The 72,089-nt window shown below is 37.3% G+C and overlaps 3 protein-coding genes and 1 long non-coding RNA gene across 10 annotated transcripts in view; 2 read left to right on the top strand and 2 right to left on the bottom strand.

The window, feature by feature from the left end:
* agrn (agrin) overlaps positions 1-32,790 on the top strand; it is a 245,664-nt gene extending 212,874 nt beyond the window's left edge. For all 5 annotated transcript variants that reach the window (XM_082145329.1, XM_082145328.1, XM_082145332.1 and 2 more), the window contains 16 exons: positions 1,457-1,571; positions 3,157-3,276; positions 3,516-3,854; positions 5,220-5,412; positions 5,528-5,743; positions 6,124-6,353; positions 8,957-9,091; positions 12,571-12,661; positions 13,173-13,337; positions 13,502-13,613; positions 18,979-19,095; positions 19,381-19,564; positions 20,035-20,122; positions 26,365-26,589; positions 28,665-28,768; positions 30,295-32,790. In XM_082145329.1, coding sequence (XP_082001455.1) covers positions 1,457-1,571; positions 3,157-3,276; positions 3,516-3,854; positions 5,220-5,412; positions 5,528-5,743; positions 6,124-6,353; positions 8,957-9,091; positions 12,571-12,661; positions 13,173-13,337; positions 13,502-13,613; positions 18,979-19,095; positions 19,381-19,564; positions 20,035-20,122; positions 26,365-26,589; positions 28,665-28,768; positions 30,295-30,452 — 2,592 coding nt within the window. In that variant the 3' untranslated portion in view covers positions 30,453-32,790. The remainder of the gene's footprint in view (positions 1-1,456; positions 1,572-3,156; positions 3,277-3,515; positions 3,855-5,219; positions 5,413-5,527; positions 5,744-6,123; positions 6,354-8,956; positions 9,092-12,570; positions 12,662-13,172; positions 13,338-13,501; positions 13,614-18,978; positions 19,096-19,380; positions 19,565-20,034; positions 20,123-26,364; positions 26,590-28,664; positions 28,769-30,294) is intronic.
* On the bottom strand, positions 14,422-18,972 carry LOC309480751. Its single transcript, XR_014199775.1, has 2 exons — positions 17,824-18,972; positions 14,422-17,726 (listed from the first exon to the last, which is right to left on the bottom strand). It is a non-coding gene; the product is annotated as an uncharacterized lncRNA (long non-coding RNA).
* A 5,009-nt stretch (positions 32,791-37,799) lies between the features above and the next one.
* Positions 37,800-66,358, top strand: ptpn11b (protein tyrosine phosphatase non-receptor type 11b). Of its 2 annotated transcripts, none has more exons than XM_082144564.1 (16): positions 37,800-37,955; positions 50,828-50,950; positions 56,489-56,683; positions 57,458-57,650; positions 57,748-57,864; positions 58,046-58,159; positions 58,525-58,621; positions 58,733-58,812; positions 58,942-59,097; positions 59,341-59,472; positions 59,674-59,828; positions 60,012-60,079; positions 60,165-60,316; positions 61,659-61,759; positions 62,120-62,234; positions 63,560-66,358. In XM_082144564.1, exons 1-15 carry the CDS (start codon positions 37,942-37,944, stop codon positions 62,199-62,201), a joined length of 1,779 nt encoding a protein of 592 aa, XP_082000690.1. In that variant the 5' UTR covers positions 37,800-37,941; the 3' UTR covers positions 62,202-62,234; positions 63,560-66,358. The 2 variants fall into 2 exon arrangements, with proteins under 2 accessions (XP_082000690.1, XP_082000691.1); XM_082144565.1 differs by lacking the exon at positions 37,800-37,955 and adding an exon at positions 46,290-46,811.
* A 422-nt stretch (positions 66,359-66,780) lies between these two features.
* Positions 66,781-71,156, bottom strand: rnf223 (ring finger protein 223). Of its 2 annotated transcripts, XM_082144567.1 has the most exons (3): positions 70,859-71,155; positions 68,999-69,116; positions 66,781-68,077 (listed from the first exon to the last, which is right to left on the bottom strand). In XM_082144567.1, the coding sequence occupies exon 3, from the start codon at positions 68,031-68,033 to the stop codon at positions 67,380-67,382; it is 654 nt and encodes a 217-aa protein (XP_082000693.1). In that variant the 5' UTR covers positions 68,034-68,077; positions 68,999-69,116; positions 70,859-71,155; the 3' UTR covers positions 66,781-67,379. The 2 variants fall into 2 exon arrangements, with proteins under 2 accessions (XP_082000693.1, XP_082000694.1); XM_082144568.1 differs by lacking the exon at positions 68,999-69,116 and having other exon boundaries at positions 70,859-71,156.
* Between the last annotated feature and the right edge of the window lie 933 nt (positions 71,157-72,089).

The following is a 72,089-nucleotide window of genomic DNA, read 5'->3' as shown; positions in this document are numbered from 1 at the left end:
GGTATTTCAGCTTGATTTTAATTACCAAAAACGATTAATAATAGTTTTAGTTAACGATATCATCACTGGCTGGTATCTTGGCCTCAACATTCCAATACTTTTGACATCCTGAAAACCTAGCCTCCTTCCCTGAGTTTTTGTTGTACTCTTTAGCTGACACTGCACACTACCTGCTGGCAACTGCTGAAGACGCCAACGATTTGTTCCCGGCTTGTTAACCCATTTTGGGCGTGTCTGGGAATGAAGGGCAGTACGATAATGAGTTCCACTTATCACTCTAATGTTAGCTAGTGCTGTGAGCAAGATTTCCGACAGGGACTAAGGGAGGATGTAATCAGCCTTTCTCTATGAGCGTTCCACCTGACACAGAAAGCTAATCCCCCATACTTCACTCTCTCGTTCTGTGAAGTCCAAATCTCAAATGGGGCCACGGGCAGCACCGAGCCAGCAATTGAAATGGATTCGTTGGCTTTGAGCGTATCCTACTCCCACTTCTCCTCTGTGCGTGATGCCCCCAGGTTCAACAGAGCACCTCCTCTCATTCACGCCTTTATATCTCCACCCTGTCTTTCCCTTTACTTGATTTCAACCCTGAAACCCGCAGATTCTGAGGATAGAGCAGCCAGTTTATGGGTCAGTGTGTCCATCCGGCTTTGCCGGGCAGCCTGGTTTTGTTGAGGGTCTCTCCGGTGAGGCTTGAAGGAAGGGAGGAAGTGGTCCTCTCTTTTCTTGCCCAGCATGGTTCCCAATGAACTCACTGAGGGTCGGCCTAGAGGCAAAAGCCATTTTGTCTGCGACAACTCTGTGCTTTTCCGAATTCAAGTGCAGCTGTGAATGAAATGAGTGAAGAAGGAAAATGCAAGGCCCTTGGGTGACTTGAATGGGGTTCTCGACGGACCTCCTGCTGAGGCACTCTAACAAAAGGTGCACACGTCAGAAAGCACTAGAAGCACAAAGCGGTTTTGTGAGTCGATTGAGTGCATCCTAATTGTAAACCACTTCTCATTTGCTCTAGTTTTGATCAATTAGGTGCACCAAGGTGAATTTGGTTTCGGAGAAATGGTCTTCTTCGTGACTAATATTAGTGAGTATTAAATCTAAGCTCCTCTCACGTTGCACCAAATCAGTGACAGAACTCTCCTACAGTATGTGTACCCAGGTGGAAACTGAGCCGATTCTAAACGGGCAGTGTTGTAACCTGACATTTACTGCTGACTTCGAAACATGTTCATATAATTACTCCTGCGCTGTAGTTAAATGTCAATTTGTGCACCGAGACCCGATGGGGTTCACTGGAGTTTTTCCGCTGACACACTTTTTTCATCTTGTGGAGGAATTTGGTGTTAACTAGAACTAGATCAGCATATCGAGCTTATTACCAGTTTCACACACTGCACTTGGGGCATTTAGTTATTTGTTTTTCTCTGTCTTACTTTCTCTCTTTTTATTTCTCTAGCTGAATGAGTTGTTCCACAAGTCAGATGTCCAGAAAGACTTCCAGAGTGTCCGTGTGAAGAATCTGGCCCCCAGCAACTCCATAATAGCCTTTGTCGAGGCTCACTTTGACCCAGGTAAAGTTACACCAAAGGTTGTTCTTAAAGATTGTTTACTTAAGTAAACTCACACTAGCAACTGATGAAAGGTTGTTGTGTTTAGCATCCTTGTTTGCACTCCCGTATCCCATGCTGGTTTACGCTGGTTTGAATCCTGCTCAGAGTGAGTAGGTCCAGTTACATCCGTGACCTGGATGGGAGCGAGGTATAGGAGAGTAAGTGTAATAGAGGCCAATTAGTAGGAGCTGTGCAGAAAACTCACAGCCATTAGCATGCCTGTCTCCCATGCCCGTTGAGCTGGTTCAGATTCCGCTCAGAGCGTTGTGAGTAGGACCAGTAACACTTATAGACTTGAGTTTCTGTTGCTCAACTGTTAGAGTATGTCTAGCATGATATGCTGTGACTGTACAGCATCACTTCACTATCCATGCTCTTTAAAATGTAGAAACTGCACTTGACTACAGTGCACATCTTGACGTATTCCCAGTTATAGCTTATAGTTATAGTTCCCAGTTATAGTTAACATTTTCTCCATCATTTTATCACCATTTGCATTAACAGTTGCCATGATCAATAAAAAATAACAAACATCTTTCTTAAATAAAATTGCGTTTACTGCCAACTTTCTTGGAATGATAATAGTGCAACATTTATAAATTATTTTTAAGTAATTAAGTAAATACTTTTTTTTTTTTTATTATATAAAAAAAATGTAGCCTAATTTGAATATACAATGGGGTTGTGACTTGATTTAAATATTTCAGTGCATTTATCTGAATTAAATGAGATTGCATGTGCTTAGTGGGCTTTTTGCGCTAAAATACTGCACTTAGAGAATTTGCCCCTTAATGTTCATTATTATCTGTCTTACCCAGTCTTTCATTATCCTGTTTTTATTTATTTTCTTTTTTCAAGCTGCTTCTAATTTATTTCTGAAGCAGCTCTAGCACACAAAGCACAAAGTCCGGCTTATACCCTCCCTTCACATCAAAATTCCCTCAGTCTGCGCTCCTTTATAAACATGCCTATGGCAAGAAATAAAAAGCACATAAAAACTCCCTTGTATGTTTGAAGAAAATAATAGTTCAACAGCAGAATAAGGCATATAAGTTAAGTAAAATAATCCCTAAAGATACTGCTCTCGTCTTTTCTGGCAGCGGAAGCGTTCAGAGAGCATGGCCTTTTTAGAGAGGTAATTTATCAGCTAGGGTTTCTGAAAAAGCTTATTACGGTCTCCATCTCTTCTCATGCTTTTAAGACCCTCCGAGCATCGCACCAGCTGATAAAAATCTCTTTCGCTATTCTCTTTTTATTGGTCCCCTTCAACGGCACAAGAGCACAATTCTAGCTCAAGCGCCTGTCATAAAGGCGGTCTGTGGTGGCCAGTAACAGGGCCATCTGTGGAAGCGTTATTAGAGTGTTTCATCCCAACGTCCCTGAAATGCATGGTGGATCAAGAACTGCTTCTCCCAAGGGCCTATTACACACAGACTTTTCTGTATATATTTGCAGTATGTTATGTCAAGTGTGAGGATGGTGGGTCTGTGCTGGTTTTTCATACTCCGCTGTGCAATATGTTTAATGTTGTGTTCTCGTTCTACAGACACAAGGTTCAGCGTGGAGGATATTGAGGGAGCCCTTCTCAAACAGCTCAAGGCATCTAAAGACACTGGTATTGTTGTGAAGAAACCTGAGGAAGAGAACATTCGCATCACCAACTATGGTAACCCGCTTGAAATTGCTTTTCCGTCCTTTCTCTTTTTCTGTTGCTGCCTTTTGTTGAGTGAGATTGCTCTTCGAGCGTGCATTTGATAACCACGAGTGCCCGCAGGACTCAAAAAGAACCTGCTTATTGAACTTCAGACTGAATGTCTCACAACCTCGGTTTAATTTGTGAAGAATTAAATATGTCTACCCTGACTAGGCCTATTGACCTATTTTTCCTTCTCTCCATTTTTTTAGGTCTTTCAACTGTTCCTTTCTTCACCACCACGACAACCACCGTGGCGTCTGTCACAACTCCCACCACCACCACGCTGTCTCCCACTTCTGCTTTTACCACTCTCCGCCCGACCACCACCAGACGGCCCTTCACCAGCCGCAGGACCACCACAGCAGCACCAGCCACCACCACTCCATCCCAGGCCCCCACAACCAGAGTCTTACTGAACAAACCGGTGACCCACGCCAACAGGCCGTGCGACTCTCAGCCCTGCCGTCACGGCGGAACCTGCGAGGAGGAGAACAATGACTTCACCTGCATCTGTCCCGCAGGAAGAGGAGGAGCCGTGTGCGAGAAAGGTGAGGAGAAGTACAAAAACTAGAAAAAATCTGTACATCGCAAGGACAACTGAATGGCCACATTGGTCAACAAATAAAAATAAATAAATAAAACACATTGGTCAACATATGCATCTTTCCATAATTAAACAAAAACAAATTTTAGGACCATTTAAGATTTATTATTTGCATTATGTTATTTTCATGAAAATTAAACACATTTCTTCTGTAAATGTATTCCTATACATCTCATTACTGCTATATGTTGACGGTTTCATTTCCTTTTTTCCCCAGTTTTTTCAGTGGTTATTCTTATTAAAATGCTGCAAAAAGCTGTTTATTTTTTTAAATAAAACAATTATACAACAAATACTACCATGAATACTTTACAATTTTATATATATATGTATATTGTGTAATTTATATTTTTATTTAATTATTTAATTAAATATATTGATAATATATTTTATTAACATTAACATTTTATTTTATTAACAATTTATTAAAAAAGACCTAAAATGTTAATCATTTCATTTTATTTAGTATTGTTTCTTTTTTCATTTGATCTTTCTTTCTTTCTTTCGGTGGAAAATTAATCTTATAAAAGCACAAAAGAAGCACACTTGAATATTTTAGATACATTTGAATCAACTATTATTAAATAAATGATTACAATTGAATATGTATTATTTATCAATGTTATTATTTATTATTCATATTTCAGCATTTTTGAATCCTTTGAAGAAGAAAAAAAAAGTTCAATAATGATTTGAATCTTAAATTGCAGTCCTGCTGTTACACTGAGGAAATTATAGCTCAATTCATTGTCTCTGTTGGTGGTATTGGGATATGAAACTACCTTTTGCAGCTGTGTCAAGTTATAATTGACACTAATTACATCGATGAACTTTAGCTAGTATCAAACTGCTGTGAGGTGAAAAAAGCCACTAATTAAAGGCTTGTAAGCAGCCCTCAAACTCTTCCTCTGATCAATCGGGCCATTAAAGAGTGATGAAGAGAGAAGGCTTCATCAGCCTTGCATTCTCTCGAGAAAAGGGTGAGAGACAGCCGAGAGAGAGAGGTGTTGATACGTTTCTGAGCATGGGGATTCTCTGTCTGGAATGTAAATGTCTAACAGAGAAAGGTCCTGGGAGAACTACAGTACTCAACATTGATTGCAGGTTTTATGTTTTCTCACACTAGGGAATGTAGCAAACACAACATGAACGGCACATTACTGTACCATTGACAGGGGTGTGTGCGTTATCTGAAGGAGACACACTTGAGTGCAGTTTTGTTTGTTGCTCTACCAGTAGAGAGCAGAAGTCTTGGTTGACAGTCTCTGATAACCTGCTTTATCTGTCTTCTACCTTCTATCCTACTCAGTTATAAAGTACTTCATACCATCCTTCGGTGGAAAGTCTTACATGGCTTTCCAAACCATGAGGGCCTACCACACTGTGCGCATTGCCATGGAGTTCAGGGCTTCGGAAATGACAGGGATATTGCTCTACAATGGCCAAAAAAGCAAAAAGGACTTCCTGTCTCTGGCATTATTTGAAGGAAATGTGGAGCTTAGGTAAGTAAGCAAGTTAATATAGGGTTGGAAAATGATTCTTATTCATTTTAATTGACCATTTTACAACATACCATTTTAATTTGTGATGATCCTCTTAAATGTCTCCCACATGAAGGTTTAACACTGGTTCTGGGACGGCTTCAGTTATCAGTAAGGTCGTGGTAAAGCCGGGTCGCTGGCATCAGCTCGTAGTTGTGCGTAATAGGCGTAATGCCATGCTGAGCGTGGACAATGAGCCGATGGTTGAAGGACAAAGTCCCCCAGGAACAGATGGACTCAACCTGGACACAGATCTTTTCATCGGAGGAGTGCCGGAAGACATGATAGTAGAGTAAGAGAAGCTTGAGAACGCCTCCAAATAACACTAACAAGAGCCTCTTTAGTCTTGTTAGAAGCCATAATGAAACATTATGGAGAAAAATAACCTAAATCATTGACTGTCTGCACATGTTTGCAGGAACCTGCCAGAACAACTAATATGACTTAATAAGACTAAGCAGAAATAGCCAAATCAAATTAGCATCAATCAGAGATGTTGTGAAACACTACTTGAGATCTAATTGAATGTTTTTCCATGTGTTCTCAGTCAGGCAGAGAGTGTCTTTTTTATATATATAATTTCATGATGTTGTTACATTTTCCCTGTCATTTGAGAATTAAGATGAGCATCAAGGAAGGAGAACTGACAATATGATTGGTTTGTTTTTGCAGTGTAAAGGAGAGGACGTCAGTTTCAACAGGCCTTGTGGGCTGCGTCCGCATGTTGGACGTCAACAACTTTGTCTATAACCTACAAGAGAATGGCGGTAGCGTTCTATATGGCTCGGCCATTGGCGAGTGTGGCAACAACCCATGCCTGCCGAATCCCTGCAAGAACAGAGCCTCCTGCCAGGTCAAAGAAGCCGAGATGTTCCACTGCAAATGTGTCAACGGTTTCTCTGGTGGGTGCACAAGTATTAACTTTTACTTATGTATGTATGATCTTAAAGATGAAGTATGAAAGTTTCAAACACTTTAATTAGTTGAGTCATTGTTGTTTCAAAAAACAGATTGTTGTTCCATTTAGTGCAGTTAGTGATGCAAAAAAGAAAACATTCACCTTTAACTATACACTTTTTAAGAATAAAAGGTTCTGCAGTGACTCTTTGTTCCAGTTGTGAATATCTGGACTTGTACTTTATTGATTAAAGATTCAGCAGGGCAGAGGATGCTTGTCTAATCAATTTTTAGCCTTATGGGTATGTAAGACCGATGAGTGTTTACCCAACGATATGAAGGCAGCAAGGACAAATACGGAGTGAATACAAATAACTCTACTCTACTCTACTCAGTTCACAAAAGTGAAGCGAAAGATGCTGAATCTGATCTAGTCTCTCACGGACATGCTGGGTTTCTCTTGTATGTGTGTGGTGCGGGCGGGGGTTCTTTTTTTTTATCTAAATGTATGCCTTTTAATTATGTTGTATGGCAGTACAATAAATACTGTAATGATGTATAAATACTTTTGCATGCATATATATATATATATATATATATATATATATATATATATATATATATATATATATATATAGTATGTATGTTTAATAATTCCATGGTAAAAAGAGATTTGGTACAGACCTTTTGGGCAGGTCTTAATATTTCCAGTGACAATTTATTCCTAATACCTATGCCAATGTTATGATTAACATTTGTCAATGTCTGCCACACAAAGTTTGTCCAATCTTCAACAAAATTGGCTCAGGTCATCTTCATACCAAGCCTGGCAAACCTTTTTGATTTTCAAAGCCATTTGACTGTAAAACGGCAACAAATTTGGCATGAGGATGCCAAACAGAAAGTAAAGCTATGTCTTGGATCTTACTGGGCGGAAGTTTCTACTTCTACTATATCGTTTAAGCCAAATTTTCGAATAAGCCTACAACATATATTACACAAATCTAATCAGCATTACAAGGTACACTACCGTTCAAGAGTCAGTAAGGTTTTTAAATACTTTTATTCAGCAAGGATGCATCAAATTGATCAAGTATGGTAAAGACATTTATAATGTTACAAAAGATTTCGATTTAAAGTTAATTCTGTTCTTTTGAACGTTCTGTTAATCAAAGAATCCTGAAAAAATGATTGGTTTTCATAAAAATATTAAGAACTAGAAATACTACTGAAAGAAAGCACTACTGTTTTTAACATTGATAATAATGTTTTTTATCACTGATAATTATGTTTCTTGAGCAGCAAATTAAAGTGATTTCTGAAGGATAATGAGATGGTAAAGACTGGAGGGATGATGCTGAAAATTTTGCTTTGCATCACAGAAATAAATAACATTTTAACAATTGCTTTAAATTGTAATAATATTTCACAACATTACAGTTTGTATTGTAATTTTTAACAAGAAATGCAGCCTTGGTGAACATACGAGACTTTCTCTAGTTTTCTGGTTTGTTGTGGTTTATTCACATCATACGGAACAGTAGGAATCATCCACAGAGCAGAAGTTACAGTGTTCTCTTTGTTCACATCCAAGAGGCTTTTTTGTTCTCCATCTTGCAGTGTTGCTCCAGACATTTGAAATATTGCCCAGAGTAAATTGCTCTGTTGTTCTGCTCACAAGCCTTTATTGAACAACCTTTATAATAATACAGTTCAATATCTTCCACATTATTTCTGTACTGCGGAATGGCTGCAATGAGGTGTGTAAGAAAATGAAGACCCTTTGAAGTAGAAGTGTACACAAAGAAATTGGCTAGAGGGATAAATATGTGGGATAACCTTTAATGTTTAAAGAGCGGGATTGTAAGTTGGAGGGTTGCCGCCCCATCTCCGTGATAGAGCGGCCTTAGAGTTTGAGAGCAAGAGAGAGAGACACCTAGCAGAGCGTCTCAGAACACGACGGGAGCTTTCATTACAGTGTGCAGCAGTTACCGCCCGTGGTGTGATCTCTTACTATGTTCTATGTGATGATGGGAGTGTTCTGATGAGGCTAGAAGTGCTGACCTGAAGCACTTTCAGTCTTTCAAACCAGGAGGGCACACAACATGCTGCACCACAGCTTCATCTAAATTTGTAATAATTCAAAACCCTATTATAAAAGGACCCCTATATAGGTGAAAATTCAAGTCAGCTCAGTCCAAAGTCATCTTGGTAACACCTCTAGGCAGCTAAATTTCAACTGTTTGTCAAAATCATGGTTCAATAGCATCTCATGTCGGCAATAAAATCTAACAACATTGGTATCATCAATCTAGTTCTTTAGCTTAAATCATGCTTAAAAACTCTATTTTCAGGGCATTGCTACTATATATTTTAGTTAATGCTTTAGTAAACTCTGTCATAAAAGTGATTGGCTCTTTTAATTGAAAGGCAGGGTTTTACCATGTTAAATTCTCCCATTCATTTCACTGCAAGTGGTCCGTCTCTTCTTCCTTATACTATCTGTGACTTAACTAGCCAGGATGGACAGGAAGTTGTTTGATTTCCCCTCAAGTGGCTTCTCATCATCTTTTGTTTAAGTCACATGAATATCAATTTTTGTTAACAGGTCCGACCTGCGCTGACGCCCACAACCCCTGCGACCCCAATAAATGCCACCCATCATCACGGTGCCAAGTTCTTCCAGAGGGAGGTTACAAATGCGAATGTCCAATGGGACGTGAAGGCAAGCACTGTGAAAAAGGTACAGTACTACATCATAGTAAAAATACAGTAAATGAGTGTATCGACTCAACTAAGGACTGAAATAACTGCTACTTCTCAGTTGTAATTTCAGTATTGATTTTTGTCAGGATCGACCGGTCTGACTCAGATATTTGCTGTAGAATTATTGAGGGATAAAACAAAGGCTAAGGTGGAGTGGAAAAAGTGAGATTCTCCAGTTGGTGTTTACAGTGGGTACCATACTGTAAAATAGGTTTTATCGGCTAATGTAATGGAGAGTTGGGATCTGGGAGGTGATGTGAAATTATTTACCCTTTTATACCATGTCTGAGCTGCCATCCTAGGCTGGAAGATCAAACATAGCGCAGGTCGATAGGGGGGATTTCAGTAGTGGGGCATCCTATGGGAGCTGGACCCTAACCAAGGATGCCTAAGTCAATTGCCATTTCGAAGCTTTCATTAGCACTCTTACTCTGTTGCGCTTCCCTCTCTCACCTAATTAAAATTCCTACAGATGTTTTAGATCCCAGGCATTAGAAATGTGGAAACTAAGTGAAAGGTTTAGGAACACACATGTGTGCATGCGTATTGGACACCTCCCGGGAGTCCTGCCCTATACGCTAGGCCATGGGCCAATAATATATAAGTTAAATTAGCCTATAGCAGGGGTAGGCAACTCTGGCCCATGAGATCGACTTTCCTGCAGAGCTTAGCTCCAAGCCCCAGAGTTGCCCAGTCGTGCTACAGTATATAGAGTGCAACAGTGCCCGCTCACTTTTTACAGCGGCCTTGGTTCTGGTAATATTTTCCCATTATTTTTTCCAAAGGGGATTATAAAAAAGTCTTCGTTGAAGAGTTATAAGCCATTAACCAAACCAACCGACTATGAGGTGTATCACAACATTCCAAAGTTTGATTTTAAGCAAAAAAAAGGCAAAAATCAAAAAAAAGAAAATCGGACAAAAAGACAAAGATACAAGACTCGTTAAGATACTTAATGACTTTAATGAGGGAAAGAACTACAAAGCATGATAAAAGTACACTATTGGTTCAGAGATGTTGAATATATATATATATATATATATATACAGTATATATACACACACACACACTCAAATATTTAAGTAGTTTGAAATTGATTACATCGTTCACAGTGCTTCATGGGAGTGGGAGGGCGCTAAAGAGATCTTTTGGCACAATTTGCTTGTTTCAATTCTCTGATTGGTGGAGTTTTTTTGCAGAATAATGGGTAATGTAGTTTTAAATCAGAATTCCTTTTATTAAACCTCTATTCAACTTTAAAAAATACGTTGAAATAATGCTGGCTTATTCAACAAAAGCATATACCATGGATTAACAAGCTTGCAGCTGACAGTAGGTCTGTCATTTAAGGTTAAAAGTTATTGTAAAATATATATTCCCTTATGGAGAAAATACTTTTTACTTCTGTAACCTGACTGTCACACTCTATAGAGCTTCCCCCTCATTTACGTCACCATCAAATTTTTACTGATTGGTTAAAAATTGTAATCTCCAATATCTTCATTTTCATTGACTATCTTGAAATAACATTGCTGTCTGTATCAGCGATACTATTTCATATGATGTCACTACTTGTGGGTGGAGCCAGTTTCATCATTCACGAGGGCCCCCAGGATTGTGGTGTCATTGCACACACATCCACACACCTGTACAACCCTGAACTGTCAAATGAGAGGGGCCAGATAGTCACCTTTTCGTCTAAGAAAGTCTCCATTAGCGAGTGATTAAAATAAATTGAGGTGAACCAGAATCAATGAGTTGAGCGCATACATCAGACAGGAGTGTTTTTTTTTTATCGCTTGAATCAATGAGATGAGTAATTCTATCAGTCAGCTGCACATCATGATTAATGGGGAGTCAGTCGGGCAAAGTGTCCAGGGAGAGTGGCTCTCTCAGATAAGAGACTGTCCTGCACCGAATCAGTCGTCATAACAGGAGAGCGCTCCCTGCTGGAGGAGGCCAGAAGGTAAAATGCCAGCAGTCTGCTGAAAGAAGGAAATTTACATGTATTTATTTTATTTTATTTTTTATTTTTATTTATTTATTTATTTAATATGGACATAGCAATAACATTGGACGAACCAGATGCATTGTTTAAAGTGTTATAGCACATGTGCTAATTTTCAACACCTGTCCATAGGGGGCTTTTACAACAGATAAAAACACATTGTTAAACAAAACAAGACACAACACATGTACACTTGACTTTCAGGAGTGACACTTTATTGTCTCTGAAGAACTGCTGGACTAAAGTTCTAAAAGTAATGCATGATGCATCCATTAGCTGCCATTTGGAAATGAAGATTTTTGTAGTCAACATGAAAGTGTTTGCAACCTTTGACTTTTTTACTTTTGTAATGTTATGTATATCTGTGTAAAATAGAGTATATTCAGTTAGAAAAAAAAATGCATGGTAGTTTGCTAAACAATGCTTAATGCACTGCTTATGCTAATTTGCAATAGGTTTATGCATTACAAAAGTAGATCGGGTCAACATCATGTTGACATTCAAATCAATATGAAATACAACAAAAAAATTACAAAAAAAAGGTTCTACTAGTTTTGTGAAGTGATATGTTTCATTGTAATATTGTAGTTTCATAAAATATTTCAAAATAAATGTATAAAACAAACAAAAACAAATTATTGATTTATTTTAATCCTTTTTAGTTAATAAAATAAATAGTCAGTACTTTTATTGAATGGGGGGTTGGAATAAATTAATACTAATAATCAGTAATGGCTTCTGAAAATGCAGCTTTGCTGTCACAGAAATAAATGACATTGTAAAATATAATACAATAGAATAACTTAATAACAATAATTCTGTATTTTTGATCAAATAAATGCAGCATTATTGAGCATAAGAGACATAAAATCTAGGTACTGTATACAGAATGTATATTCATTGGTAGTAACTTTTTAATAGTAAACTGATACATTTATTATTGATTCAATTTATCTGATTGAATTATTTGATTTTGAGTACTACAGATCTGTGTTGAGTTGTTTAGCAGTGCTGCATTGAAAGGAACGATTTCTCGGTTGTCAGTGTTTTACCAAACACCACCTGTCCTATAGTTTTGGATGTTGCCTAGTCCTTATACATAAACTGAATGCACTGCAGAAAAGTATGTTTTGACCCTCACTTTCTTGTGGTGTTTGCAAGTGTTGTGATTTCCTGTACAATAGCGAAGTTGCTGCTGCTGTGTTAAACAATAGCTAATTAGCTTTTTAATCTCAGTCTGCCATCCCAGACTGAGCATGCGCTCATCCTGTGTAATTACTGCAGGAAGCATGCTGGGTTGAGTGACAGTGTTATGTGTTGATGGTTATGTGTGTGTATGTGTGATCTATAGACTGTGTCACTGTCTGGTCTCATAATTGGAGGAACCCTCCCATCTCAAACACATTATGATATCTGCAAAGCATAATGGACTTTTTCATATTTTTCAGTGTCAGACAAGGGAGGCGCTTTCATTCCTTACTTCACTGGAGACTCTTTCCTGGAGCTCAAGGGCCTTCATCTCTATGGCCAGGATCTGAGGTATTACGTTACAAATTGGCTATTGCTTTTTGCATTTATTATGATGATGGTGCTGATGTTGCAAACAATAATGTTATATTAGTGGTATATGGTGAAATGAGAAGGCAAAGTTCACATACACAATCAGTGAGGCAAACACAATTCAATTCTGCTGTAAAGCAGCTCTGCAGAAAACAGTTGTGTCATCAACCAGCTCAATTCAGTTAAAGTTTTGTTCTCATTAGTCAAAAAAACAATATTTTGTAAACACTGGTTTAATTATGCTTCTTCTACCTCACAGATTAATTCATGTTGCAAGTAATTTCAAGTTAATTCAGATGTTGGATTTGTTTCTGATGTTCAATTGGTTGAGCTGTTACTCTGTAATTAGTCCATCTATTTCTGCCATTTTGACCCATTCATGAAGATTTGCAGACTGAATGAACCTTATTTCTCATATTACTTTTTGCCTGTATCAAGGAAGAAAACCCCCTGTTATGTGTCTAATTGAACTATGCTTATTTGTCCATAGGCAAAAATTCAGCATGACTGTCGTTCTGTTGGCCAATGACACCAAAGGCATGATTTTCTACAATGGTCAAAAGACGGACGGCAAAGGAGATTTCATCTCTCTGTCCCTGAATGATGGTATCCTAGAGTTTAGATATGACCTGGGAAAAGGGCCGGCTGTAATTAGGTAAACAACACTGTATAGTTATATTATATTGAAATTAAACTCAAATTACTCAGATGTGTTGTGTTCAGTTGCTGATTATAGAACTGTAGAACTTTTGGGTTTATTTTCATATTGCTATTAAGAGGGGCAAATAAATATTAAATAATCTTTTTGTGTGTGCGCAGGAGTAAAGAAAAAATCAAGCTGAACGAGTGGAACACAGTGAATCTGGAGCGGGCCAGCAGAAAGGGAGAGATCAGCATAAACGGCAAAGACCCCGTCAGAGGAGAGGCGCCGGTATGAGAACACTCTTATGCTTATGCTGCCCAATAAAGGCCACAGACAAGAACTAGTCAAACTAGCTGTTCCCTCGCTTGTCAAAAAGGACTGTGATGGTACTTTGATATACAGTGGAGTTCAAAAGTACAAATACATTTTGGGATTTTGCAAGTTTTGGCTGAAAATAATGAAATATTTCAGATTCTACTCTATTTATAGGTGACTAATCCAGTACGTACTAATAAAATAACTGACACTAATAATGATTTAGATATTCTTGCTTCTATTAAAGCTTGTGATGCTCTGTAGATCATCTCAAATAATTCTGGAGAACATGATCATCAGGTTTGACACAAACTTGTGAAGTTTATGCAGCTCAAGTGCTGTTGTAATTAAAGTAAAAGAGGTACAAACCAAATACCACATACATTCTGAAATTCCTTTTCAGTTTCTCAAATCAACTTTTTACTCAAATAGTGTAAATTGCAATGAAAAACATTTAATATATCAAGACTTAAAGAAGACTTTTGGACCCCACTATATAACATGGAATTGAATGATTGATTACCATATTCATGTACCATGATATTGACATTTCAGATAATGCTATATAGGGGTGGGCGATATGACCAAAATCTTATTTCACGATAACGATATATATGACGATATAGTTATTTTTGCTATAAATAAGGTTTTTATGACATCCAAATTTTGTATACCATTGAAATGTCATCATAATTCTTGTCACCAATTTCAATATCACAAAACACTAGCCTAAGTTTTTTTTTTTTATATATATATATATATATATATATATATATATATATTAAGGTATAGGGATTACTTCCACTGAACACAAAAAGAAGATATTTTTAAGAATTTTGGTAACCAGACAGTCGGCGGTAGCCATTGACTTCCATAGTATATATTTTTTTCCTTCTTTTTTTTTTCCTTCTACTTCAGCTACCGTCAACTGTATAGTTACCAAAATTCTTAAAAATATCTTCTTTTTAGTTCAACAGAAGAGTTTTTGGGGGTGAACTATCCCTTTAAGACAAGTAAACAATCGTTGATAAAATAAGAACAAAGAAACTAATTACAAGCAAAAGGACAACAAACTACAATAGAACAAAGACACAAATGAAATAGACCTATCTGAAAAACTTCAAGCACTAGAAATTAGAAATACTACATAAATTGAATAAAGTAATCAAATGTATAAATAAAACACTGCATAGTCTTCACTATATACATTTAAATATACATTTATTCTCATTAAAGTTACAAAAGTGATTTAGTCAAGAACAGTGAGAGATTTTCTCTCTTTTGTTGTTTGATTAACATTAATGACAGACAGTCTACTGTCACTTTAAGAGCGAATGCACGGGTTCAATATGCTGTTACACATGTGTTTTCGTTCTCAGCTGTTTATGTTCACTTTATAACTTTGTTTACGAGGATACTTGCAAAGATGGGCATTTTGACACATAAGTGTGTGTATTTGACCGTTCAAGCCCAAAAAGACGGCAAAAAGATCTCAGTTAAGTAATTGCGCACTGTATGAGCCTCTGCTTTATGTGCGCGCGTCTCTCAGACAGCGCTCAGAAACCATCTCTCTGAAAGCGCGTGCATATAGTTAAATGACTTATTTCGCTGCTTATGGCACTTCACTTGTTTTTTAACCACAATGCTTAAAAACGCGTTCAAATTATTAGCTTTCATGACCGAGATTGGTTGATTAGCTTCCATGACCGTTGACACAGCAACATCACATGAGCGTAACTGCGATAAAGATAATGGTTCAAAATATCTACTAGTTGACAAATTTCTTCCGTTATCGTGTCTACTGGTATATTGCCCACCCCTAATACTATGGTATTATCATGGTACGTTTCAAAGCACCATGATATTACCATGATGCTAAGTGGTATTGACCAGAAAGTCATGCTTTGTTTTGCATATTCTTTGAAGTTTAGTTCAATGTCTGCCTTTCACGCAGGGTCTGGGGTGCATGTGTGGGAAGCTTTCAAAACTTCCCCTTTTTACGTCTCGTACCGTATATTTGGTCTTTTGTCTCTGCCCTCCATTTGCTTTTAATTGCCATGTGGAAGTGACTCTGTCTGTTGTGCTACAGATTCGCACCCACTCAGATCAATCCCAGCAGCCTCTGCCTGAGCTCGTGTCAAACCAGAAGTACGACAGCAGAACAATCAGGCTGCTCTCGTACACAAATCGAGGCCATGTAATAATCTTGAAACTCTCTCATCCTCTAGTTATTCCAAATAGTGTAATTTGTGATTAGCTTGATGTAGTCTTGCGCGTAGGCACTTAAGTGTGCCTTTTTCCATCATTAAACCTTCCTACGTATGATAATTGTGTTTCATTGCAGCAGTAGAGGCAGGGAAATCGTATTAAAGCGGATGAGAGAAAGGATGTAAGAGGATGAGAGAGGAAAGAATGTGAAGAAACCAAAAGGGTCTTGTTCCAAAGGGGCCGCCCGAAGCAAAACCCCATGAGAAATATTTTCATATTGCCTCGATGGCCTCAGCCGTTCCACTGAACAGACTCTAATATACACCGCCATATCACAAAGCAAATATAAATAATGTGGGTGCAGTAGTGTAAAACATAGCACGACTTTAATGCCATTTCTGATTTACTCTGAACATTTGTTTCTGAGGCACTATCCACACACACATATATTTATTTATTTGTGACCTGCATGCTAAGTGTCTTGCTTGAGTTACGCTTGTGAATATTTTATTCCTCAGGCTTATAGTTTACTGCATGCGGTTCTGTGTGTACTGACATCTTCTGTGTTTTCTTCACTGGTAACATTTTTTTTCTTCCTTCCCATGTGCTCTTTTTGTGTGCTGTCTGGATATAAGAAATCACGCAAGGTAATGACTAAAGTCTGAAATCGCTCTCTCGAAATCAACATCCTCATTCCCACCAAAAGCAACTGTCCATTTCAGCTTCATTGTCCATTAGTCAAGATCTGGTAGAGGATCAAACAAATCGGAGGAGAGGGTTTTTTTCTCCTCTTCAAACCATTCCATATGCTGAATGGAAAGAGACAGAGAGAGAGATTTGGCTTTCACCTCAGACCAGCTGGTATGGGGGCGACAGGGGATAGTTATCATTTGACCACCATTGTTTCATCACCCTTCCAACAACAATGAAATGTCTTCATTAGTCTCGCGTGGGAGGGCCATTAAACCGCCTCACTGTGGATGTAGACTGCGAGAAAAAGGCTGCTGGCGTGGGAGAGAAAGGGAGTGTTATCAAGAGAAGAAAGAGATGTGAGAGGAAGAGAGCGTGGTACAGAGCTAGGAGTTGTTCTTTTGGCACATTTGTTTTTGGACCCTTCAGGGGCGTCATGCACTTTTTTTTTGTTTGTTGTTTGTTTGTTTGAGGTGGTACCAATGACAGTCCTGGCTCACTTAGTGCCCTAGGCAACATAAGACATGACCAAAGAGAAGGAAATTCTATTTTTAAGTGTGAGACATGATAGTCTTGTGGTAGAGTTTCTTTTTAGCATCCAATGGGACTCAGGAACTTGTGTGTAACTTTTGAACCTCAAACTTTGGAACAGTAGTGTATATGTATATATAAATATGTTTAAACATTTTAACATTTTAAAGTTTGGGTCGGTAAGATTTTGGTTTTTGATGAAGTCTGCCTACCAAGGCTGAATTTATTTGATAAAAAATAAAGTAAAGTTCAAAATAACAGCATTTATTTGAGATAGAAATCTTTGGTAACATAATAAATGTCTTTACTGTTGCTTTTGATCAGTTAAATGCGTCCTTGCTGAATAAAAGTATACATTTTTTACTGACCTCCTGATTTTCGAATGCTGGTATATAATTAATAATACTTTTTTTTATTATTTATGTATAGTATTATTGGATTTTTATTCATGTATTTATTTATTTATTTATTTATATATTTATTGCAAGTAAAATTGGAACTGAATCCTACAGCAAGTCATCATTTTCATTGTATTTCATTGTAAAGAAGCTTTGAGATTCTGGTTAAAATAGAATTTTCAATAGAGATATACCTAGTCAGACTGGCAACATTTCTACCATCGAACGTTTTTTTCTTTTTCTTTTTCTTTTTCTTTTTCTTTTTCTTTTTCCTTTTCTTTTTCTTTTTCTTTTTTCTTTTTTCTTTTTCTTTTTCTTTTTTCTTTTTTCTTTTTTCTTTTTTCTTTTTTACCTACAACAATAATGCAACTTAATTATTGAAGATACAAATTTTTCTTGGAAATTGCAATCAAATTCTTGGCTCAGAAATCTGAGGGGGCACGTGCCAGTTTGAGTGGGCATGATGCTTCTGGGGCCCTTGGGGAAGGTTCCTAAAAAACACTGGCAGTTAGCTATTCACTTCACCTGCTCATACTCATTCTCAGCTCGTTCTGGCAGAGAACAGGAGAGTGAAAATGCCTTTCCCAGCCTGTGGCAGTCGGTGCATTGCATCTTTATGTCAAGACTTCTCATTGCACACGTCTCTGACCACATGAAACAGCAGCTGGGTGAAAACATTCCTGGCTATTCTGTCTTGGCCCAACCGCATGCTTGAACTGGCCCCCGTTTCCATAGCCAAAGCTTTTCAAGCCATTGCCTTTATCCGTACTCAGCTATTCTTCTTTTTATATCGCTGGGATGAGAGCTGGACCACACGTCAGAAACTGGCATTGCTGTTGATGTCCCATCTTTTTTTTTTTCAGCAATTAACTTGCCTTTCCCCCAAGGCAATTATTGGCCTACATAAAATAAAGATTTTTAATTCTTTTTAAGTAGAGCCTCATGCAGAAAAATCCCACTGTAACTAAAGCAATTTTCACACCGGTTGGAGAAATACTTATTTCATGGTCATCTGCGTTGTGAGCGATACACCAATTAGAGTTTACAGCTTGAGATTTTAAAGGTCCGAGGAACAATCAGGCATCCATTACACTCTTTCATTAAAAAACCATCCATATCAATCGTCCTCATTTCAATTGCTTCATTTATCTCTCACTTTTTTTCCCTCCCTTTTTTCTCCTGTCTTAAATGTTAGATTCAGAGTAATTTACCATTCAGATAACAGCTTAAATCTATTATGGTTTTGTAATACAACACTCACGTTGATGTGGATAAGGATTAGGTGTGAAAGTTGAATCAATAAGCCTGCTGATGTACAGTAAACCATCCTCTCTTACACTGGTTTCTTTTTACTGCAGTTGCTCTACTAGATCACCCATAAAAATGTATAGCCATTTCGTAAGGGTTTGCATTAAAGTGTGTGACTTTTATTAAGTGTGATAGCTAAAGGAGTGAATAGAGGATGAGGAACAGTTCATGTGGTTTCTCATGCTCATTTTTGTACTCTCCAGAATCAGCACACAGATCTTAATCTGAAGGAGTCGCTCTTTGTGGGCGGAGCCCCTGATTTCCACAAAGTAGCCAGAGCTGCTGCGATCAAAGATGGTTTCAAAGGGGCCATTCAGAAGGTGAGAGTATTTACAGATGCAATAAAGTCATGAATTTCCATTTAAAACCCACTTCCATCTATTGATGCATTTCAGAGTGAAACATGATATTTAGTGAGAATAAACCTCATTTTAACCATTGGGAAATAAATGGAGAGTAGAAAAATGTGTTACTTACCAGAATGAAGCCAGACCTAAATGTGATTTGCTAAAACACTTCATAAGTAGCTGTTTGGCTAGAAGAAGTTAACTTATATTTGGATTAAAAAAACTATATCTGTATTAAACCTATATCTGTCTCCATAGATTACTCTGATGGGAATTCCAATCCTAAAAGCTGATAATGCCCTTCAGTCCAGTGATGTGTCCATGTATCCCTACCACCATTGCTCCAATGATGTTTGTGAGAACGGAGGCCGCTGCAACCCCCAGTTGGACAGTTATGAGTGCATCTGCCGCCACGGATTCGCCGGACAGCACTGCCAGGACGGTAAGTGCCTTATTTCATCACTTTTTTAATTCAAAATCTTATTACCCAGTACAGCCTCTCCTCCAACTTCTTCACACTCCTTTAAGGCAAGATTTGCATACGTCTTTAGCATACATCAACATACGACTTACTTAAAAGAAATCGCTCATGGCAGCTTTAGCCAATCCATGTGCTCCATATGTAGATTTAGCTAAATCCACGCCTCCAAACTTTCACAAATAATATCAGTCATCGTCCTTGCTCGATTTGTATGCTTATCACAAACGCACATTGGCACAGTCACAAAACCCAAGAATTTTGCTCACCTCATTAACCTTGCTGGGTCCTACTGTTGTATCTTTAACCTTAATTAAGCCACACAAGCATGAAGCCTGCGATATATCACGCTTTCCTCCTTTGCTTTAATTAAACAGTGCTGTGTCTCACTTCGATTGGTGTGATTTCACTTCGTCTTCTCTCCTCCCTTTCAGCAATATTCGAAAAATCTGCTGGGGACACAGAGGCCATTGCATTTGATGGCCATACATTCATCGAATATCACAACGGAGTCACCAAGAGGTAATACAGGCACACGTCCTCATGTCAATGGCCTGCCCAATAATCACTATCCGCCCTGAGCATCCCATCTCTATATTAGCAGTCAATGAGGGGTGATGACAAGCTAGATTACTCCGGCCCCATTTAAGGTCCAACGTACTTTCTCGTTTTAGCTAATGGCCTGATCTCATCAATTACCACTTCCACTGGCCTGTCTCTTTGGTTTCCATGAACCCTGGCTGGTTCCAATTAGCGTAGCACCCGAAGGAGTCTCATGACTGCACTGCGATGTACCACGCTTATGTGCTGTAATGAACCTTCCTCCACCATCGCTGGGATCTCAAAACCTCTCGTTTTCTCTACCACTCATATCCTAAAGCACCATGGATGATCATGTCTTCCTCCTTCGCTTATCAGATGATTTCTCTTCCTCTGGTTGGTCTAATGTGTCGGTGGTCCACCAATTACGTCAACATTTATTCGGTTTCGAATAGAAAGGATTTAATTTTTTAACCCATGACAAGTGTTATATAATCTATTGCAGTGTCTCCACCAGAGTTAAAAATGGTGCTTTCAAAGCTACTGTACTTTAAAGTAATTTTATAGTGAAACTAGCCTTTTGAAAGCAGTAGATAGCTACACTAAAGATTACTAACATTAAGTGGTTAACTACAGTAAAGCTAACTAAGAAGCCAATATATTTTAAACTATAAAACTGTTTAAAATGTATAGAAATCAGGTGATTATCATTTGTTTTTACAACCAGAAAAGTATTAATTCGTTACAAAACAACGAGGATCTCAATTATAGTGATATACATACATTTGAATTAGAAACGCAGGCAAAAACATGAGATGAACAGCAGAATTTAGTGAAATATTTGACAACAACAAAGTGTATATGAATTTAAATGAATCAGTGAACAATTTCTTGAAGAGATTCATTCATAGAACCATCCATATAAAATGAATTGATCCTCCCAGCTCTACATATAAATCAGTGAATAATTTTTTTTACATATTTTGTTCATATTAGACAGATGTTAACATCATTGCTGATTTTCACTGCCACATCGACTGATCATACCACTGTGAAATGAACATTTTACCACTTATTTCACACACTAGTGTGCTGAATATGGGGCGAAATTTAATGTAGGACACACATAGCGTCACGTGTTTGTTATGTGTTGTGTGTATGTTTGTCAATTTGTCTGTCTCTGTACACATGGCTTCTGTTGTCTTTGCCCTTGTCTGTCTGTCTGTCTTATTTGAGTGTCTGTTGTCTTCCTTCTGCTCTCAAGTCAACTGACCAATGAGATCCCAGAGTAAGTAACCCGGAGACATTCTGGGATGTATTGAATTAAGCAAAACTAACATTTTTTAAGACAAACCATCAACTTAACCCAATATAAAGCATTGGTCTTTTCCTTGTACTCCCATTTACATCACATTCAGAAAAATATTTTTGAAAAATGCAGGGCTCATCTATTACATATTATTTCCAGGAAAGGTTGCATGTTCATCAGCTGCATAAGAAACCAGAATCAGGAATGCATGCTTGGCATGAATAATGATGAGCATTGTGATACACTGATAGATTCCTACAGGAATCATGCATGGAAATACTTAAACTGACTTTGGAAATACGCCTGTGTATATTCTTATGTTAAAAAAGAATGAAGCCCTGTTTAACTGCAAATAATGCTATTTAACATTACACCGCTTTAAATCACAATATACATCAATATTTAGTTCGTATTTACAGCTTGGTTTAAATGGCATTTTACTGCCCCATTAGAGAAATGTTCAATCTGTTATAGTGTTCCTTTTAGTGATTCTTATTTTAAATTATTTGTTTCTTTCTGAATGTAATTAAGTGTCTAAGTGGCTGCACTGAGCCCTTAAAAAGCTGGAAGCTTGATTAAATGGAATTATGTTATGTATTATGCTCATGAAAAGTTCCTGCCTGGCTTTTAAGCCACGTCACTTTGTTTGTCAAATCGCTCCCAGTGATTTCTAATAATTGTGCCAAAGGATGAAAGCGGGAGTGGCACATTAATCAAGGATTTGTCTCTCAGAAAACTGGCCGCAATTAAAGAGGATCCGTCCAGTAGAGAAAGCGAGCCACCGAAGGCATCAATAACAGTTAGGGACAAGGCCCTCTTCATTGACTTTCACTCTTCCTGGGGTTTAATGCGTGTCACTTCCTCTACAAATGAAGTGCCAGATTAAAATTAATCTCAACCAAGAAAGCTGACCAGCCCTTCAGAACGAGTGTCATCAATTTAGCTTGATCTGGTTTTGAGCAGAGCCCTTACAATGAATGAATTCCTTAGAGGGCGTCAGCATAGTGGTGCCCCATCTGTGGGAGTAGAGTCATATTTCTGTTAGTATTTACTGTGCTCTTCATATGTCTTTATTCATTCTCTTTAGCTCAGCAGCCTTGGATCAATTTACCCATTCTTACCCTTCAGTGACCTGTTCCTAAATGTGTTTTTTAATATAATTGGTCTTTTGACAAAAACAAGTGTCTTATTTAGCTCAGTTCCAATACCTAGTAAGCTACATTGCTGCCTACATTGGCAGCGGCCATCTTAGGAAGCAGAAAAGCACACCACACATATAGAAACTCAACTTGATTTCAGTAGTTTGACATTAGCATGTTGCTAACAGCACACTATAGCATAACAATATAAAATACATGGCATACTCAAATATTGGGTAAAATAGTCATCAGTAGTTTGATGTTAGCATGATGCTAACAACACACAATAGCATAACAACATAAAATACATGGCACACTCAGATGTTGGGTAAATAGTCATTCAGTAGTTTAACGTTAGCATGTTGCTAACAGCACACTATAGCATAACAACATAAAATACATGGCACACTCAAATATTGGGTCAAATAGTCATTCAGTAGTTTGACGTTAGCATGTTGCTAACAGTACAACATAAAATGCATGGCACACTCAAATATTGGGTAAAATAGTAATTCATTTAAATTACTCTGAACTATTTTCTATTGTTGTCAGTACTTAATGAAATATGTCTCGTTTTGTCCATCATCTTGAGTTGTGTAATAGATACATATGATACTGCCATAGAATTTGGGTAAAATATGATTAAGTAAGATCTTTTAGCAGAATAATTAAGTTAAGTGAACCAATGCTGCCTCCATAGGGTTTAGAATTTGATCGAATACGACCAGTCTTTCAAACATACTGTACACTCACGTAGTTACTCTTTTTCTCGCTTTCTCGCTCACTTGACTGGTCGAGAGTGATGGAATTGTTGATAAATTACAGTAACTCAACCATGTGACAGCTCAGAACAATAAAACAATGTGCCAGTATACCACTGGTACTGCTGATAAAGTCTCCCAGTGTTGTTTCTTTGCCTATGCTGGCATAACAACTGAAACACTAGAATAATTTAGTGAGGTCAGTCTAACTTCTTGGCACAGGTCTTCTTGTCTGTGTGTTATGCGATCACTGTTCTTCCCCTCCACCCTTTTGCACTTATTGCATGCCTATCATTTCTTCCCTTGCTCCTCTAAGCCCTGAGTCACTGGAGAATCCGTCTGACCAGAGGTGAGTCCCCTCTGCCTGAACTGTTTCCAGTGGCACGCCGTCCTCCCACACTCAGTCCCCCAGCAGAGGCTATTGGCCAGGGCTTTTGTCGGGTAGCATGTCACAGCTTGCACACTGAATTTGTAATATGTCTCAGACATGTTTATTTGTCTAATATGCAATCCTAAACAGAATATTTTGACTTTTTTGTGTTTTCTATGCTGATTTTGGGGCAAAACGTGCAGAATGGATTTCAATATGTGATTTGCTCTATTGTTTGAAGTTGGAAGATGCAATGAACTGTTTTGAAGAAACACAGATATAAGCAAAAAAAAAACAATATTTAATATTGTGTTTATTAATATATTGTTAATGTCCTAATTCTGTCAAAATGAATGTCTAAAACAATACATTTTTATGACAGCCACTAATTAAATGATTATATATAGTGTAGTAAGATATATTCTTTTTTAAATAAAGGGAACATTAAATTGATAAAAGTGACAATAACGACGCATTCAAAAATGATCATGGTCCCCACAAAAATAATAAGCAGCACAACTGTTTTTAACATTGGTAATGATAAGAAATGTTTCTTGATCACCAAATCAGAATATTAGAATGATTTCTGAAGGACCATGTGACACTGAAGTCTGGAGTAATGATGCTGAAAATTAAACTTTGCCATCACAGGAATAAATTACATTTAAAATATATTAAAATAGAAAACAGTTATTATAAATTGTAATTATATTTCACACCATTTCTATTTTTGCTGTATTTCTGATCAAATAAATGCAGCCTTGGTAAGCATAAGAAACGTACAGATCCCAAACTTTCGAACTCATGACAACGGTTCTAATAAAAACAACAACAAAATCATTAGAAAGACTTTGCATTCAGTGCATTAAAAAGTGTTTCTTGGTCAAACAAACCATTATGAAGGAGCAGATCACATATGGTAAAATGTATTAAACAAAACAAAAGGTGTAAATACACAAAAAGCATCTAGTTCTGCGACTGAAGATTCTGTGTGCCTGCTAAGATGTGAGATGTGTTTAATGACCATTCCCATGTGAGCCACTGCCCTCTATAGGTGGACAGTGTGAATCACTCTTTAAGTCTGATCATTTCTGTTATGAATGAAAAAATAATGCACCACCCTATTATGCATTTTCTTAAACAAAATACCTAAAGTAGATCTGTTTTTTGTAAATGTAATCCAGCTTTAAGGGGTTAAGCCCTATTTCCCTTTAGAATGTTCTAGATGCTTGAGATCCTAATGGGACATAAGCAATAATGCGCTCAGCAGAGTGGTGTATAATCACAGTTAGCTGCCCTGATGCTGAAGCCCTGGCCTGGGGCCGCGTGAAGGGAAGGCCTGTGGAAAGAGTCCAGTCAGCACATTACATGCGTCTCATCGGGAAAAAATTCAATTACAGCAAATTATTATTCGGCTTTACACCGTCACGGGCACATCAAGAGCATTTACATAATGAAATTCTGTCTTTTTAATCAAACAAATTAAGATGTAATTTCCAATTCTCAAGTTGTTAGTAGAGCTACTAATATTGTGATTTGAAATTTGAGTTGTCAGTGCAGACAGGCTTGGAGAGGACGCCGTCTGATTTCACGCCCGTCTTCAGATGAATCATTCCTCAAGACAACATGTATTGTTCGAATGGACTCTTTCTAGGTTCAATTCTCGAATACAGAAACATACCTGCCACATATTTATTCACCTGAGCTTCAACCCGAGAGGAAACACAGCTAATGTAAACAGATAAACACCATAGATGATATCACAGTTTGGTTGCGTTCGACACACCCTTGAAGAAAGTGTTTCTATTCGTTGTGATGTGGTGTGAAGATGCGAGCACATTCGCCATCTGATTTCTTTTCTTTGTGTCGTGTCCGTTGTCTCGTCACTCTCCGTTTTGTCTTTGTCTTTTTTCGTGTTGTTGTTACTTGTCTTACTCCTGTTTACATGTTACCTGATTTAGCAAACAAGCCCCCACACACTTGCTATTCTGACTAACAAACAAGCTTGCTCGCTCAAATAATGGCTCTCTTGATGCCAGCGACTACAGGTACACCACTGAGAACAAAGGAATTGTTGTAAAAATAGCAGCTTTTCCTTTGTGGCGTATATGTGTGTACTTGCAGAGGGTGTTAGATGCAATCGGCTCCCTGTCACCTTCCTCCCCGAGGACATGCAGATGTCACCTTCTCTATGCCTCACAAGAGAAGGCTGCATCCAGGGAACCAGATCAAAACACACATCAGACGGCAGCTGCAATGGGCATCCTTCCTTAGCGCTCCCCGCGCAGGAAGAGGAAATCTAGAGCTTGAAGGCAAAATAGGAAGTGTTAACTTGAAGATAACCTAAAGTGTGTCACCAGCCCTCTCACACACGCATACGCATGCATTCGTGTTCAAAAACCCATTCACCGTGACCTAGTTTATCTAGTTTCATGAAGACCCACAACTGCTCAGTCTGTTCATTAGCTTATCAAGCACTCTCCGGGTTTTTGACTGTATCGAAGCTACGTTTTCACACATATTTCCATCACTGTTGTTGTTAAATAGCAGGTAAGTCTCAGGGTTTCATGCACATCCTGTGATTAACTCTGCGTCTCTGAAACACCATTGGATTTGTGATAGCATTTCCTCTCTTTTTGATCTAGTGAGAAGGCTCTGCTGGTGAATAAATTTGAGCTGAGCATCAAGACTGAGTCTACTCATGGTCTGATTTTGTGGAGCGGCAAGGGAGTGGAGCGTTCCGACTACATCGCCCTCGCCATCGTGGACGGCCGTGTGCAGATGACCTATGACCTCGGCTCCAAGCCTGTGGTGCTGCGCTCCTCTGTACGGGTCAACACCAACCGCTGGATACGAATCAAGGCCAGCAGGTAAAACACCCAAGAGTTATTCAGTCATCGCCTCAGGTTTGTCATAGTGTAGTTGCAGATATTTACAGGACTCAACAGTAAGGAATTTTTTCTTCACGCAAGCTAAATTTACATTTCAGTGAATGACACACACTTTCACAAACAATTTAGTCTAGGGCTGCACAATATACCAACATTAAATAGAAACTACTATATTAGTGTGATTTTTCTAATTGCAAAGGATGCGATTTAGTTATATAAATATGCGCTGCGTGTTTCAAAGTGAAGCGTGCACGTGCGACTTGTAACAACAGTGTTTTTAGGGTCTCAAAGCGACTTCGTGTGCATTATTAATGAGAAGAAACTCGTCCAGTCCAATCATTGCGCTTTATTCTGCATGATTGCATTACACTGGAGAATTCAAATGTCATGAAAGGCTGTTTCAGGTCTGTTCATTTATCTCTGTCACCTGTTCAACTCAGCACTGTTGTCTTTTAGAGACATGGGGTCCGTTCTTCCTACCTCGCTTAATATATCTGTGATGATTTAACAGATGCCAGATCTTCTAATTGTGATAACTGATCTCTGGCTAATTTTGTTCTTCAAACGAATTTGTGGATTTTATTCTATGACAGCAACGATGAGCTTCGAGAAACCTAACCATCTTGGATATTGTCAAATTGTCAACAGTAAAATCCAAGTACGAAGAACTTGGAACGTGGTCATAAGAATGTGTTTGCGTTCCCTTGCATGGATTTTAGCTACCTACCAACACATAAGAAAAATATGTCTGTAAAAAGCATTTTACATGTACTGTACACACCATGGAACACGCATGAGAGCGCTTTCTGCGCTGGACACAGCAATGAGTTTATACCCAGACCGGACTGAGCATTTTTATGGATATACAGTTTTTCATATACTGTATACATTATACAATATCATATACATTATTACATAATGTATGTAAATGAAGAAATTCAAATGTAAATATTAGCATTGAAATTTTACAGCTGAACTATAAAATAAAATAATATTTTATTAAATACTCGATTACTGTCATATCAAACTTTATATGACAGAAATCCTCCTGGTTAAGGAACCCCTGGATTCGATTTCTACTTGCCTTGCCAACAAATGTATTGGTCCCTAATAAAAATAAATGTATTAATATTTTTTTTATTAAATGTACAATTTATATTTGTTTATTATTTGTTTATATTTTAAATTGTCTAATTTTAAAACTCTAATTTTAAAATATATTGTGTAATATTACACCACCATTCAAAAATGTTTGTGTAGGTTAATGCTTGGGTAGTCTCTCACCAAGTCTGCATTTATTTTATTTTAAAAAATGCAGTAAAATATGACAATTTAAAATAACTGTTTTCTTTTTATATATATTTTAATATATATTTGAACAGTCGTAAATATATATTTTTTTATCAAATATTTTCTTTAAAAATGCTTAAAAATGGAAATTGGAAATAAATTATTTTACTCTTATTTAACGCTGCAACATGATACACAACAAAAACGTACTGATTGGTTTATAATTTCTTACTATTCATACAGATGCTACCAATTCCTGCAATTTCAACAAAGCCTAATTTATAAACAATAATTTTACCTAGCTGACACATTTATGCAAGGCATAAAAATGCATTTACAGTACATGTTACAGTTTTGCTAACTTGCCCAAAACACTCTCACACTGGCCCTGGGGCAGCGCGCCATCCTTATTATTGAGCCCAGGTTTATATTTGACACAGATTGACACATAGAAATGTTTGCCAGTAATGGCGGACATTTATATTTACCACACTTTTGCCATAGAAGTGTTTTCCAGCAGTGGCAGTCATTTATATTTGCTATAGACACGTTTCCTAACAGTAGCATATTGTCCAAAGTTTGCTGCCGGTTTACCACTACCAGTGAAATTCCACAATCTTCTTTCTTCCCGCATTATTACCGTTTTGTTTCCCGCAAATTTAGTGCATTTTAACCACAGGTTTGCCAGAAGGCAAAATCAGATTGTCAGTGTTAGATGCCTCACTGTGCCTCACTGTCTTCCTGTGCTTCTCTACTCTCCACAGAGCGCTCAGAGATGGCTCGCTGCAGGTTGGTAATGAGGCAGCTGTCACTGGGTCATCACCCTTGGCTGCCACACAGCTGGACACAGACGGCGCTCTCTGGTTGGGTAAGTCCATCTTACGCTGCTTTGCTCAATCGTAGCTCATTTACAAACCGACTAGGTACACCTTCTCCGAATAGTCCCCACTTAGCTTGTAACGACTAATTGGATCTTCCCCCACAGCGAGTGCTTTTGAAGGGCTACACACAAGTACTTCACAAAAGCATGAATGTTAAGACACAATATTACCTTATTATAGTTCATTATTAATTCAAGGATGAGTCTGTACCATAGGGTGTTTTAAAAGCTCCAATGTTTCTGTGTTTGGCATCTCATTCTATTTTGACAAACCTATTGAGATTAAGAAACAGGATTTATTTTATGTTAAGGGTGCAAAATCTTCTTATAAGGTTGAGAATAGTATTTCAGCACTAGGCCAGCCAGTAGAACAGGTGCTGTCAATGCCCGGTGGCTAGAATACATTATCCTCAGACGGCCCGAACATCAAGAGCTCCCTCCGAAAATCCCTTCTTTCAAATGTCATTATTTATTTACTTATTCAGATGTAATTCACTTGAAATTAGCCCCGTCAATCCTTCCGTTGCAAAGCATACAATCCGATTAAAGAGGAAACACGGGGAGGCAAAAGAGAGAGAGAGAGAGAGAGAGAACTTAGAGAAATTGAGTGAATAGCAACAGGGGGAGACATTTTTCACCGTGCTGAAAGAGCGGGAGACGGAGCTGGATTTCCGACAGTGTCAGGTCCCCGAGGGAGGTGAGCTAACTCTCGTTCGGAGCTGTCAGAGAACGTCCCCGGAGCCCGGCCTCCCAAAAACACTGTTTGATCTTCTCACCTGTTCCTGAGTGCTGTGTCTCTATCTTTTCACGTTCTGACACCCCCACATTACACTCTCAGTGTCTCGGGTGTGATTAAGTTTTTAACAGTCTTCTATACAGGGTTTCCATAACACACAGACGGTTCATCGCCCTTGAATAATATATAGCGCTTTAGCTCGCCTGCATGGTGGGTAATATCTCAGGTTACATAAAGACATGCATTTATACTGTCGGTCAGTGACATATAAGAGTGGCCACAGTAAAAAAAACATATATATATATATATATATATTTTTTTTTTTTTTTTTTTTTTTTTTTTTACATCTTACATTTCTTTGAATTCATGTTGGTTTCATGAAGTTTTGAAACACATAACATTTTCAGGAAAATGTATCATGTTGAGTATAAGATATTATTTTCCCTCCACTATAAATGCATGTACTGTATAGGCCTATCCATCTTTAAAATTCAAGGTGAAAAGATTTTTTTTACAAACATCATGAATTAATTAATAAAAAATAAAAACATTTTACTTCATTAAATTCATAAATAGTACCAAAAATGAGCATCATTGACCCACATGCAGTGTGATAACACTGATTTCTTACTACTGTACCCATTTCATGCTGTCCACTTGTGTTTGGATCACCTGAAATGGTTTATTTAGGTTGTTTAGGTCTGTTGTGTGAATATGAAGTACTGTGCAGTATATCATGTACACTTGATCTGATCTTTTCCTTTCCTCTCCTCTTCAGGTGGTCTGGAGGAGCTGTCCGTAGCTCGCCGGTTGCCCAAGGCTTACAGCACAGGCTTTGTCGGCTGCGTGAAAGATGTGATAGTCGACGGGGTGGATCTACATCTGGTGGAGGACGCCTTAAACAGTCCCAAAATATTACACTGTTCGGCCAAATAGTCTGGTACCACCGTTCCTCCCAACACCATGTCTACTGCTGTAATTATTTTTCTATTTTTTGTATACTTTTCTTTGTCTTTTATATTGGAAAAATTACATTGTTTTAATTATGATTTTTTTTGTTTTGTTTTTTGTTTTTGTTTTTTTCCCCGTCTTTGCGTCCAATCATAATCATGCCCTCCGTCGGCGAACGTGGTGTCACAAGACAAGCAAAAAGTCATATTACATCTGTGCCGTTTCTATAAAAAAGAAAACAGAACATGTACTTGCTTATTACTTGAACAGTGTCAGATGAGATCGCTGCTGTTTGTGCCGTCTGGATTGCCTTCTCTCGGTGCCATATAGCTCTCGTCACCAAACATTCCTCTGAGCTGTTGCTGTGGTTCGTTACTGCATTAAAAAAGGTCGAAAAGAAACGACTTTCAGCTTTATCGACACGTGACAGCAACTGTTAAACACACTGAGCAAGACTATGTACGATATTCCTCATTTATGATACCACTAACAGGGGCGAAAGCTCAAAACTTGGAGCTTTTGAATCCCAAACTGATAGTAGCTGACGTAACATTTAGCATTCCTCAAAATTCACCATTGTTTTTACCATGCAAACGTCATTATTGACCTGTGAGATGTAATAAATAATAACGAAATACATGAGACTGTGAATTTTGAAGATGCTATTTTTTGTTGCAATCATTCGTCTCATGTGTTGTGCATATCTAAAGAGCAATTACTTATATAGATAAACATTTATATATATATACTATGTGACCACTTGTTGCATGCATCTTTTTAAGTGTTGAGTTGATTTTGCCTTGGTTTTCTTGATCTTCATCATTCCATTCAGGGCAGAAATGTAGCTGACTACATTGCAATCTGGACATCTGATTATTCAATTTGGGAGATAAAGAAATTTTATATATATATATATACCTGCTATTTGTCAATCTGGACTTCGTGTGTGTGTGTTGGAAAAACGGCTGTTGCAGCAACTCAACTTTGGGAGGCGCTGTAACACAGGAAGAGATGAGAGACTCAAAACACATCAGGTGGACAAAAACAGCATTGACATTCTTGGCATGTTCCGTCATCGAACAAAAATGATTTTTTTTCTATCATGTATCAAGTGAAAATGTTGCTTTAAAATGCTGTCAGCACTTGCTATAAAAAAGGGATGATGTATGTAGACCCCTTGCATCCTATGACTGTGGCCCCCATAAGAAGATGTTCATGTTCAACGGTAACCAGTGAAAATATTAATGCATGGGTTTGTCAAGTCAAAATGGTTTTTGTAACCTGTTCCAAGACAAATGCAATGCCGTGGTGCTGTCTCTGTGCAAGAAATATGAGTTTGATACAAGATGCTTTGCAATATTCCACTCTGAATAAGTATCACCATATCTTTTTTTAATACTTCTTTTTTTTTTCTTTTTTTTTTTTAACAAACCCTGTGACATGCAAGATCAGAATCATCATTATCATCATGTACAGCCCTGTGTAAATTTGTTACTGAGGTTTTGTTTTAGTATTATACACTGGAAGCGAGTCTGACTTGTCTCTACACGGCATATCCTGAGCGAGGGGATGGATCTGGGAATAATCGATCATTTATTTGTCGTCACAGGATGTCTAGTGTTCCAGACTGAGACTGGGAGCCCTTCGTTACTGCACGAGCTGTATGGACCATCCACCCTTTTTAGTATAGCGCCCTCACCTTCACTTTTCCAGCGGACTCGATTTTTTTGATCTCTTTTATAATAATGGGAGTTATTTTATTTTTTGACATCCTCCAGTAGCTTTGCTCTCAAGGGATGAGGCTCATGGTGAGAACCGCCATGGAAATCTGTTGTGTGAATGGAAACTGAGAAATGCCTTAAAATCATTCACCGTTCATAGGTGACAAAAGTTCATGTCCATATTGTTCTGTGCTCTCTCACTTTGCCAGTATATTAGCCTCATTCCCATCATGTAAATTAATTCATAAATGTCAATAATTATATTAATAATGCTTATGAGAATTTCCAGAAGGCCTCGATAATAGTGGTTCTGGACTCTACAAAAATACTATTTACTGTACAAATACTATTTTCAGTATCTTATTTATGTCTTAAGAGGATTCTCAGTCTGGCATTTGTAAACTACTGTTTCGATTGATTGAACTAAACCTGATGGGCAGTGCACAGAATGAGGCATGACGTTACCATTACTAACTTTATTACTTGTGTCTTGTGTTCCAACCACCATAAAATAAAATGTAAAACAAACTGACCTGACTTTCTGTAACATTTACTTCTGATAACGTCTGTGAATAAATCCCTCCAGTTCCCAAATTGTCTAACCCAGAGTCTCTAGTGTTATATCATCGTTCAATAGTTTGGGGTTTTATGATCATCAATACTTTTTGCTCATTTAATTGATCAAAAATTCAGTAAATATTCTGAAATCATATTACAATTTATATGAAATAATGTAACTTTGTATAAATAATAACAGTTTTCTATTTTTATATATTTTTTAAAAGTGTAATTTATTCCTGTGATGGCAAAGCTGAATTGTCTGCATCTTCAGTGTACAGGTGGAGCTGGGGAAGGTGGGGGGTTTCGGAGGAACTCTGAAGCGCTACAGAGTGAGTGCTAACCAGCCATTTAACCCCTTCAGACCTGAATTATGTTTTAAGTTTCTGAAAAATATAAAAGTACATTTTCCCAGCTCATGAGGCTTCTATAAATGAGACCAAAAAAAAAAAAATGTTTGGCTTTAATTGTCATTTTTTTTGTCCATTTCAATGGACGTCAGGTCAAAACAGGTGTACTTCACAAAAATGTACCAACATAAAATTAAATAATAAACATAAAAATTGTTAGTATATACTTAAAGCTTTTTCTCAAGGTCAAAAACTTTTCAACAGTATATCATTTCAACTTTAATTTTGAGGCTTTTGTTTTACAGATTGCACATTGTTTGTAACAAATTAAATATCTTAGAATCAATCAATATGGTCATGTTAGAGTCATTTTCTTTGCGCATCTTTCTTTTTTTAGATCAAAAACTTGAACATTACAACATTTCAACTTTAATTGTAAGGTTTTTGCTTTATAGATCGCACATTTGTTTATTCATGACAAAATAAACCTAGGAATCAATCAATCAAAGATGTGCATCTTTGAAACAATTTCTCTGTTAACGATTTTCTTGTATTTCTACAGTACATTACTGGCAGCACGGTTGCCATGCATGTATTTCGATTTCCAGTAACTGTACTGTAATTCACTTTACAGTACACAAGATCAGTACTGTAAACTACCAAATAGTACTTTACTGTATTTGTACTGTATTTCGTCATTTGATCTGCTTTTGCTGTAATTAATTATACGGTATTGTACTGTAATATCTATATTGATACATTACTGATAAATATTATTATCATTTTCAAAATAATTACTAATAATTATAATATTATATCATAATAAATATAATATGGTTATTAGGAAATATAGGCTATAGTAGGAAAAAATATGGAAATCAATGGCTATACTGTCAACTGTCTAGTTACCGACATTCTTCAAAATATCTTCTTTTGTGTTCAGCCGAATAAAGAAACTCATACAGATTTGGAACAACATAAGGATGAGTAAGTGATGACAAATATAATTTTTGGGTGTACTATACCTATAAAGGGATAGTTCACCCAAAAATTTAAATTGGCCCATGATTTACTCACCCTCAAGCCATCCTAGGTGTGTATGACATCGTTCTTCTTTCAGACGAATACAATCGGAGTTATAATAAAAAAATGTCCTGGCTTCCAAGCTTTATAATGGCAGTGAATGGTTGTTTCTGTTTTGAAAGTCCATAAACGTGCATCCATCCATGATAAAAGTGCTCCATGCGGCTCTTGGGGGTAAATAAAGGCCTTCTGAAGCGAAGCGATGCGTTTGTGTAAGAAAAATAATTCATTTTCAAGTTACGCTTTAGATTTATGTCAAATCTGTATGTTTTGTACAGTTTCGCCGGAAGCTAGTCATTTTACTTTATAAAGTTTTAAATACGGATATTTTTCTTACATCTCCATCTTCCTCATCATCACTCCACATAAAGTCAACATCTGAGATACTTCCATCAGCTATATGTTCAAGCACTTCAAGAACTATATATTCTGCATATGAAAAAGTTTTAAAAATGTATCGGTACTGTGATATAGATTTTTTATATAAGAAATTTCAATCAGCATTACTGGACTTCAATTACTGGAATGTGATTTCAGTAACAGGCTTTTGAACCCACTGTCCATTCTAATGGACAGACACATTTGAAAAAATCCTGATTTAAAATTTGAAATTGTACAATCGATTTTTAACTTTAATTAATAAGTTCAATCTTTCTATTTTACATACAAACTATGAAATACTGACAAACATATCAAAAAATTTAAATAAAACCATAGAAAATGTTGCTTGCTTCTGTGTTTGGAATGAAGTGCTGACATGCTTCTCTTCAAAGTAGTGTTTTTTTATATAATTACTACATGCAGAGCTTTACTGCCATTTGATTGGATGACAAGCGTCCAATCTAATGGACTGCAGGCTTTAAACTAGGTGAAATGCTCCAGAAGTAAAAAAAAGGGGGGTTGACATGTGATGTCCATTGTAATGGACGCAGGGTCTGAATGGGTTAAATGTTGTGAGCAGCAAGCTCATTGGCTGCAGATGCTACATGAACCAATCAGCTTGTGCCAAGCTGCTTAATATTTTTGGTGGAAAATGTGATGCATATCTTCTGTATTATTTAATGAATAGAAAGTTCAAGAACAGCATTTATTTGAAATAGAAATATTTTTAACAATGTAAAGTCTTTGTCACTTTTTATCCATTCAGTGCATCCTTGCTTGATAAAAGTTTTTATCTATTTTCAAATAATAGAAACCCCCAATTTTTGAATAGTTTATATTATATAATTTAATTATATTTGTTAAAGTCAACAAAAATGTGCTTCAAATCAAACATTGACATGTATTACCTCAAAGACCCAACAATGGAACAAATCATCCGAACAACAAAAACCCAACAACAAAAAATCATCGCAAATTTTAATATTCATAAATAACTTGGAACAAACATTGGGCCAAATATTGTGTCAGCCATATTTACCAACGGACAAATGAATTTGAGCCATAAGGCAGCATAGTTTGATTGAATGCACAGCCTTTAATGTCAAGAACATAAGATACGGATATCATATGAGAAATGTTTTTATTACACAGAACTTCATTATTTTTCTACCCTAACTATTATGGTTAAAATACTGAAATACATGAATACATTTACAATGTACAAACTAGCAGAAATGTACAGTAATGTCTTACTTCATACTAAGAACTATTGAAGTGTATTATTAATCATCTGTGCAACAGTTATTCTCTTAAGGGCATATCAAATGTCATCAGACATGACAGGCCCAGGGTTGCCTGGAGATGTTAGATAAACAGATCTTGTCAAAGAACTCTCGCTAGGGGTAAAATGGTTAATGGAAAAAAATCCATTGTATTTCTCTGCATGGCAATGAGCATGAAATGATCCACACTAAATGAGCAGAAGGCTCCTTCATTACACATGCTCACACCAGTGCAATAAAGGGTCTTTTACTGCATGTAACAAGGCTTCAGCTGTCTGGCTCCATCAGGGGATCTGTGGCTTCCATTGTTCCTCCTCATGAGGCTTTAGTTTGGACTACAGGGTCCTCGGGCTGTAAGGTCAAAGGGCGTCTTGGAATGGAGCTTCCTTTAGTGACTGATTTCCATGTAAAAATGTAAATAGTTCCAAACAAATTCAAAGCATAACCAACTGTGTCTCGTTTAGTTACTGAATGCCACGGGAGAGGATTTGTGAATGGAAGTGAAGCGACGCAACTGACGCTGGTAGGTCACAGGTGATAATGACAACATGGCGAATGTAGTGCGTCCAAATTATATTCATACTACACATTTTCATACTATATAGGACATACTTTTTTTAGCAGTTGCAAAAATGACTTATTCAAAGTAAGTACCTACTTGTACCTGTGATTCGGACAATCAATTGTTTCTTGCTGATTGAAGCAGTGTTTTGAACAAACCAGTTAACTGAATGATTCAATGACTCACTCAAAAAGACAGTCAACTACTGAAGTCATATAACCTGCAGAAAGAAATGTAAGTGTGTGTGTACGTGTGCATGTGTGTGCATGCGTTTGTGTGTGTGTTCAAAATAAGTACTTGTACCTGCGATTTCAGACAAAACTAGTTGACTGAATGATTCAATGACACTACTATGGAAGCCAATTTCTGCCGCAGAAAAAAAATCATAGTTGTGACATACTAAGTCATATGATTTAAAAATGTGAAATTAAAGTCAGATTTTTATGTGAAAATCTTGACTTTTTATGTCATTTTTATGATTTAACACTATTACGATTAACCAAGCATGATTTTTTATGTGGCGAATATGGGCTTCTATAATAGGCTACATTGTGAATTTTTTAAGGGTTATTGATGTTTCTCAGTAGGCCTTCATATGGGTGAAATGTTGAAAAACAGTTACACATTGTCCTCAAGTATAAAGTTACAGACACATTGTTTGCATTGGCTCTTACACAGAAAACACCTGGTCAGACTCTGTGTAGAGAGAGAAATCCATAGATAAAGCCCTGCATTTCAGAAAATTGCATAATCGCATCCCCAGCAGATTAATGTCCCTTAGGGCCAGTGATGTCATGGCAGCCATGCAGAGTCAACATTCCTGTTGTGCTTCTATCCCTAACAAAAATAGCTGCATTACAGCTAACAGAGTATTAATAAACATGCTTGGATATGAAATAAAGGTGATAATTACATGGAAGGAACTGCTAAAATAAGAGTGTCATGACTGGAGGGAGAGAAGAATATAAAGTATGCCCTCTCAGAGGTGTGTTTCTGGACCTCTCAGTGTCAGTCATGTCCAGTGTCAGGCGCTAAAAACCTCTTACACAAGATTAGTTAGGCTAAATCTTTAAGTAAATCTTTAATTTTTTCCAATGTTTAGCCTAAGAGTGCCATTTGTCAATGTTTTAGTATAGCTCCAGTCTTGGTTTCATGGAGTCCACAGGCCGAAACGTTAAAATTAAAAAAGGCAAATGTATAGGAAACCTGCAGACAGACACACACTATATACCGATTTTTTTTTTAAACGGTTGTTTGCTAAAGTTTCCCCGTCTGTTATCGGTGCGTGTCCCCTCTGTTGGTCTGTGAGAGGCGGAGGGATCGGGAGTGAGAGAGTCGGGCGCTGTGTGTGTGTGTGTGTGTGTGTGTGTGTGTGTGTGTGTGTGTGTGTGTGTGTGTGTGTGTGTGTGTGTGTGTGACGCCCCTCGCTCGCGCTCAGCTCCGCTGCAGTGACTCGGCGAAGGCAGGAGCATTTTATTACACTTTCCCCTTCAGTCCGCTCATACACATTTCCATCTGACAGCTCCCAGGACGGCCATGACGTCTCGAAGGTAAGCTGAAGGCGACATTAAAACTGCAAGAGCGGGGACTGATGGTTAGCCTACTGTTACTGTATGAATGAATCGAGCACGGCACACAGCTCAATGAGTCGGACTCGGTCTTTACTCCAGGCTCCTGATCCTCTCTGGCCCATACTGTATGTGTTCGCTTTGCTCAACGGTTTTTAGTTGGAGTAGTTTTAGTCTTTTTTTCTTTTCGTTTATTTCAGTAGAATGTAGATTGTATCGCTCTCGCTACCGGTAAGCGTATATGAATAATCAGTAGCGCAAAGTCACTGTGACAGTTTCTCTCAATGTAGTTTAAAACTGTGCTTTATTAGTTTATTGTGACGATTTTTAGAAGACTTATGGTAATTTCATCCTACTGTATTTACTGTATATCGTATGCTAAAATAACAGTAGTTTAAAATGCGCTGAAAATATCTTTAAATAAAGCTGTAAATAAGTAATAGACCTTATACTGAGACTATATTGATTTAAAATTCTACACGTTAAATTGTTATCCTTTTTTATCTTGTCATAGGCCTACTTTATCCTGGGTTAGGTATTAATCAAGGGTATTTTTGCACACTTTATGGAACCCCGTTGTAGCCTATCCAATTAACGTCCTTATTTGCATATTAATGAGGTCAGTACAATTGATTGGACAACTACACCACGCGACCTGTTTTAATAACTGTCCATCTGCTACTGTAGAAATGTCGTAGATCAGCTCTGGCTGTCTTTAAGACTTGTGAAACACAACTAAACAGTGTATTTTGTTGTCGTCGTTAATCGACATTGTATCTGCATGGAGAGTAAACACAACGCGTGAAATTTCAGCGAATGTACAAGATAATGAATATTTAATAAGGTAAGCCCCGAGGCATTTTACATATAGTTGTATGTTGCTAAACACCCCTGGAGCTGGGGTTTCCATTTAGCCAGGGTTAAAAAGCATCTAAAAATAAGTTAACCCATTGTTACCTGGTTTGACACTGGTTCGTTTCCAAAAGTTGGACATAGGCCTATGATTTTTATTGTGAGTGTCCAATGTGCATTTGAGATTCGTTGTGTAATGCACCTTCACAAAGAAGCACACATCAGTTATTGTGAGAGTTTGCACAGGTGGCCTTGGTTTGGGTAAACAGTGTAGTGTATGGGAAGAACACTTTGTGTGGCTATATGCTTGCTCTTTACCACTCACTTACCGTTAACTCAACATATTTCATAATTGAGCTGGTTATGGCTTCTCCAGAAGCTTTCATTTGTCACAGTAGTCTGTGAGCCTTTGGCCTTTACTCTGCCTTTACACCATCTGTTATATAAATAGTTCTGCTGCCAACAATTACCATTGACTATTATTAGTATCATTAGATTATCATTACTGGTGTCATTCTCATCACATTAAATTAATAGTTCACCCAAACATGTAAGCTCTTGTCATCATTTAGGCTATTCATCCAGACCTACATGCCTTTATTTCTTCATTGAAGCTCAAAAAGAGATGTTAGGCAGAATGTTAGGGGCTGGCAGCCTTTTAAAACCTTCCATTGCATATTTGTTACATAAAATAAAAGTGAATGTTGACTGAGACCATCATCGCCTTTTGTGTTCCAATGAAGAAAAAAAGTCGTACACATAAGGGCGAGTAAATGATTGCATATCTCTTTAAATGGAATGAAAACTGATCACAATACATAACGGAGGATGAATCTGTCTAATGTGCAAAATGTACAGGGTCCTGTATGTTTTGCAGATTTGCAGATATCTATGTTACACAAACAGGAACCTGAAAAATGATATAAATATAAGATTACACTTCAAATGTTTAATTGTTTATTGTTTTATTGTTCACAAGAGGTTTTTGCACAGTGGAGGCTAGCAAAATTACTTAGCCCTGATGTTCATGCATATTTAACTCATTAAATCACATTTAAACTGCTCCTAGTTCTGGCTGGGCCAAAAGATATGTTTATTATTATTATTATCTTTATGTGGAAGACTTTTTCATGGTCACTTAGCCCACATGCTGCTGCGTTCTTTATTTGGCAATTTTTGTATTTCTTTATCTCTAGTTCATGAAGCACCTTTTGTGTATGTGTATGTGTGTGTTTGTGTAAGCATGTGAGTAAGCGTGTACAGGAAAGAGGAAAAAGGAAGAGATGGCTCATTGCGCGGTTATTTTTGTGGGGTCATGAAAATATGTGGTCATGAACATTTTGGTTGCTCGTAAATAGTTGTGTACTGTCAAAGTTTCCACACTTAGTTTGATAATCACTTACAATTTCCCTTCATTTACATCCATGCATGCTACTGTTCAAAAGTTTGTGGTCGGAAGATGTTTGTAATTGTTTTTAAAGAAGACTCAGATACTCACTAAGGCTGTTTTTATATGATCAAACATACAGTAAAAAATTTGATATATTATTACAATAATAAAAAAAAAAACTTCTGTTTTAATATATTTTAATATGTCATTTATTCCTGTTTTGTTAAAGCTGAATTTTTAGCATCATTACTCCAGTCTTCAGTGTGACATGATCCTTCAGAAATCATTATAATATGCTGATTTGCTGCTCAAGAAACATTTCTTATTATTATCAATGTTGAAAGAGTTGTGCTGCTTAATATTTTTGCGGGAAACGTGATACATAATTTCCAAGATTCATTGATGAATAGAAAGCTCAAAAGAACAGTGTTTATATGAAATAGAAATGGTAACATTATGAATGCCTTTACTGTCACTTTAATGCATCCTTGTTTGACTTGTGTATCTGAAAGCAGAAGGGACAGGACCGATAGCACAGAACTAAAAATTCACAGACAGGAAAACTGCCTCCAATGTGGTGAAATGAGATAGCCTGTCCAAAATTTCCAGGAATTCTGCTAGTCATGGCTAAAGGATTGCTGAGAACACAGATTTTATCGCACTCATCCATTTATCTTATTGCCCTCAAAGCACCAGGATAATTTTCCTTTGTGCTGTTGACATTTAGAATTAAAATGAAAAGTGTCAAACTGCAGTCTATTACCATAGTGGTCATATGTTATGATTTGTGGATATTTCACCTCATGGATTGATGATTATTGTTTCATAAATGGACCCTTAAAATCAGTCCAGCAGACTCACTGATACTCAGCATGACCCTAAACCCTCAGTATTTTTTATTCAAGGAATGATTTCACTGCAGATCAAATGAAGAATAATATCAGTCGCGGAGACAATGTAGTAAATGATATGGATGTCTTTCATTTCATTGTTCACATCAGAATTTATAATTTTTTATTATTCTCCTAGTCTCCCCTTTTAGGATGCAAAGCCAGGACTTGATCCCATTCCAGGAGGCTATTTCTATTGGAAGGGTTGTTATAAGCTGTCGAGAATTTGAATATGATCGTCGACATAAGATTTAGTTTCACGTGTCCTTGGGCTGTCTGACCCGGGGCAAGTTCAAAAATGGCAACATATTTCTCCCTCAGTCAGGGCAGAGAGAGGCTGGCTCTACGTCAAGCCTTGAATGTAGCATTAACTATGTGTGTGAATTGATTTAACCTTACATTTATGTGCTTGGGGTCTTCAGTAATGGAGGCTAAAATCAATCATCTCGCACTTTCAGATTCTCTGCCATAATGTCCCATATATATATATATATATATATATATATATATGTATATACTGTATGTCCCATACTCTTTATGTACTTCCATATAGGGCTGGTCGATATGACCAAAAATATTATCACAATTTTTTTTTCCCCATATCATAGGATCAGTGGCGGAGCCAGGATTTTTTCATAGGGGTGGCCAGGCAGGGGCCAGCAACCAGTCTGGTGTGGCACAGAAATCTTAATTATTTTATCATAAAAAATAATTTGATAATGTATTGGACTGTTTTAGTGCCTACACAACTGAATAAAGTTAATTTGTACTTATTTGTAATTGAGATAGTAGTGAATTAGGAATCATGGAATACTGAGTGAATTTTTTATTTATTTTTTATTACCCATACCCACCACCTCATATTACATTTATTCATTTAGCTGACGCTTTTATCCAAAGCGACTTACAATTGCTATATATGTCAGAGGTCGCACGCCTCTGGAGCAACTAGAGGTTAAGTGTCTTGCTCAGGTACACATTGGTGTCTCACAGTGGATTCGAACCCGGGTCTCTCACACCAAAGGCATGTGTCTTATCCATTGCGCCACCCCTACCACCCCTACCACCCCTACCACCCCTGACCCCATATTAAAATTAATTAAACAGTAATAAAAGGGCACACACTATAGCTAAAGTTCAACTTGCTCAGTTAGCTTGGTTCTGGTTCTCAAAATATCCAATAGCTTGTTCTACATTGTTGCATCTTCATGGATGAGATAACATGCAGATAAATACTGTAGTCCAAAGATTATTCAACCTTCAATGCGCTTTATATAATCAATGAACTCTTCAACCAATTCTGAGTTTGTCCAAAAAAAGTTTAACTTTCTATATTAGTTGTCAAAATAAATAATTGCTACAGTTCTATCATACCTAAATTAAAAAGAAAAACAAAAGTTCTCTTTTGAATCCCCATGTGCAAGAATGTGAACAAGGCGGAAGTCAACAGCACATAATGTAAAATGTTATGTTTTTCATAATGCCAGAATGTAAAATTAGTTATTTTATGGATTTAAAAATTATCCATTTAGTTTTACTGACATTTGGCCTGACAACATCTCATCTTACCAAAGATAGCCAACTGAATAAGGACAACACCCTTTTCTCAGCATCTGACAGAAGTGTCACAAGCTTTCACACACATCTTCTAAAATAAAAGTAGCATCAGAAAAAAAGAGAATTATGTTTGTTGTTGACTGCCACGGCCACCCCTGGCCACCCCCCTAGCTCCGCCAGTGCATATGATATTGATATTTATCACGATATTCATTTACCATTATCAGGGGAAGGAAATGCTTTCCACATATTTGTTAGACCTTGAGAATGAACGTAAACATTTAAACTTCTTTGTTCACAATTAAACTCTTCTAAAGCTATCTTTTAATAAATCCATTTTATTTGCCCATACATTTTGTGTTTTCTATTTAATTTTTGGGTATTCTGTGTTTTATGATTTGATAAAAATTTATATAAACTTAAACAATTTAATCAAGCTTTTAAAATGTAATCAAATACAATTTTGCTAACGAAACATTGCATTTAAATTTTTTTGACAAATGCTGCACAAACAAACTATAAATTAAAAACATGGATGAAAAAATATCTTGGTTGTATGATATTCCTTGTATTATTATTACTACTTAGAGAAGAACATTTTAGGATACACTAATGATATATTTCTGTCATCATTTCTTGAAGTTAAACAGAATCTTTATTTTGACAGTTTGTCATGAAGATCTTGATTAAATTGAGTAAAACTGTCCAGAACTTATCATCGTTAGCGACAAAAAATTTATTTCGATATATAATACCCTTTATTGCCCAGCCCTACTTCCATACTAGTATACCTATACGTTTTTGAAAGAAGTCTCTTATGCTCACCAAAACTGCATTAGTATTGTTGTAAATATTATAAGAATTTAAACAAAAAACAGTTGTGCTGCTTAGGATTTCTGTATCCTAAGCAGCACAGACAGTAATGATGCTGAAAATTCAGCTTTTTCCACCTCAGCAATAATTGACATATAATTACAAGTTACTGTTTTTACTGTACTTAATCATTTCATTATATATGTGTGTGTGTGTGTGTGTGTGTGTGTACATACATTCACTAATTACAGGACTGTGTTTGAACTGACCTACCATGTCACCACTAGACTGACATGTGGTACCATAATCAGCTTTTCTAAAAATATCAGTAACTGTACCAAAATCCAGCCACAGACACCCGTCTGCCCCCAATATAGATGAGAGAGGGTCTTTGAAGCTGAGTGGGGGGGTACTATGTATATCGCTTTCTGTCACCGAGCCTGTCTCTTTAAATAGCCGACTGTGTTGAACTTGAGACATTATGTAAGAGGGAAGAGGCAGCTCACTGTGTGCACGTGGGCCTGTGTTTCCCCTGTCAGAGCACTGCTGCAGCACTTTCCGCCTGATATCGCTCACTCGCTCTCTCCCTCTCTCTCTCTCTCTCTCTCTCTCTCTGGCCCACGCTGTGCAACCCGTTTGTGCCCCCGAGTTATCATAAGCAAGAGAGTCTCTGGTGTCACTCAACAGTATGTGCCAATATAGATGTGACAAAAGAGGATTATGTTGCCATTCCCATTTTAGATATCCTTTGGCATTTTTTATTTCATTTGCTTGTTGGTTTTATTATGATTGAAATAGTTATAACAATTATATTATTTAACAGCATTCAATGTCTGTGGTGTTCGTTCATCTTGTTAGATTTTTTTTTTTTGCCATAGCTCATTGCTATTTTTATCAGGCTGCATGCTGGACAATGGCTGTTAATTATTAAACCAGGGGAGCAAGTCGTACATTTATTTTATGGAAGGGGAAGCTAAAGGAACAGAAGCGCTCTTCCTTTGCATTCATTAATCAGGCTATTATAACACTAATGGCCTCAGATTGTATTGTGTCCTTATGAGATTTTATAAGGTTTAAAGGGAAGTTACAGGGCAATATTACTTCCATTGAAAAGGGGGGGGGGGGGGGGGGGGGGGATAAAGAATTAAAGAGAATTGATAAGACTTAGGCCTACAGCTGAAGTTCAGCATTTTTCAACATTAAAATACTTTCCCCTGGCTTCACAGACAGGGCTTGGATTAAGCCAGGACTAGGCCTTCGTTAAATTAGGACATATACGTATAGCTTTTATAAATGTGCCTTTAGAAAAAAAAACATTACTGGTCTACATCTTTAGACAAAAGATATGTCAGTGCAAGTTGCTTTCAGTTACAATTTTTAGTCTGGGATTAGCTTAAACCTCATCTGTGAAACCGGGCATTTGTGGTCCCAGTTTGAGATGCAGAGACGACCAGAAATGAGCCATTTGTAGATTGATTCCTCGAAAGTGTAAACACTGCAGAAAACACTGCTGTTGTTTGAGCATCCTCCTGGCATAGCAACATTGGCTCAACCAGTGGTGTGTATTTTAGGGGGGACTGTCTGTCCAACCAATGGCAGATTTTGGGGAAAAATGTCATTATTATTTTTTGCAAATCTGTTTGGTGGCACAAATGACACACTTCAGCTTTACCTAAAGCTAAAACTCTTAATATTTTGGACTCATGATATTGTGTTCAGCTCCATTCTGGGGGAATCCGGGTGTTTTCCTGGCGCTCAGGTCTGTCCTAATTCTCTCTGTCCCTCAGTGACTCATGCCAAAGTTCCTCTGTAATTAGAAAAAAGCTTTGCAAGCCCGAGCAGGACATTTTATACACATGTTGTTTACTCTCTTTTCAAATCAATCAGAGATTGATACAGAATTACTTCATTATTTGGCAAGCATTTTTCACTTGTGCAACTTACAGTAGAGTGCATAAGCTGGCACGTACACACTTAAAGTGCTTGAGCAAAGGAACAAAGCTTTAAAACTTCCACATGTGCATATAGTCAGTTACTGTACGCCTTATCTCATAATAAAAAATAAACAAAAAATTGTTTTCAGTATTTTTGTTCATAAACGTAAGTTTATTTGAGAATCAAAATTGTGTAAGATATTAAGACTTGTATCCAGAGTACGTATCTTGAATTAAATGTATTTTTCTTATCCAATTGCTAAATGTTTTCTCATAAAATTTTGTAGGATTTATGATTAAAACGAGAAGAAAAACTTAATTTCATGTTTGTACACTACTGATACTTTTTATTCAGAAAGGACACTTTATATGGTGAAAAATGACAGTAAAGTCTATTTCATATAAATGCTGTTCTTCAAACTTTCAGTTCATGTAAGAATCCTATAAAATTGCACACTTTCCATTTAAGCAGCACAACCATTTTCAACTAATAATAATAATAATAAATTAGCATATTAGAATGAGACTTATGAGTACTAATGGCCATTTAAAAATTCCAGCTTTTCCAATGGAGGTTATGTAAAAATAATAATAATAATAATAATAATATATATATATATATATATATATATATATATATAGGCTATATTAAAATAGAAAACAGTTATTTTAAATTGTAATACTATTTCACTATTATCAATATACTACTATTGGTCTATTTATGATAAAATAAAAGTTTTGGTGAGCTTAACAATGTTTTTATTTTATTTACATTTTTTATTTTTTATTTTTTTTATTTTATTGACCCCAAAATATTTTACGTTGGTGTATTAAAACAAAAGTTAGCTATAACTTGTTTTTAAGCATGTTCAGATATTTTTTACTGGAAAATACTGATAAACTGCAATGCAAATATGATTATTTGATGCCATAAAACATTTTCACATATGTGCATGGTTTTCCAGTATGCTCTAAGCTGCTCTGAATATGATCTTGTACTGTACCAATTTCAATTTGTTTTCTTTGTGTGTGCAGTGCTGGGTTTTTTTTCTCCCCAAAAGCTGCCACTCTCCATTTAAACCTAATGGTAGCAAAGATAAAGATAAGGGGTGTAAGAGTGTTCCGGGCAGCATGGCAACGCTGCGTCACGTTCAGAGAGAGAGGAAGGGGGGCAGGAGGGATGGACAGTTGCTCAAAAGCTGATTGTGCTGGCTGGCTTTCCTATCAGGGCAGCTCACACGCATCCAAATCCCAGATTAAACACCCCCACCTCTCTTTCCAACCAGCAGCACTCCTACAAGTCCCTGCCCCCTCTCTTCCTCCTTGTGTAACTGTACCAAGCGTGGATTACCAACTCTGAAGCAAAGCAGGGGCTCTGACAGGCTCCGAACAGAATGGTGAGGTAGGAACATGAGGCATTAGTTGCTGTTATCATTTTGTATCTGGTCGATGGCATTTTCACGGACGGATTCACATGCGGTTGCGTTACGCGTTTCTTTCTGTGCTGCTGTTTGTGCAGGTGTGTGTGCGTGCACTTTGCAGGATGGTTTGTGGTTTGTTGTGGCTGTGTGTGTGTGTTGTGCTTGAGGAAAGCTCCTGGAGAGCTGCTGGGAGCTCAGTGAAGCTTAGAAGTGACCCGGAGATGTTTGTTCCTGGGTGCAAAACCTGCATCTGTACAGACCTGTTGGAATAATAGACCAGACCCTCCATCACAAGAGAATCGAACACTACAAGAGCTAAAACAGAAACTCGTCCAGTTGGTGTTACTTGTTATGTGCTCTCTTTATTTTTATTATTGTGAAATTGTGAAGTTATTGTTATCTTTTCTTTGTGAATTTTTTTGTGAAGAGCGGGTTTACGAACTGAAAAGAAAGGGTAAGAGGTCAGACTAATCCCACTATCATTGTTTTATGAAAATACATAACAGCTTATCTGGGATTAGTGTCACCTGCTGTTTTACAGTATGCAAAATGAAGATTTCATTTGTATTTTCAGATGACCTCAAATCCCCAAATTATGTACCAAGATGTATACCAAACATGGACATATCTTGAATCTTTTTTAGTCTTTCATGTTCCATAAATATTTTTCAAAAATACATATTCTTTTGTAGTCGTTGTTGCATCATGTTCCATATTCCAATGAATTTGGAGTCACAGTTAAATATTCTAAAACAGCATATTCTGGTCTTTTGCTTTAATGTTGCAAAATGATATAGAGCCCATGTATTGTCAGCTGATGTATGATGACATGTTTATCTACACAGCACAGACCACATTTAGTGCTATATCTTTTTCAGTTCTTCATGACATATATGGCATGTTAATCATACCGGGCGATACAAAAATATGAAAAATATCTCGGAAAAATATACGTTCGCACTTATACACTGTCAACATTCAACTGTAGTTGACAGAAATTCACAATAAATAAATAACCGGATGGCAATAATTGTCATTGTAGTGACTTAAGCATGTTAAGTATATAGTGTCATATATCTAAATATATTTTCACATTTTATCTCAAATATTAATAATATACCATTCTTAACAACTCAAACAGTGTTGTTTCCATTAACAAATACTAATAAACATATAAACAACACAAATTAACATCACAAAAAAAAACTATTTTATTTTAGCAATATTGTTGTCTTGTTGAATATAATATATTTTCAGCATAACTTATAAGGTAATTCAGATGTTTCACTTCCAAAACCCATAATTTGTACAGTGATTCACAGTTCAATTATGTGTATTTTCCTGATAAATTGAATGTATTTTTTCTCAGTATATGCTATCTCACAGTTAACCAATTACAGTTCTTTTTCATTACAATTACAAACGTCTATACATTTGTGTACAACTTTTTTTTTTTGTCTAGGTCGTAGTTGCTTGGCTTGCTTTTCTAAAAGTCATTGTCAGGAAGAAAAGTGTTGACAGAAATGTCAATGAATTATTAATCCACATATATTTTAATATTTTTGCTTCAGCTTCAAACATTACAAAAGATTGGGAAGTTAGTGACCAGTGATGATGTGACAAGAGGGGAAAATATAGCCCTTTTGACAAACATAGAATCATAAGCAGTTAGTCATGATGAGGGGGGGAAGAGATGCTGTGAGCTCTGAGCAGTGATTACTAATGCTCACAGGTAGCCTCAGTGAAACAATTCTACATCAAGGCAACTTCAACACTTCCTCTCTGGTGAAGAACTGGAGGAAGTGAGTGATGTTTGCCGACTTACCATGGAAAGATGGGGGGAAATCATGTTTAGAGTTTAAACTGACAGAACTGGGGTAAGACGTAATGTGCACATCTGTTCATTAAAACCTCTGCTTTTCAATACAAGTTAATCTTTCAACAACATATGAGGCGCCACGTGCTGTAGAACATTTTGATGCAGTAATGCACCACAGGACTGGATGTCTCGATGGCCCGGGCAGTTCTGAGCAAGTTACTGGCCAAATACTGTGTTGTTACTAAATCTTACATTTCTTAGAGGTGTTCTTTTTTATTTCAATGTCACCGAGGTAATGCTATCAAGCTGGCTAACATAAATGAAGTTTTGTTGAAGTAAGGAATGAGTTTAAATTATTTTCTGTGCTAGTGACAGCAAGATTAAATATTGAATATTCCTGAATATTCCTTTATTCATACGTAGCATAATTTATCTTAAAATCTCATTAAATCACAGTATAGAAGGTTTTGTTATTATATTCAACACTTGAGAATTATAGGCTTTATTTAAGACTTGAGGATTATTTGACAAATTATGTGTACACAACAGTTCAAAAGTTTGGAGTCAGTAAGGTTTTTATTTATTTTATTTGAAAAAAATTTGAAAAAGGAATGGAATTGCTCATTAGTAACGGCAAAATCATTTACATTGTTAGAAATTTCTATTTTAAATGAATGCTGTTCTTTTTAACTTTCTATTCATCAAAGGACTCATAGTTTCCACAAAAATCTTAAGCAGCACAACTGTTTTCAACATTGATAATTAAAAAAATATATTTCTTGAGTGGCAAATCAGCATATTAGAATGATTTCTGAGGGATCATGTGACACTGGAGTAATAATGCTTTACCATCATATAAATAAATTACATTTTATATCAAAATATATATTTTTTTATATATTTTTTTTATTTAAATTGTAATAATATTTGACAATATTACTGTTTTTACTGTATTTTTGATCAAATAAATGCAGCCTTGGTGATCATAAAGACTTCTTTTGAATGGTAGTGTATAACATAAATGATATTGTGGTCAGGTTCTGTCAAGATGAAAGTAAGTGACTTGTATGCCGTCACTTAAAGTGAGATTAAGACATGGGGCCCCTAGCAGGCAGCCACGCTCTGAAACAGCACGCAGATAATATTACTCCTGACCCCTGAACGGCCATTCACAAAGCCTTCTCACGTGAGGGAGCCGGTGTAGGGACAGACGGGCTGCAGGCAGCCAGACAGCTGGAGCCCAACACCAGCCCAGATTACACATGACCTCTTGTCCCCTTCCACCCCCCCATCAACCCCAAAGGATTAGGAAATAACTTTTCAAACACAGCAAATCGTAACTGATTAGAATTGGTGCTCGGCGTGAAATTGGACACAAATATACATGTGGCTAAGCTTGCTTGATGACATCATTTGAACGGGTGGGTGAACTAAAGGGTTTGGAGAGCCTGAGATGTACAGGATGCAGAAGTGCATATAGGTCTCATTTTATTTGAACTTAAAATGTACCGTTTAAAAGTTTCGGGTTGGTAAGATTACAATTCATTTAAATTAAGTCTATTATGCTCAGAGAGGCTGCATTTATTTGGTCAAAAATACAGTAAAAACACAGTAACATTGTGAAATATTCTTACAATTTACAGTTTTCTATTTGAATCTTTAAAAATGTAATCATTACTGTAGTCTTCAGTGTCACATGATCCTTCAGAAATCATTATAATATGCTGATTTGCTGCTCAAAAAACATTTCTATTGATTATTATCAATGTTGAAAACAGCTGTGCTGCCTCATATTTCATTGAAATCATGATGTTTTTTTTCAGGAAAGAAAAAAATCAACAGCATTGATTTGAAATAGAAATGTTTTGTAACATTGTAGATACTTTACTGTCACTCAGTCAATTTAATACATCATTGCTTAAAAAAAGGATTTCTTAAAAAAAGAAATATTAATGACCCCACACTTTTGAACATGTATAAAATAAAGCATAAGTTACAAATGCTGAACATTTTAGTACTAGAAATTTTGTCAGACTTTTGCATCACACTGTACCTTTATGAGAAGTGTTTGCATATTTTTTGCAAATTTTGATCATGAGATAAAGGTAAAGCTCTGTTAGCTATTGATCATCAGGACTTGATGTATTTTCTGAGTATGTCATTTTGCTTTAATTTCAGGTGGTTTCATCCCAACATCACTGGGATCGAGGCAGAACACCTCCTCCTGACACGGGGCGTCCATGGCAGCTTCTTAGCGAGACCCAGCAAGAGCAACCCTGGGGATTTCACTCTGTCTGTCAGGTCGGCATATTTACAGTGCGCTCCTCCACACCTGCCTTATTGCGCTTATGCTCTTGTCTTGAATTATGATTTTTTTCCACAGGACGCTTATCCTGGTCATTATGTTGTTTTGACCTGCAGTGGTTTGTGAAGTTGAGCATGAATTGCATCTCCCCTGTTAAATGTTTAGTTATTGATTTCTTGGAAGTGTACTTGTTTGTCTAGCTGACTGTTTTCATGCTTGGTAAAGCATTAAAATGTTTGTTTGTGTCATAGATTTCTGTCAGCTTTTGTTTCATGCAGAGAAAGCTCAAAAGATCACGTCATAAAATACAAACACAATAGGACCGAGCTCTTCAACACCGCTCCTGGGGACCCACTGTCCTGCAAAGTTTATTTCCAGCACACTCTGCCTGTGTGTTTTCAAGTGATCCTGAAGAGCTTGATTAGGTGTTTGATTACGGTTGGAACTAAACTCTGCAGGACAGCGTGTCCCCAGGAGCAGACCTCTGCTATAGGGAATATTCCCTAATATAAAAAACATTACCATTGTCTTGTAATGCATACATATTGCATTATGTCAGTGCGTATTGAGGATTACAGCTGTATTTTTATTGGTTGCCATATTAGATGCTCGCACTCGCACGTAGATGACCGTAATAGAAGGCACTTTCCCTCCCGCTCTCTCCAGAACCTCAGAGCTTTTAAGTTACCCCTGGGCTAGTGCTTAAGGATTACAGTGTCAGCTTGTGAGCAGGTCTGTGAGCCACTGCAGCTGCTTGTCTGATGAGTGATTGGAGAGTCAACGGACAGAGAGAGCGAGAGAAAAAGGGGCTTTCATAATAGCTTTAAGACATGGAGGCTGTGGAGCCCAGATCAGCTGTTTGTGGTTATGGTGGTAAGACTCTCACTGTATCTAATGTTCTCCAGAACTAAGGCCACGTGCCTCAACTCCAACACAAGCCTTCAGGGCTGAAGCCCAGCTGCATGCAGACTGATTTATCTGCCCAGCTGTGAAGCAATGAGGTCAGCTTGTTATTATGATTATCAGATACATGGACATAGCAGTAAATAAACAAGTTAATAGTGAAGGCTATTGAATAGTGTATTTTTGGACCCATGTTTTGTGCTTTTCAGTACTGAATTACTGGAATAATTGGAATGTTGTAAAACCTAGTAAGGCTACTGCCTACATACAGTAGCTGCCTTCCTAACCGTCATGAAATCTCACAAGTGAAGGCTTTGGAACGAACTGCATACAGTAGGCTGCAACTCGGCTGGTGATAAGCTGACTTTGAACAATTTTGATCAATATTCATCAGTATTGAAATAAATATAATCAACGTTACTTTGCCTCGACCACCATCTTGTATATAATTATTTTATTTTTTACTTTGGCAGTACATTCTGGAATTGTCAACTTTTTTTTTTTGTTCAAACAATGGAATGGTATTATATTATATTTAATTCGCAATTGGTCCAGAATTAATGTAGAAATTACTCTTGACTTTTTTGTGTAATATATAAGTTTTGGCCCATATTCATAATTAAATATAGGTCATTCCCTCTCAAGTGGTCCAAAAATTGTAAAGTCAGTTGCTTGACCATTTTTATTTTTCAATTTTTTTAGTGATTTCCTCTATGTATTGGTATTTTTATGTTGCTTTATATAATTGTTTTTGGAATGCCAATATAGAGGGTTATCACCAAAAAAAAATATACACGTATATATATTACAAATGATCAGGCAACCTCTTTTTGACCACTTGAGATTACCCATAATTATAGCATAACACATTAAAATACTTGATTGGTAGGTCTATTGACAGTAGCAAGTCCTATACTTGCTCTATAGCAGCAGCAGCAATAACAGCAGCATTGTAGCAGATCTATTCCACCAAAACCAAACATATCAACATTGTCATATCTGCATTACCGTGCTAAACACTCCGAGAGTTGTCATGACAGAAATATCATGACTAATGTAGACCCAGTAAAACAAATAAATAAATAACATAACATAATTTCTAATAATATTTAATTGCGAATGTGTCTGGAATCTATTGTGCACATTTGAAGATAAAGAAGCAGGAAATTGACCAAATGCGTCAATACAAGAGTTACTCAGACATCAGCGAGTCTCACTGGCGTTCTGCCTCTCAGGCCTAATGTAGGCAGATGAGATCTTAATTACAAAGTTATGAGGAAGAGTCTTCTTTTAAAATGCATTATTAGATAAAGGAAGGAGTTATTTAGCCAAATGGACACCTAGGGACTTCAATGCATTATGTTCCCCTACTCCATGCTTCTGTTTCTCTTATCTGTCTCTCACCATTTTTCCTGGGTGGAAACTATTGCTCAGCGTCTGCACTATTGTTAACCGTTAAGTTGCAGACAGAAAGCTGGGAGCCGAGTCAGATGAATGGCTCGCGGCGCTGCAGTGTAACGTATGATGTGTCAGGGCCAGGTGAAATGTGTCAGGAGAAGTTTCCTGTCTGCATGTTATGGCTATCAGGAGCAGGGAACAGGAAGTGACCCTCTAAAACTGTTTTCACATTCACAGAGCATAGTTTGACGCTTTACTTTGGGTTAAACTTTCACTATGACTTCTACTCTAGTAACGATCAATCCAGACCCAGTTTGAAGAGAATGAAGTGAAAATTAAGCATTGTTTTGTGTAACCTGAGGCCGACTTGTAGAAGATTGTTCCCCAGCCAAATGTTTATTTCACAATCGACTGGTGGCAAATGCATAGTCTAAACATAATTTAGACAGTCTAATGAGTTGGACTCTTGTGAACAGAACTGTTCAACCCAATCGGACCACTTGTAAAGACTTAAAGGAATAGTTCACCCATAAAGGAAATAGCTCTCCCTCAAGCCATAAGTGTATATGACTTTCTTCTTTTAGCCAAATACAATCAGGGTTATATTAAATGAATATCCTGGCTCTTCCCAGCTTTGTAATGGCATTGAATAGTGCCCAAGTTTTTTAAAGATCCAAAAACCGCATCCATCCATCTATCATATAATCCATACGACTCTAGTGGGTTAATAAATGCCTTCCAAAGGGAAGCGATTTGTTTTTGTAAGAAAAATATTCATATTTAAAACTTTATAAACTATAATCACTGGCTTCCAGCAACGGTCGTACGGGTGTTCACGAGAGAGTCGAGTTCCGGTGAAAGGGTGACCTTTGACCTGACGTAGGACGTAGTTCCTCTTCTCTTATATCGAACATTTTCTTTAAAACTTTTCGTTTTAGACTTCTAATTCAGCGTTTTGTTTTGCTCTATCCTCTGCACATCCGTGTTCGTCAATTGGAATGAGAAAATGTACATAGCATAAATATTCCAGCTAGCACTGTTTTGTATTATTTATTAAAATAGTATTGTTTTATAAATAAAAATTTCCTTTGACAATGGGTATTTATTTATTTATTAATTTATTTAAGACAAGGTACACTAATATGAATACAAATCTATTTGAAGAATGACATGATTGTATTTATTTCATGTTTATTTTTGTTGAAAAATAGTCCACATAATGTGCCGCAATATGGAATTCTGGGAAAAACATTATTTTAGACACCCAACTTCTGAGGGGCTCAATAGCAGTATTGTGTTTCTGTCTTGTTTTCTGCAGAGGCTGGCTTTAGCAGGAAAATCAATGATAAACTCATGCTCGAGGGGTAAAATTAGTCAGCAGGGGTCTTTGAATCTGACTGTAGCCACAGCTCTGTCATTCTACTCTGACTCTGGACATGTTAAAACCTCATGCAAATGATTGAATCACGTTCACACATTCAGAACATTTGCATTTGAGTTAAAGGAATCTGACAGGGTGCTAGCAGTCTATTATAAAACAACCAATAAACATACCAGAAGAGCAGCACGTTGGCTGTTGCATTGAATATTTTGCAATTCGTGCACCTGATTCATGTGATACCAATGGAAAATGAACAGTGTGTTTCTGCATATTTGATGTTTATCATGCTCAGAAGCTACATGGGCATGAGAACTTTGAGATACCACAGTAATAGTGAGATAAAGTTGTGTTTCAGTATGTTTTGGGGGAAGTGTTTTCACATTACTTTCGTATATATATAAATATATATTTATATATATATTTGTTTAAATTTGTTTTCTAATTATAAAATAATTTTATTTGTAGAATTATTATTATTTTAAAAAATGACTTCATTTAGACGTCCTTCAACGTAGGCAAACTTGTGATTGCATTAGACCCACAGCACAGAGACTCTAATCTGCTGCAGTCAGCAACCATTAGCCCCTCACTGCTGAGACCGTGCTGCTCTGCCTCCTCTCTTACCTCCAGAATGCAATTACACTGTGCAGAGTGCAATTTCATGAGCCAGGCCAGGATAGAGCCATGGATGCCTAGAGAAAGCCAGAGAAATTAAATGGGAGAGGAATCGAGGTCTCATATTAGATTGGTTTCTGTCTTTTGTTTGATTCTTTTTTTTGTAATTATATATATATATATATATATGTGTGTGTGTGTGTGTGTGTGTGTGTGTGTGTGTGTGTGTGTGTGTGTGTGTGTGTGTGTGTGTGTGTGTGTGTGTGTGTGTGTGTGTGTGTGTGTGTGTGTGTGTGTGTGTGTGTGTGTGTGTGTGTTTGAGCTGAATTGCAGTAGTTGTGATCTGCACACGAAGCGTTAAGTTGTGGTTTTGTGCCTGAGCACAGCTGATTATATCTATGCAGGTGTTCCTCTCTACTTTTTCCATACTGTGCCATTTAAATATGCTGTGCAGTTTTTGACAGTTTTGTTGAGAGTATACCTGAAGTCTATTAAGAGTCATTTTCTATTTAGTATAGTCTGCTTAGAACTTTGGTTGCTCCAAAACACTTTGTGCCTCATTTTAACTTCTGAACTTTCATGGGGATTTTTTTTTTTTTTTTTTGGTCTTTGTCTTCATGAAACTGTGTTTCTTTTATTACTACTGTATTTAATTAAAAAGTTGCGTATTAAGATTTTCATTACAGAAGATCATAAGATTAATTGTGAATCGTGATTATTTATTTTAACCTTTTGACAAGCAAATAAAAGTAAAATAGCGTGCTTGCACACCCAGAAAAATCCTACGAAATCATAAATCCTTTTTAGAGGCCAAAAATTGCAGAACAGGTTTGGATTTACATTAAAGATTGATTTCTCAAAATAAATTAAAACAATTTAGTATAAGCTGCATATCTTACAGCTAAAATTTAATTTTATGATGACTATAAGTTCATAAAACTTTTGCTGGAAAATTATGGCATAATGTGAAGATTTATACTGAATATTTTTTGCATTTTCAGCCTAAGACTATTACTTAGTCACTCTCGCTATTTTGAAAAAAAAATTATGTCAGCTAGATTACTGTACCTTTGTAAGATATTTATGTCAGCATTTACCCTAGTTTAAAGTGTCAGTTTTCACTGCCAACCTCCTAACTGTTATCTGTCTTTTCCATCTTTTCCATCCTGTCTGTCATCCCTCATATCCCCACCCCCTGCATTTTCCCTGTTGTGTCCCATCTGTTTGTTCTGGGCAGGAGGAACGATGAGGTCACTCATATTAAAATCCAGAACTCGGGGGACTATTATGACCTGTACGGAGGGGAGAAATTCGCCACTCTGGCTGAACTGGTCCAGTACTACACCGAGCAGCACGACCTCCTGCGGGAACGCAACGGAGATGTCATCGAGCTGAAATACCCCCTCAACTGCAAGGATCCCACATCTGAGAGGTACGGCAGCTCCAGATCTACCTCTTAGAGCTCGACAGTGGCATTAGTGTGGACGGAAGAAATCCTGCCCCCTAGTGTTCAAACCCTTGAGAGGGTTGATCAGTGGCACGTCAGAATCTGTGGTTTGTTTATCAGCTCTAGATTGTGCTTATCTTGATTTCATGTCTAACAGTTTGTTTTACCACTGTAGAACATGTCCTTCCTTCATTCTGTTTATGTTTGATGTTTATGTGTTTGAGGTCCAGTCTCATTTTAGAGTCTAGTGTACTTTTTAACTTCCTTCACCTGGGTTTGGTGTTTATACGCCGTCTATATGGTGCAACGTCCTCTATACATTAAACATTGTTGGTGAAAAACATATTTGCATTCAAAGATTATATTTGGCTCGTTTTTTGTGGTTTTTCCAGCTTGTGAGCGAACGCCTCCCACACATATCCTCATAGCATAACAACTCTCACAGTCTTTACATTCGCAAGCACATTTTCCGACCACAAAATATAGTCTGCACTATAGTTTCTATAGTGAAAGTTGGAAATGTGCACGGTTCTGCAGGTGACAATTAAAAAGTAGCCGTTTTTATGTGTGGAGGCAAACATTATTAATCCTTTATATTACAATGAGAAGGTTTGCATATGAAATTGCAGAAAACATATGTGTTTACTGTGTGTTTACATAATTTTTTTTCTTTCAAATGTATTTTTCAGAAACACAATCCATTTAGGAGGCACATTGTATGTATTTCTGTGCTTCATTGTTGTGTTTTGCCTGTATCAGGTGGTATCATGGGCATCTTTCGGGGAGAGATGCTGAAAAGCTCCTTACGGAGAAGGGTAAATCCGGCAGCTTCCTGGTGCGAGAGAGTCAGAGTAAACCGGGAGACTTTGTGCTTTCCGTCCTCACTAATGAAGAAAAGCATGAAAACGTAGACCGCAAGACTAAAGTCACCCATGTCATGATCCGTTATCAGGTAAAAATGCAGTAAAAATTTCACAATTTTCTCAAGAAATGAAAAATCTGTATTTTTTTTTTTAAAGAAAGGCTGATTTGTCTGTTCTCTTTACCAGGATGGGAAATATGATGTAGGAGGAGGGGAGAGGTTTGACACTTTAGCAGATTTAGTGGAGCATTATAAGAAAAACCCCATGGTGGAGAAGAGTGGAATTGTCGTGCACCTTAAACAGGTGAGTCAATTAAACCAAGCCTGAAAGAAAAAAAAAAGAAAAAAATCTACCCCAAACTTTTAAATGGTAGTGTAATTACATACTGTACTGCCACTGTTTTATCCTGCGTAATTACATTTAAGGTACATTTCGTCTTTTATATATTTTTATATATATTTTGTTCTTTCTTTATATGTTCAAGCCATTTAATGCCACAAGGATAAATGCAGCAAACATTGAAAACCGGGTACGGGAATTAAATAAAGTAGCTGACAACTCAGAGAAACCCAAGCAAGGCTTCTGGGAAGAATTTGAGGTATTTCTGTCCATATTCATTTGTCTACTCATATTTTCTGTTCATCATAGGATGTGGTGATTCAGTCCAGGTTTTGTTTGAGAGAACAGACAGCGTACTTTCCGCTGTAATACACTCATTAAATCTCAGAGGACTGTTTGATATGAGAGCTGTTTATAAAAAGACTCTCTGCTTGCTGACCTCTTAAACTGCAGTTCCTGTTTGGCGGTAACTGTCCAGATAAATGGGACATTCCTGCAGGGGGTGCTGACTTAACATAACATCTCATTACACAGCAAAGTTGGAATGAACGCTTTTCAAGGGTTCATTGCTTGAAGCCACATTTCATCCTAGCTTTCTTTATCTTGTCCCCTGTTTTTCTGTAGGTTTTACAGCAGCAAGAATGTAAACTCCTTTACCCCAGGAAAGAGGGGCAGAGACCAGAAAATAAAAACAAGAACAGATATAAGAACATACTACCATGTGAGTAAAGGTGTTTTTCAGGTTTCATAATGGACAGACACATTTCATAATTCAATGATAGAGCAACCGTTAATCTCCAGGACTCTTTGATCGTGATTTTCTCTGTTGCAGTTGACACCACTCGAGTGCAGATCAAGGAGGTGGATTCTGATGCGCTGGGCTCCGATTACATCAATGCTAACTATATCCGAGTAAGCCGGTTCACTCAAAATGCTTGCATGTCAATCTTAATGTCAAGCTTTTTCTGGGTTACTGGAACTGTGATCAATATTTTGCATGTTCTTTATCATTCTGAGTGTTGTCCTCATTGATTTTTTTAGAGCATGAATGAAGAAGGTTGTCATATGGATGAAGGTAAAGTGTTCATCGCCACTCAGGGTTGCCTTCAGAACACCGTCCTAGACTTCTGGAAAATGGTGTATCAGGAAAACACTCATGTTATTGTCATGACAACCAAGGAGATGGAGAGAGCACGGGTGAGATCCAGCCCTGGATGAAGCAATGTTTTGTAGGATTTGAGATTGAGTTGAGATCACACAATTTCCTCTGATATTATATAAAATGTACAGTTAATCAGGACTACTACATGTTTAAAAAATGCTTAATTTGAGAACTTTAGTAATCCAATTTAAATATTTTCTTTTAAAAACATCACTAATGTAACGAAATGTGCAACATGGATTATATTTTGGAACTGAAAACTTAAATTCCATCTATAGAATAAGTGTGTGCGGTACTGGCCGGACTTAAATTCAACAAAGGAGTTTGGGAAGGTGTGTGTGAAGAACATTGAGGAACACACAGCTCAGGACTACATACGGCGAGAGCTTGAAGTCACACGTCTAGACAGGGTAAGAGCACCGTGATGACAGTTGAGATGACGGTCCCAGAGGGCAGGCATGACTTTTGACCTTTTTGTTTACAGTAGCAGCTTAGAGAGAACCTTCTAACTTACTTTAGTGACTTTAAACATGTTTTATGTTACATTTTTGTAGTCTTTTTTTTTCTTTGATAATAATTTCATGTAATTTTTGTTCATCTATGGTTTAAAGAGAGAGCCTCCCAGGTGTGTCTGGCACTATCAGTACCTGAGCTGGCCTGATCACGGTGTTCCCAATGAACCAGGAGGAGTCTTGAGCTTCCTGGAGCAAGTGAACAGAACCCAGAGCGCCATTCCAGAGAGTGGACCGATAGTGGTTCACTGCAGGTACTGCACACCTCACTCAGCTCCACAAGATCAACTCATTATCTTGAGGAATGTAGTCTTAAGAGTGTTATAATGATAAAGAATTACTTTACTGAATTGCTTGTATTATTTATTTGAAAATACAAGGTTTTCCCTCATTGTGTGCTCTGTAATCTAAACGTCCATTTGTCACTGTCATTCCAGTGCAGGGATTGGAAGAACAGGCACAATTATTGTGATTGACATCCTTATCGACATCATAAACAGACAAGGTAACTATTTCATACAAAATTATCTCTGTTATGAATTGTATGCCTCTTGATGATAAAATATAACACAACTGAACGGACTGTTCAGGTTTGGACTGTGACATCGACATCCCAAAGACCATTCAGAGAGTACGCCAGCAACGATCCGGTATGGTTCAGACCGAGGCCCAGTACAAGTTCATCTACATGGCTGTTCAGCAATACATTGACACCGCTCAGAAGAGACTGGAAGAGGAGCAGGTACTTGAACACTTCTTTTCAACTGATGCTACTGTGACATATTCACTGATTTCTTCTTTTGGGCCCTGATTACACCTGGTATTAAGATGCGTTTTGGTCGATCGGATTACAAGTGGACAACGCTAAATGCAGGTGTAAACCGGGTCTAAAACATTTTGAGCTTGTCCACTTTCGACCACTTCAAGAGGTAGTCGAAAACGCATTTGACCGGATTGCTTTCCTCATGTGGTCGAATGTGCTCATACAGCCGCAAAAGACCGCCTACTCTCACATTAAGGGAAGCGCGCTAGCCAGACAGGATTTAAACCTTGTCGGAGACCCAAGTTTGATTTGAAGACAAAAAACTTACCAAGCACAATGTTCTCTCACCATTCCTGATTTCTAACACGTGCTCACAGCGTTCGGCAGAGTCTTGTGGCTGTCAGAGCAGAAACTAAAGCTGCTGCTCTCCGGATGTTGTTCCGTTGTCTCCGGGCGTGTTCATATGTAAATTGTGTGAGCCTATTTTGTCCAATGGATCGAAAGATCTGGAGAAAATAAACGTAGACCCTTTTTTTGGACTGTTAATGTATTATCAAAAGTAAAATTATATGAGGAGTTTGACGTATAGGGGTGGTGGTGGCGCAATGGATAAGACACATGCCTTTGGTGTGAGAGACCCGGGTTCGAATCCACTGTGAGACACCAATGTGTCCCTGAGCAAGACACTTAACCCCTAGTTGCTCCAGAGGCGTGCGACCTCTGACATATATAGCAATTGTAAGTCGCTCTGGATAAAAGCGTCAGCTAAATGAATAAATGTAAATGTAAAAATGTTTGACGAAATATTACATATTTTTTGTGCTACTGAGACGAGTAAAGAGCGCTGTTGCAAAAATGTTCAGTAAGAATTTTTGTTAATGTTTTTTTGGGGGGAACTCACCAAGGCTGTATATTGTGTGTTTATTTGACCATTTCCCGTGATGATAAAGCTGAATGATCAGCATCATTACTCCAGTCTTCAGTGTCACATGATCCTTCAGAAATCATTCTAATATAATGATTTAGTGTTCAATTTCTGACTATTATCAATGTTGAAAACATTTGTGCTGCTTAATATTTTTGTGGAAACCATGATAAAAGTCAAGATTCTTTGTTGAATAGAAAGTTCAAAAGAACAACAGTGTATATCGTTATGAGTATTATCCACACAATTGCCAAATCCAATAACTGCACATTATTTCGGTTTTTTTTTAAATAAACTGATGTTAACTACAAAGAATTTAAATATTTGGCATCCCTTATTTTATCAAATTAAATGTGTGAGTTTGATATTCCTTGTTTTGTTTATTTACCTTTTTAGAGGAATAAAACAAAGGAGAGAGAATACTCTAACATCAAGTACCCACAGATGTCAAATGCCAGAGCCAAGCCAAACATGAGCTCGTCTCGCTCTTCATCTGTGTAAGTGCTGATTTCCTGTTTTGCACACAAACACACTATTTGAAAAAAACGGCCCACACAGTGTTGTTACTGGAAAACAGTTAAGTTTATTTAGGTAAACTGTACTATCTCCCACACTTCCTCAATTCTAAAAGTATTTGTTCCTAAGTGAATCATTATCCGTCAAAAGGGTTCTGACGCTGCTGTGAGTCAGTTTTTCTTGAACAATAAACACAATATGCAATTTCAGACAACACATCAAATCATAAAATGTGTTTTTAACTGTGTCACTTTCGATTTTGTAAAAAAAAAAAATCTATAATAGATGAATTTTCGTTCCTCTTTATTTTAGTAACACACGTCTTTTCAACTCTTCCACAGAATGAATGATGACTCCGGAGTGTATGAGAATTTGAACATCAAAAATCCAAAGGGCTCCACCAGCAGTAACACCAGGAGATAAGCCATGTGGGCTGCTGTCTCAGGGACTCTGGGAGTATGTTTTTCCACCCTCGCTCTCACAGTGTTACACATATCTGCAGCCATGCTTATGTGTGAACACACACACACACACACACACACACACACACACACAGATATGAATGCACACACCTGCATCAAGGCTGTTGAAGTAGAGAGTCGAGTAGGAGAAAGACAGTAAGGATCCAGTGGGGGTGGGAATTGTGTCTTTGTTGCAGCCCACCAGAATAAAAAGTATAATCTTACAGAATGGCAATGTTTGCCAAATGGCTTTGAAAATAACACCATTCTTCAAAGAATATGTATAACAACTGATGTTTTCAAACGTTAGCAACTGTACTTTGTATGCTTTCCAAATACCTACTGTATAAATTAATCAATATACAACATGAAATCTAAATAATAATAATATAATAAAATTATATTTTATTAAATTTAAAAATAATTTCTATTGAATATAAATGCTGTTCTTTCAAACTTTGATTGATTCAAATATATCGTGGTTTCCGCAAAAACATTAAGCAAATCTTAATTACCAAATCGTCATATTAGAATGATTTCTAAATGATCATGTGACATGCTGAAAATTCAGCTTTGCCATCACAGGATTAAATTACATTTTAAAATATGTTAAAATAGGAAACAGTTATTTTAAATTGTAATCATTTTTCACATTATTGATGTTTTTACTGTATTTTGTTTTTGGTGAGCATAAGAGACTTCTTTCAGAAACAAATCTTCTGAACGGTAGTGTATGTTGATTTACCTTTAATGACAGGTGACTGTTGGTATTTAAAGTATTTATTTAATAGATTTTCACATTGGTCTTCTAAATCACATAATTCATAGGATTAGGAATGATGCATTATATTAAAGTTATTTATGACTTTTGTTCACACTGACAGCCAAAATCCAAATGTAGACATATCTGACTGAAATCTGTTTATTTGTAGACTTAACAACACAAACCGACCCAAGTCACATCCATATGTGGTTTGTGTTTCAGTAAAAAAAAAAAATTGTGTTATGTGTTAAATAGTGTTATGTTACATCACACAAATATTTTTTGTCTTTCAGAATGTGGCACATTTTACTCTAAATAAAGGGGGACAAACATATTTAAAGTAGGGATGTGTCAATAAATATAAATTTTTCCTTTTTCTCTTTCTACACTGACAGCTTGGCTCTCTCTCTCAGCATTTGTAGAAGAAAGTCATTTGACATCCTGCTGACGCCTACATCATTACTATAGCAACCAATGTGCTGTAGATACACTAGTGTGAAAGGAACACAACTGTTAAAACAACGCATCTCTAAACGTTCTGGTCTTTTGCTTTGCAGTTCCAGCAGAGGTGCTGTGTAGAAGCACCTGATCATGGAACGGCACTGGGGGGGGGACAAGCAGCGCCTACGCTGAGGTGACACCACCCAGCCGCTCGGCTGGAGATTCCACGACATCTCCAACAGCTCCTCTCTTCATTTCCTGACTGACTACGTCTGAGAAACTCACACTCCAAAACCAAGTGCCTGATTAGCAGCCGAAATTGTTCCGGCAAAGGACGTGTGACTTGGTGCTTTCGCTCCCCCCTTCTAGTCTAACAAGCCTACACTGCTCTAAGCTACATGATGGTTTGATTATTTGTGAAATAAATTTGAAAATGAATATTTACACTCAGTGACATAACTTTGGATGAAGCTACGCTCTTTCCATGCTGTCTACGGCTGTTTCCAGACCTTGCTTTGTCTACTGGATGTTGTCTACTGTAACCAAAGAACTCTGATATATATCTCTCAGTTTCTCACAAGCAGTGGTCATTTACGCTCTGCTGAGTGATACTCGCGGCACGGTGATGTAAGAAGAAGAGAAGTACACCGTCTGGCCTAAAGAATCCCTCTTTTCTTTTCAAAGGATATGAGAGGTGATTGGTCAAAGTTCGACCAATGAATTGGATACTCTTATGTAAGTAGGTGTGTTAAATGGACTGATTTGGTACAGTGTGGTTGAATCTATACAGTATGTGCCAATTAGCAGCCTGTACATCATATTTGTGAAAGCTTCTGCTTTAAAACTGTTTATTGAGCATTACCTCCAGGCTAATGAACAGTCAGAGGGTGACAAGTGCTACTGTCAATCAAAGGCTTATCAACCAATCAGGCTGCCTCTTCATCAGTGGGCTCCTCCTTCTATGCGTTGACTTTCTTGTTCTGAATACATCAGGTGAGCCTTTATTAGATTAGTTTTGTTTGTTTGTTTGTTTGTTTGTTTGTTAAAAATTGTTTTATTTGCAACTATGATTCCTTTAGAGCAGTTTTATCTTTTGTTGTGATATTTGTGGATGTGATCATGAAATTTAGGCCTGGCATTTTTGAATATAATGCATTTCTCTCTTTTTTTTTTCCTTTTTTTTTTTGACTATGTTATTCCACATTTTCCTCAGAGGAGACACATTAAGCTCTTTTATCACATATAAACAGGGTATGTGTGTATTTCCGTGTTATAAATAGCCCGATAAAGCTCTTTACTTCATAGTGGCTTGTGATTGCACTGAGGAGGCCTTTGAATGAAATAACGTAAAATGAAAAGCGTGGTATTACTAAAGATCACATCAGGCCGAGCCGTTGACGTGAACTGGATTTCGGTGGAGACTTCAGCTAAAAATGAGGCAGGCCAGATGGCCCTCGGCTAAGATTAAAGAATAGATTTGTGTAGGACGAAAAAAGTAATTTAAAAGATGGCTGTAATCCAGACATGGCTATTATTGGGTGAGGTCAGCAGTGATGTCATAAGATGTTATATATACACAATACCGTTCAAAATTTTAAGGTCAGTAAGATTTTTTTTATTAGGGCACGAGCGACCCTATTGGAATTGCTCCATTTAATTATTTTTTTATTTTAAAGAAATTAATACTCTTATTCAGCAAGGATGAGTTTCCACAACAGCACAAACGTTTTCAATACGGATGATATTAATAATAAATGTTTCTTGAGCAATTATTTCTGAAGGATCATGTGACACTGAAGACTGGAGTAATGCTGCTGAAAACTCAGCTTTTACATCATAAGAAATAAATTACATTTTAAAATATGTTAAAATAAGATGTTTAAATAGTAATAATAACTCACAATTTTTTTGATTATATAAATGCAGCATTGGTGAGCATAAGAGACTTCTTCTAAAAACATAAAAATGGTAGTGTGCATGTTGGCTTAGATAAAGCGGGACATGGTGTATGTGATTAATCACAGCGTCTGACTGTGAAAGGTTACAGCTGTAGAGATGCCGTACGTGTTTGAGGGAGGCCAGGCTCTGCTTTTTTTGCACTTGGAAGGATAAAATGTTTGGGTTTTTTACTAGAGAACCATTTTGTTAGACCTTCTTGGAAGTAAAAGCAATGTCACTGCATATGATAATCATTGTCCTTGGAATGACTGACTGACTGAATGAATTTTATGTGATTTATGAACCTGATCATGTGAGAGCAATGTGCTACTGGTATCTGAACGCTTGGAAGCTGTTCATTTGCTGTTAAGTGTTTTATTTTTGCCTCTGTGAAAATGGGTAAAAGGTCAAAAATTGAGTGACACATTAAGACTTGAACTGCTGAAAGGTATAGTGTCCATGGCTGCCAGAATGTCCTTTTGTTCGGAGGTATATATAATGAATATCTGTTGATTTGACATCAGTGTAGTGTTTTGCGTTATATTTTTTTGGTCAATTATTTGTTGTAAATTATACATTTCACTTGTTTGTTATTACAGTGATGGAAATATTCAACGCTGTTTAGCATATTGTTTTAGAATGATTTGTTAACATTAATTATTATTATACATTACATCAACAGTTATAAAACTCTCTGCTCGCTTTATAACAATTTTGAAGTCTTCTCTTTAAATTTACTTGAATACTATGTTGGTGGGTTGTTGTTGTTTTTTTAATCTCAGTTGGTGATCAGTAGGTTTGATCTGATTTGCGTTGTGCTGACTGTCCTTGTGTGGTAAAGACTGTGTTCCCTCTTGCACTGGTTCAGCCTAAAATGCCTTTTGCCCTGGAAAATACAGCTGATGTATTGACTTGCATCTCTAATGAGAATACAGGATTAGTTATTGAATAATAAAGCATACACTGGGAACTTTCAACTAGTTGTCTCTGACTCATTTCACCTTAAAAACAGCTTCTGGCCCATTTATTATTTCCTTTCCTCTTTATAATTTCCTTCTCTTTTCAGGGTTTAATAATGAATAACTTGACATTTCATTTCTCATAAAAACACCTGGAAAAAGGAAGCTAATAATTCATCCCTACAAAACACACACACACACGGTGGAGCAGTTTACATGGGTGTGGTTGTGAATGTGTTCACATGCAGGACACGTCGCTGTAGGGCTTAGGTTTCAAACGGTTATTGTTTGAGGCGTGTTCGTTTAACCGTCCCAGAGCAGGAAGTGATAAATTAGGGCCACGTGAATCTGTTAACGTTTTCTTTCTTTTGTCAGTGTTATCAGTGATATCATGTATATTGTACCTATTAAAATTTCAAAACATTCCATGACACTATTCCTTGAACTTCCTTGTGCCATTTGCAGCAACAGTTTTTATATTTTAAACAAAACACATTTCATGGAATGGAATACAATAAAATAAAATATCCGTTTTCTTTGGATTAAGTTCACATTTTCACATTACTTCAATCGCTTGTCTTTTCAGTAGAAATGCGATTGGGAGATTTTCTGTGAGGGCGAAAGATTTCCCCATGCAGATTCCACTCGTGTTCATGTTGGTCACGTAATAGAATAGAAATAGAAAGTTGCTTGCTTGGTTTGAAAGTGACTTCTGTGTGAGACTATTGACAACGGCACTTTTTTCTTCACTCTGTTACTAAACAGTGGCTTCATTTTTTTTACTCTTTTTACTGTTGTTTTGATCAATGTAGGCAGACATTTAACCATCAGTCAGTTTTGTCATGCACTGGCTAAGCTTTGACACTCATTCACATGTTCTGTAAGATATAATAATGATACTGATACAGTTCCTCAGTCTTTACTGTTTGTTGTAACTCCTTTAGCACCCAACAGGCTTGACAAGGACATATGGAGGTAAACGGACACCAATCAACCTGGTTTTGCAAGTTCGACATCAATCTAGACATGTCTGTCTCACTTATGTTCTAAGTGTGGTAGTAAGTGTGGTAGTAGAAGCTGTAGTAGGCATCTGCAGGTTATGGGACGAACAACGCACGGAGCCCGTCGAGACGATGCACTGCAAGGGCCACAAAATGATCCCCAGCAGCAACAACATGAGGAATATAAAGAGCAGCAAACGCTTCCAGTCCATCAACCGTTCCAGAAGCCCAAGTCGCGGTCGAGTTTGGGAAGAAGATACGCCGCTTTGCCCACTGGCCCCAATATCGACGCAGATGCAGAACGCTGGCAGGCCTGGCATGTCTATTGGCCGCTGGTAGCACAACCTCTCCCCGTCCAGCCACACGGGCTCTTCCTGCTGCTGGTTGGCGGGCAGGCGACACAGCACCTCCTGGCTCGTGGTCAAAGCTGGAGGCCCCCTTTTCGGGATGGTAGTGGGGTGGCGGCAGAAGGGGCAGGAGATTTTAGAGTTTTGAGGGTCCATGGAGGTAACCATGATGCGGGAAAGGCACTCAAGGCAGAAGGTGTGTGTGCAGTCCAGCTGTTTTGGCGTTTTGAAGACATTGTCATAGGTGTTGAAGCAGATGGAGCACTCGGGATGAGAGCTCACCTTCTCCAGGTCAGTTTCCAGCGGGACCCCCTGGGTGTGCCACACCACCGGGCTCGGCTCCATCTCACCGGAGAACGGTCTTCCACCTTCTTCCTTGTGCAGATTCACTAGAACAAGCAAGACAAACATCTAAAAGTCACCTCTAGGTTCATTGTATAGGTTTGAGAGCAAAACTAGGTCACAGCTTATGAAGTAAACATTTCCCACCAGGTGATTGGACATGACTGTGCAAACAGAAAGGGTAAACAGAACAGGCCTGAGCAAGAAGACGGTTCAGAGTAAACATCATGCCTTTGTCTGACTCTTTGCCCCTTAACCGAATTAACTGTGACTTTGAAGTAGGGCTAGTTACTGTGCATACACTGTTACAAATAGTAGTGCATTGTTTTGCTGCCCACCTGCATTACCTTGTTTTATACCATATATGCTAACAAAAATAAAAGTTCTTCAGTGGCTCTTCCTTTTAATTGGGTTTTTTGAACGGTTATACACATTTTAGGAGATTACCTGTCCTGGTTTCCTTTGCTTTTTCTCAGATTAGTATAATGGTTTCTGGGTTGATACACCAGTACATGTTGTTTTCTAAAGATGTATACAATAAAAAGTTCTTAAAAACATTCTTCAATGGCAAAGAATCATCATCCCCTTATCAAGAACCATTTTCACTCATTTATAGGGTTCTTTAGTCACTGTATACTTCTTTTTGAGGTTAAAACGTTACATTTTATAGGTTCTTCAGATCAACATATTGTTTTGTGGGTTCTTTTAAAGCACCAGGCGGTTTTCTGAAGAACAGAGAATAACATTTTCTAAGAATGTTCTTCAATAGTTTTTTTACTTCAAGAATATGTTGTCACTAAATTAGGTTTTTAAAATTTTATTACAAAAGTTCTTGGTTTTCTGAAGAATAAAACGTTTATAAAGTTCTGTGGCATTAAGCTGTAAAAATGTGCTCTAATTATGTTCTATTTTTAAGGGTGTACATAAGTTTAGTAAAGGTCAAGACCACTTGAAATACCCATGCTTACAATTTTGGTAAGACACAGACTGCTTTGTTGTCCTTGTTTCTGCCAACGTCAGCACCACTGTCCTTCAGAAACCCTTTCAGCGCACTAAGGCTCTCTAAAAGTCATCGCTCCACTGGGCCTGGCATTAGGAGATGAGAAGAATTTTATCAACAGGGTGATCGACATTGTATGATACACAGAAGTATTTCTCAGAGCCCATCCTGAGCTAAATAACATGTGCATCTAATCTAGCCTCTCTTTTAAGTGGTTTTGTTCCTGCACAGGTTCAGGCAGGGGTTTGGTTGAGAGCAGATGTCCTGTTCACAAGACCTTCAGCGCAGTCCTGTGCATGGGTGTGTGTGTGTGTGTTTCTTTCTCCATCCCTGCACTGCACAAAGCTCCTGTTTGTTCTCCATTATATTGGTGTGGCTTTGGCATTCCTGGAGAACAGGCTGGTGCCCAGGCAGCCAGTCTCTCAGCACTGTGTAAAACCCCCTAGGCTCAGAGCACCTGCGGTCCCAGTCCTTTCTATCTTCTTTCACGATCTACGCCTCAGCGTATAACTGTTTGACCGTCATTAGTGCACGAGTTCATCGTTACTCATTAACTCAACCGGTAAAACACAGTAAGGGTTGACAATGTTCTTGACCTGATTCTCCGTCTCTGTGTGCGTGATGCTTGAACTTTCACATGACACCCTCACATCTACAGACCCTCTGTTTGATAACACCAGCCATTAGGAAAGATAAGGAGGGGTTTGAAAGTAACTCCACTAATTAGATTTTATGTCTAGTCTGCAGCCCAAGGACAAAACTGCAGTTAGTTAACGTTGCAAGCTAATGTCCAGATGATGTCCTTTTATCAGGGAAAGGTCATAAACAGTTTAAGTGAACCCCTATTTATACCCCTAGATTTTGGTCTTCCCGATTTCATTTACATAAACGGCTTCATTAGTATTCTGTCAGTTTATTCAACATCCACGTCTTGTGTGCATGTCTTTGTTTTTACAGCAAAGCTAAAAATGAGCAAAACTAAATCTCATATTTATCTCACATTTCTTTAATCTTGTCATCGTTGTACTCAGTCTTAAAAACCTTAAACACACACAAACTGTAAATTAAATATTATATATATATATATATATATAGGCTATATATATATATATATAATATTCAAACTATATTGATACCATATCAGATTTTTTTTTATTTTTTTTACATGTACCAGATATTTAATTGTTCATGCACATTTCCCCTATTTTTATATTAAGATTACCGTTGCCATTTAACAGTAATTTTAAGTTAATCTTTAAAAATGCTAATAAATTAATAATTGTACTACATTCACTTGTAGTATTTAAAACGATTCGATTATTTTAATGTAAATTTTTTATATTTAATTTGTAATTTCTAATCTGATTTTCAAACCGCATGCATATACTGTGTGTGTGTGTGTGTGTGTAAACATATATATATATATATATATATATATATATATATATATATAGTCTGGTTTTATAATGATCAGATTTTTCTTGTATTGTTATGTGTGCACTGTACACTGTCAAAGTTTTATCAGACCTCTGATAACAGTTCTTTGACTTGCAGTAACTTCACTTATATCCTATCAGTTTAACTAATGAACTTTAGTCATGCACCCTATATTATTTTCTTTCCAACTTCCTCTAAAACTTGAAATACCAGCCATACTTTATTCTCAATCCGATCTGGAGTTTGCTTTCAGATATTGCTAGATTATTCTCCAGTCTTTACTGTGAGTTAATGTCCCTTTGGGTATACTTCCATTTCCAAACGGCTGCCCCTCTCTCTATCAGCTGAAGCACCGCCACATGTGGCTGACAAACACTGCACATGTTCTTACCTGTTCTGATGACTTGAGCTCTAGTGTTATCCCTGTTCCAGTGATTCCTCTTTTATCTTCTCATCACTTCGCCTCCCTAAGGACACAAATGCATTATCAGCTCTGGAACTGTCAGCAATCCTCTTGATAATGCAGTGTCCTCCTTTTAGGAGTCTGTTAAAAGTGGAGCTGAACGCAGGTGGGCTGCCGATGCCTGTCGAGCTCCTTCTCTGTGTCTCGTGTCCACTCTCACCTGCCTCAATTTATCCACTCTCTTTCAGCACTCGCTATGGAAATGACATTGATAGGCAGGAACAATAACACGGCCTTGAGGGAGTGCCAGAGACGGGGTAGGAGGAGGGTTGGGAAGAAGGAAAGCATATTCATAGTATAACATTTCTATTCTCTTCATCTGCCCATCCTCTTTTTTTTTCTTTCTCTCTTGATCAGTCTTCCCCAATCATTTCCCATCATATCACATTCTTATATATATATATATATATATATATATATATATAGTAATAGGTTTGTATTATTACTTCCTAGGATTTGGGGAAATCCCAAAACTTACTTAACATTGCACATTTCAAGTAGACACTCTTAAGTTAGCATTTTAGCTTCACACATGAGACCATAATCAGCGAACATGCTTCAGAAAGTTTGTCAATAACTTGGGCTGCTCACTAGAATGTATGAAGGCATAGTTAGTAGGTAGTTTTTCATGTCGTTCCAGTCAATGTGCGCAACAATATCAGTGCCAAAGCGAACAGTGTAGCCTTAGCAAAGGCTAACACACGAATGGTCATCTACGTCGAGCCTAATAGCGTCTCATTTTTGTTTAGGTTTAATATCATTAACTCATTGCTAAGATAATCACATTCATGAATAAAGCTTGTGGGCTTCTTTATTTGAGTTGTATTGTCTTTAAAATTCTCTCTCATGAGTTCTTAACCTGGATAGCATTAGATAAACAGTATCATTTACAGTAATTTGCCACTTGGCTAGACTGTTATAAAGGAAGAGATGGAAACATTGATAATGTATCATTAAATGGAGCTGTTTGCTGGTTTTAGCATTATAAGATGTTGAGAATACCTGCACATGATGACCCTCTGGTTATAGAGTAGGCATTGCACAAGCACAAATATCTCTCTATGGCAAAATGGACTGGTTCAGTTCATGTTTAGTCTGAGATTCCACAGAAAAACGGGATGAGATAAAACAATACATTCAGTTTTCCCCGTAGGAAGCC

Source organism: Leuciscus leuciscus, assembly GCF_965113295.1.
Source record: "Leuciscus leuciscus genome assembly, chromosome: 18".
Classification (NCBI taxonomy): domain Eukaryota; kingdom Metazoa; phylum Chordata; class Actinopteri; order Cypriniformes; family Leuciscidae; genus Leuciscus; species Leuciscus leuciscus.
Note: the sequence above shows the minus strand (reverse complement) of the source record. Positions and strands in the feature narration are given on the sequence as shown.

Excerpts from the sequence above, each read along its gene's own strand:
- rnf223 (XM_082144568.1), bottom strand. The coding sequence starts at position 68,033 with ATGGAGCCGAGCCCGGTGGTGTGGCACACCCAGGGGGTCCCGCTGGAA.
- ptpn11b (XM_082144564.1), top strand. Across the intron at positions 50,951-56,488 it reads GATTTCACTCTGTCTGTCAG|GAGGAACGATGAGGTCACTC; the intron begins GTCGGCATATTT and ends TGTTCTGGGCAG. Across the intron at positions 58,622-58,732 it reads ATATAAGAACATACTACCAT|TTGACACCACTCGAGTGCAG; the intron begins GTGAGTAAAGGT and ends TCTCTGTTGCAG.